Below are 72,089 nucleotides of genomic sequence, written 5' to 3' on the forward strand. Positions count from 1 at the left end.
TGGGAGGTGGGATGGGAAGAGAATAAAAGCTTTAGGGGAAAAGTGGGAGGGAGTAAAAATTTTGGGGGAAAATAAAAGGTTTTGAGGGTTTTTGAGAGTAAAATTTTGAAAAAAAAATGAATGGAAGAGTAAAATTTTGGTGGAAAATGGATTTTGGGTAGATTGGGGGGTTGGGAGGGGAGGGGAGTAAAAGTTTTGGGGGAAAAGTGGGAATGAGTAAAAGTTTTGAGGGAAAAGTAAAAAAGTTTGGGAGTTTAGGGTAAAATTGTAAAATATTATAGTTTGATATTTGAATTATTCGAATTATTCGAGTTATTCGAATTCGAAAACTCAACTCGATTCGAACTCGAAATTCAAAAAAAAAATTCGAGTTGATTTGAATAACTCGATTAACTCGAATAACTCGATTCGTTTAACTCGAAATTCGAATTTTTTTCGATTTTTTCGAGTCGAATCGAATTTTGCTCACCCCTACTCTCATTGTTCTCTTATTTGTTACTATGTTCCCACTTTTAATGGTCCATGATTATATCTTTTATTTTCTTTATGTTTGCATTCACTTCAGGGAATGCAATAAATCTAGTAGGATAGACTTCTAAATGCCTCTATTGATTCTCTATTTCATAATCACCATTGCAAAACATGCGTGGATTTCAAATCAAAATCTATCTATTTATGTTGTCATGATTAGTCTCCAATCACATCCCCAATTACAATAACAATCATGATCTCTATATTTTCATTTTTCATAATTGTCATATACCGCTACATTCACTTTAGGAAATAGAGCAAAACTAGTGGAAAGAATTTCATAGTTTTTCATTAGTAACTTATTATTTTGCTTAGCCACTAGAAGGTATGAGATTATTCGAAAATACTGTTAAAGTCATTTTCACAATATTACTACAAATACGATCCACCTCGGTGTTGAGTCGAGTCGTATTTATGTTGCCCAATCGTCTATGATGAAGTAAGGAACAAATGAATAGCTAGTAAGTAGAATTGGTGAAATAGGCTTAATATTGTTTTAAAACAACAAGGGTTCAGAAAATGGCTAAATGGATGTGTTCGGTTATGGAAAAATGATGGAAAGACAATAGGCTCAAGAACAAGTAAAAGAACCAACACTAATAAGTGTCGACCCAGTACTTATTTGTTTAATGAGATGGATAGAAGAAATTCAAACAAAAACCTCGACCCACTATCTAAAAAGAAAGGAACCTCGGTATAGGGTTCGAACGCCACACTTGGTAAAGTGATAAGTTCGGGATAAAACAAAGAACGGGTTGACGCCACTAGCTTTGTAGATAAGCCAACAAGTCTTCGTACAAAATTGGAGAAAAGTAATTCTCACCAAATGAACAGAGTTTCATTCCAATTGATCAAAGAAGTGCTTTACAAAATCTGACTACACCTATTTATAGTGCTAAAATAAGGTAGCTAAAAAGTCACAAACATCCACTTAATGTGTTGATTAAGAAAAACTGATTAAAGATCAAAACTCTTGGCATTCTTGAAACAAGTAACTTCCACATTGAATTTTCTTCAATTCAGCTGAATGAATGTTCATGAAAGCTTGAAATTGTCTCTTGAGTTGTCCCATGGGTAGCCGAATGGACATCATCTCATTAAAGAAGTTTTAAATGCTGAATTTATTCTTTTTAAAAGAACAAAAAAAATCAGCAGGAAGCTAAAGAGTTGCTGCTGAATTTAAAGGGTATAAAATGCCCTTTAAAACGTCCTTCAATGGTGAATTAACTCCCTTTGTAACAGCTACTTCATTTGTGATCAGTTAGCACTTGAAAGGTCACTTTATTTAAGTTTGTAACAGCTTTGTAATGTAACGGTTGTGAGCTGAAGAAACTCCTGCAATTAAAACATTAAAATGAACTTATTAAACTTATTAAACACTAATTAAACATGTAAACAATAAATACTTCACTTAAATAAATAAACTAAACTCACGAATTAACTATTCCAGCAACTAGTCAATTTAAGAAGCAAAATTAAATAAACTTAACTCATGCTTCAATAAATAATTCTAGAAACTAGATTAATTAAGAGCAACACTTATTAATTAAAGTTCAACAAAAATACTTATTAATTAAACTAAGATGAGTTGATTAAATGATCAACAACTCAATTATTTAACTAAAGATGAGCTCATTAAAATTTCAGTTCAACTTGCAATAAATTGCAAGTTACGCCTATTGGGTTACTCCTTTCATGAAGAGTGGAATCAGCTTCGTGTTCTCTCCAAACTCGATCCACATAGCTTGCCAAAGCTTCTTTAAATTTTTTAGCTCGTGACCTAGTTATAGGCCCTTGTGGCAGCTCAATAGAAACATCCCGGGCTGAGATCGTATCAACTACTGTGGGAGCACATTAGATATTTCAATCATATAGTGTAATGTATTCCTTCGGGGAATATATATAATACAAATACATGAGTATCTCATGTTATTTATATATATGGTTTTAATGTAAAACGTATGAAGGTTTTATTCAACATATATCTTCTTAATCTGAAAAACAATATTATATTTTACAAAATTTTGCATCATAATGAGTTAAAATATAAGCTCTTAAAGAGCTTTTACAGTTTGATGCAATATTAGCTCTTCAGAGCATATAATCATTTTATTGTATAACCTTAATGAATGCTTAATTTATTTTAAATAAAATTTTATTTATTCATATAAAAATAAAATGAATAGGTATAAATAAAAGATATATAAAACATAACAAATAATAAATTCATGTCACTAATAAATCATTGTGGTTAGATAATATATATTTTATATATCATACCACAACAAAATACAAAATATTATAATGTCAAATTAAAATAACTTTACACTATAAAATTTTAAACATAAACATTTTCTAACCTCCATCTCTTATGACATAATTTCATCTCAAATTTTACGATGATATGAAATTATCACGAGACAGTGAATATCCCAAAGTTCATAAAAAGTAAGTATTTTTACTCACATTTCATAATAATCATATATCTTAATCAAAATCAAAATTAAACCAATCCGTTCTATTAAAATTTTTATCTCCACATGAAAATCTCAATAACTAAATGCATGAAAGGTTTTATAAAATTATAGAGATACAGATAGTGAATTATATAAATTTAACTTTTAATAAAAATCAAATCAAATTTCAAAAGAAGTTAATTAGATTGACTTACGTTACCATGGATGAGAAGTAGTAATTATAAACATCCTTTGTAATGAGGAAAAGTGATCATCCCCAACTAAATATCAAAAGTAAATTTTGAGAGTGAATTTTACTTCTCGATTTCTTATAGATAATGGTATCAAATCTTTCACCATCCTTAAGAACAAAAGTAAAATAAGTTAATCAAAACAATGATAACACATAATGAAAGAAGAATGAAAAATAATAATCGATATGAAATATTAAATAAAAGAAACTTGTAAAAACTTTGCATCTTGCTGCTAAAGATATTGAAAATCGTGGAGGATAAATTTGATTGTCGATAAAAGAAACTATCACTTTGAGCAAGATCATGCTGATAACGTGTTATAAAATAAAGAGAGATTGAGAGAATAAAGAACAAAGAAAATATGAAAGCAATAGAGAATGTACTTTATTGATCAAAAGGGGATAATTGCAATGCTTCATCAGAGCCTCTATTTATAGGCATAAGAAGTATAAAAGAAGTAGATATCTAATTCTAATAACCATTAGAATTTAAAGTACATTAAAACTTTATTTTGATCATGATGAACATCCACTTAATAAGATATTCATAACATAAAAAATTGAAGATATATAATAAATGAAACACGTAGCAAATTTATAACTTTGCTTGTGGAGTTAAGAAAGGTGCACTACTAATGGACCAAATATTCACCCAAACTCTATAGTAAATTATTAAAAATATATTTATTTAAAAAATACAAATGTCAATTTTTAAGGTTGCTTGTGGAATAAAAAGTGAATTCATGGAAAAGATAATTCATTTGGATCTACATGAAAGTCCAACTCCATTACAATGCTAGAATTCATGTTGTATATTCGAAAAAGGTTGACCTGTTTGCTTCTTTCATGGTACAATTCTCTTCCCATTGAGCCACCTTTCTCCTTAATCCACAAACACAAAATGTAATGTAGGACTAGGACTGGTGCCAACAGTTAATCACAAAAGAAAGAACTCACTGAACCGGGATAACTAATTAATACTAATTTAATACTAATAGAATATAAAATACTAATATAATAGAGAGAAAAGAATTATCTTTTTTGTATAGTTTTCTCGATTCCGTTGCTATTCTAGGCTTTACACAACCGGTCAGATCATATAGATATCCCTTCAACACAACATAGGTCGTCGGAAGGATCTCAGAGACTCACCAAAGCACAAATGTAACACCTCACACTTATCTCGATCATCGAATCCGGGTATGGAGCATCACAAGTTAAAACCATTGAACTGACTACAATATTTGAAACCAGTATCCTAACTTGGCGGTAACCAGCTTACTAAAGCAATGCCCTGATTTTGGAAACTTATAATAAGTTGAAAGCCATTTAAGATAATACTATGCCACTTATAGTGGAGATACAAGTTAACAACATTTAGCGGACACTTCATAATCATTCATGACTTTGAGTAAAAAAACGTAAATGAATTATCGCTCAAACAACAGTTTAAAACTCATTTCCATAACCAAACATCATATAAAACCTTTCATCAAAAGCCTAGCAATACTATAGATAAACATCCATAGTTACAAAATATCGTTTTCAATTGTAAACTATAAATCTCAATCTGGTGGCCACTAAAAATGTCCTAATACCCTAGAAAATACATGTTACACTAAAGTAAGAGATGACCTATAATAGGTGCAAGTCTGGTTGGTTCCTTGCTACGACAACGTCCAATTCTAAAATCCTAAAAGTAAGAAGGAAACAACTAGGTAAGTTCGTGAGAACTTAGTGAGTTCTAAGGAAATATAATCCCACACTAGGGTTCAACAAACATAAAGAGACTAAGACTTAATCTAACAAAAAGCTACGCCACATCAGACGGATACAACTCTTTTTTTCCAAAATGGATACTTCCTCAAACAAACTCAGCCTTATAGCGGACACTATCCATTTTTTGAGACCAGCATCATAACTCTATTTATATGCCACATTGGCGGACTATCCTTTTATTTACACAATATGTACCCTTTTTATCGTTATACTCCTTCCTTGTGCTAGTTTCTGATCCTAGTTTCGAAGAACCATTTTTCCTGTATCTTTAATATCATTCCTTTAGAGCCATTTACAGTCATAAACTTCGTACCCCATCATCTCTCCTTGTATTTCAAACACGTAAATGTTCCCCCGCAAGTTCAGGTTTTCACTAGTCACGGTTTGCACTAAAGTGCCATACTAGAGGCAAAACAAATTTTCTATGTCTTCTTTTCATCATCATACACAACAACCTCCGCTACCTTCTTACAACACTTTGGATACGGAGCTTGTGCACCAAGGAATGAGTATTTATATCAATGCACATGCATAACTTCTGTTTCCGTTTCACGTTCTGTAACATTACATACATCAACTCCTTAAATACATCTCCTTATACACGAGTATCAAGACCAAAGGTTAAAGCCACTTACCTAGCTATATAGTAAGAGGGGTTTAATGAAATAAAATAAATAACAGACTTATAGTAGTACAAAGAAGCTCACCAGAAATCTTCACCTAAAGCTTTTTCTATTCAACAGGATGTTTCCCTTTATCGTTAGGACCTTCTCTCGTTTTTTTGGCTAAAATAATAAAATAAATTATTTAAATATAAAAAACAACCAATTTTTAATGAAATAACATGAATCTGTAGACATGCAAACAATTTATGGATGGAAATTTCCTTTCCATACAGTATTTAAAAATGAAAACCTTACTGAAAAGCTCTTACACCAACTTCTTTCTATCTGGTAAGACTTAGAGAATGATTTCAAAGTTTACCAGCAAACAACTAAAGATAAAACCTTCTATAAGCTTGACATATAGCACTTTCGTTAACGATGAAGAACATTTCTGGTTTTTTTAGATGATAACAAAGGCTAGTAGAGAAGATGAAATGGAATTTTTCTCTCCACTACCAGGTTATCCTATATATAGCTATCTTTGACCCAAATCTCACACAAGGTTAACTCTAATCAGTAATTATTCTCACACGCTTTTACTAATTAATTACAACCTACAATGCTCCCTAAGTGTCCTATTTATGGACATGTTACCTCTATTAGGATGCTAGATGACTTAAATATGTCTCACTATCCACAACACTCACACTAATGGCTACACAAAAACACGAATGGCGAACTTATTAGCTAGAGAGTTTGCCAAATAAGATTCTCGCCATAATAAAGAACTCATCCGTCTGCGAAATGAGATTCTGCAAACTCGGTGATGTTCGACGAAACATTTCGCCATGAAGTTTATCAACTTTAATCCTATCTAAGTCTTGCATCTTTGGCGGTCTTCGCCAGCTCCGTTTCCCGAACATTACCAACTCGCCAAAAGAGAGTGTGACAACGAAAGCCAAGATCTTTCAAAAAATGGACTCCTATTCAAAGATTGCATAAATGCATGGATAAGCTTACAGTAACCCGTCAATTTGGGATCCAATTCAAAATTTACCTTAGGGGTATCAATAAAGAATTGGAATATAATAATATCAATTCATATAAATTGTAGCACCCTATACCCGACCTAAACATTACGATCGAATTATGAAGGTTACATCGTACCAACAAAAGAAGCAAATGAGTCTTGAGTTAAGCGTATCATTTATAAAACCGCGGTTTATTTTTAGTTATCTTGAGTTAAGCGTCATTAAAAGATAAAGGATTTTGTATAATAAATACCAGAATAGTCCTGATGATCTAAACAAACCATAAAATATCCGAAAATAAACAAAAACCTAAGAAAAGTCCAAAATGTCCATATTAAACAAAAATATAGTCCATATCACTTAAATAAAAAATGTGAAACTCAAGCTCCGGAGTCGCCATCCAATCCTAAGTCAGAGGGTCACCTAAAACAAATCAAGCAAAAACATGAGCTTTAAGCTCAGTGTGTGATTTGACCCATAATTTCAATATAAACATGTCTATGTATCAGAACGTCTCATTGCCTATCTCATATTATTTCTTAAAATGTCAGATTGTATACGAATCATATCATATCATATCATATCATGTCCTACCCCCATCCGCTACGTACCATCTTCGTCCAACCAATCACACCATATAGGACTACAAGAGTCCATCCATCCAATCACACCAATTTGTGGCGATGTACCATTCATATATTCGTAGCTGAGTTGCCATACATAAATTTGTGACCTAGCTGCCATAATTGCAATGTAAACTGCCATATAATACTTCCTCTATCATTTCATAACCCACCCCCAGAACACATGCATGTCATAATCATATATCATACAAACATAAGGCATACATCACATAACATGCATACTCAAATATATTCATATAGATCATCACATAGCATTTGGTTTAATCAAAAAGCATCGTATTTAACATATTTCCTGAGCTTATCCATATATTACTACATACTAAAACTTATGCTTTTTCGGCCCCGTACGATGCCTACAAACCCAAACTCAAGTCTTTCAAACGGCCCTAATCGAGCCTAAATTTTTTTCCAAACGGGCCTATACGGACTAAAAATCTGGCTCGTACAGTCCACACGGCCTACCTATACGGTCCGTAAAGTTTCACACGACCATGTGCTCTATACGGCCCAACGACACAGGCTGTAAGATTTCACACGGCCGTGTGCTCCACATGGCCTACCACACGGCCGAGTGGTGCACACGGTCTGTCATACAGTTTGCCACACGACCGTGTGACACTGAGCAATTTTGAAAAACAACCCAGTTCTGCAATTTTTCTGAATTTTCAATGAGTTTCCCAGGTTAGTTTACACACCTAGTAGTGAAATTGATCGACCACACAGCAAGGAACTCACGATACCTACATACAATCGACAATTCATACTAATTACTTGAAGAAAAACTCATCTAACACGCCTCTTTAACCCCAAATTTTAGATCCAAACAACACCCAAGTACTTACTTCTTTGAAACGGCATCCAAACTGAAGATTATTCCACTAGAGGAGTTTAATTTGCGCACCCCTCACCTATCCAAAGCACAGGAACACTAGTTACTAATAAGAACGAGAACAAACTCTAATAAAAGCCTTACCTTGAACAAAGAATAGGTAACCCAAGAATAATGGAAAAAAGAATTAACAACATTTATTTACACTTATATTGTTTACGATCACAAAAGAGGAATCAACCGATAACCCCACAATGATTAAATGGAAACAAACAAACAAAAAAACACAAAACAACAATTCAAGAAAGAAGAAGAAAAAGATGAAAACTTCAATAAACAAAATAGGGAAAAAATATGGAGAGGGGAGTAGATGGTTTGGAAAGGAGGAAATATAGGGATTTTGTGTGATAAAAATAAAATAAAATAAAATAAAATAAAATAAAAATATTTAACTTAATCCAAATTCTACCACTGAATTTTTATAGAATCAAAATAAATCTCTATTACACAACAAAAACCCAAGCAAAAATATTTCCCACTTGCAACCCATAGGATTTGAACACAAGACTAAATGATAACTAACAAACACTTAACCACTAACCCAACATATTCATTTTATCATAACTCAACAAGAAATATAAAATAAACCCACTAGCTTAAGCTTATCATAAGGCCGAAATAATTGTAAAAATTAAAAGCAAGGAAATCAAACTTAGGACCTAAACATACATCAAGGCATTTAACCAACACACCAAATTAAATTATTCATTAAACATATACACCTAAAAATCCAAAAATTTGGGGCGTTACATAGATACAGAGGAAAAGGTTCTCTATTGATTCAAATGTTGTACCTATGAGATAGGGATAGAGAAAGAGGAAAAAATTGAAGATTTCATATATTGCTTTTGATCGAAAAATCAATCTGATTTATTTCGTACCCCTCACTCAATGAGAAAATGGGTCAGATTCTATAGGATCAAACCTATATTACTTAAGGAATAATGGAAGGGAATAAAATAAAATAAGGTAAATAATAAAAATAATAAATAAGGAAATAAAAATGAAGTAGAAGAACTCAAATTCCAAATGAACAAATTCAAACTTAAAAAGGATCTTTCTGATTCCCGACGAATAAAGGGCAAAGGGATTGATTAAGAAAGATCTGTTTTTCTTATTATAAGATTATCTTATTGGATCTGCAGATGTTTGGTAAAAAAAAATTCTCTTTTGAGAATAATAAAAAATAGAAAGTGTTCAATTGGAACATGAAAACGTGGTTGAATTTGTCCTAGCTACTTTTCGGGATATAGTGGAAGAAGGGAGGAGATTCTAGAACAAGGAAAATGACCCGATGACTTCAAAAGAATTGAACAATAAGTCGTATGAGATGAAAATCTATACGGTTTTATAGAGTGACAGTAAGAGTGACTTATCTGTCAACTTTTCCACTATCATCCTTAAAAACTAAAACTCTGCCTTACGTAAAGTTGCTAAAGTACGATTAACTTCTGAGGTTGAAATCATTGCTTAGCATTTCAATATGATAATAAAAATGGGTTGCCCGAGACTCAAACCCAGAGCTAGTCGGATGGAGTAGATAATTTCCTTATTAAAATTAAATTAAATAAAAAAGTTAAAGAATAAAAAATCCCTCCCCAAATTGTGCTTGCATTTTTCATTGCACACGACTTTCTCTATGTATCCATTTAAAATTTTATTTATTCCCTAAACAAGACTCGAAAAAAAGAGAGCAGAATACTCAGCCAATCCCCTCTTATTCTTACTACATGAACATTTAATACTATAAATGAATAAATTCGTTTGATATCTTTTCATCACTTTGGAAAATTCTCATTTTTATTGTAATTGAATTTATTTAATTTCATAACCAATCTTGAATGATTAACTTGAGCATTGATATAAATAATATCCAAATACTAAATTCTTCTCAGATAAAACTTTCGCAAAGCAAAAAAAAAAAAACACCCTCTTGAGAAGATCAAAGAAAAAATATGTTTTTTTCCGTTTTTGTAAAGAAATCTTTCAAAAATTTCGAACCTAAATTTTTTTAAAAAGCACGTTCAGTACTTTTGTATTTACGACAAACTGTACCAAATACTAAGCCAAATAAATAAATGTGTGTGTAAAAATAAAAACATCCATAAACCGAAAATAATATACTAAAATACACCAATACCTGTTTGTACTTGTACCGAGACAAAAATAGTATGCTCATCGATACAATACTGACTATCTTAGTTCTAACGTTTAAGCGCATATTATCCTCCAATTTAAAATTTTAAAAAGTTATTGATAATAGTAAGAATTGTATAAAAAATATAAGATTAATATGCAGTTTGATATTTGAACAATACCTCATTCCTCAATATGATATATCTTTTTTTTCCCGATTTGGTACATATGAAATAGTTCCGTCCACTAGTTTAACCCAAGCCAAGCCGGTACGGAAAATGAGGTGGCTCTAAATGATCAATCCATAATTGACATGTGGCATTATATATATATTTTTAAATTTCCTTTATTTCATTTTTCCTTTGTTTCATTTTCTATGTTCTTCGAAACATAAATCCGGTGAGCGGAAAACTCTAGTTTTTATCGGAAAATTCATAATTTTTCATATCCTGATAAGAAATCTCAAAGCCCAGCAGCCATTTCCAAATTCCGGTGAGGTTATTTTCCGGCGACAAAGGAAATACTTGCAAAAGATATGACCTTTTGTGTAGTAGGGAAGAACACCTAAGCAAATTCTCCATGCTCATGCAATCAAAGCTTCATCCACTAAGTTGTTCGTTAATCATCACCAGAACTCCTTAATTACAAACCAAATACCATAATCAAACTATTATAAACAGACCCAGGCCGACTTATTTTATTTTTCCCTAAAATAAAAGTAATATAACTAAAGCACAACCAAAGGACATTGATAAAAAGTTTTTTTCTTCTTGGTGCTTAGTTCCAGCTTTTGCTTTCTTCACTGAAAGCTAAAAGTGATGGCGCTGAAATTGCCCATCTCATTCCCAATTTTCTTGCCACCATCTCCGAAACCTTATTCTAACACTATCGAGCCCGGCCACCAACCGCCGACCGAGATTTGATTCTCCTGCTAGAACAACGCCGAGAAATTCAACCACCGCTGACATGCCCAACAAGAAATCAAAGATGGCATTCGCCGTTACCGCCGCTTCGATTCTGCCAACAAGAAAAGGTAAGGAACGAACCACCAAAAGCAGCACCATGGATCACCAAGGAGAATTCTAGCCTCTAAAGCTTTAGGAGAAACAAAAGGAAAGAAAAACGAAAGGGGGGAAAAGAAACAATACTGATGAGGAAGGTGGGGATGGAGGGAAGGTTGGGCGACAATGGAAAATACAAAGGAAACAAATGTTTTTTAATGTTAAATGAAGAATAAAATGGAATTTGAGAGAAATTTTAAAATGATAATAATGCCATGTGTTCGTCATTTGGTGCCCCGTCATTTTTCGTAACGGCTTGAGGTAAACTAGTTGACGAAATATCGTTACAGCTTGAGATAAACTGATTCCACGCACACCAATTGGGAATACCACGTTGAAGAATGAGGTATCAGATTTAAATACAAAAAGCAAGTTGATTATTTCGTCCACTTGCGGTTCAGTCAAAGTCTACCAGGAGTTAAAATTTATTTTAATTCCTCTACTAAAATTATTGATAATTTAAATAAAATATATCATACTCAATTAGTTTACCCATAGTTCAAACTCATGAAAAACCAACCGTAAAAAAACCAATATCTTTTGAACTCCTTCAACCACGTAATAGTTAAAAAAAAATACATGAATTTTCTTTAAGATGATTGAGTTTTTTATGAATTGAGTCGGATTATAATATATTTTATCTAAATTATCAATAATATTTTAATAAAATATAATGTATCAATTAAAAAAGAAAATTTATAGCAAGTCAGTTGATATAGAATTGAGCAAACATGGGGAATAAATTTTTAGTACATAGGCCCATTTCACATAAGTCGTAGGTATGGCGTTATAAGTCATCAGGGCACACTCCTTGGGCTACAGTAATTGTATTATTTATAAGAATAATTTCATAAACCAAGATTGACATTATAAATTGCATGGTCGTCATAATTAACATTTACAATTGTGGGAATTTGCTTGCTGTCTGTTCCTTTTTCCCTGCTTTGGTTCCCCACTTTTCTATTTTTTTGACCATGAATTACAACATTATCCGAAATTAAATTTGGTGATAATAATGGAGCCTGCATTTGCATAACATCCTTTTTTTTCCTTTTCAAAGATAGATACAAAGGATCTGATTCTTCTCACTTTCCCAGAAACAGGAACCCTTCAGCTACAAAATAGTGAGAGAATTGCAAAAGAAACTAAACTAGCTTGCCTTTACTTTACACACACGGGAATTTTTTCCACCATTTCATGCTTCAAATTACTCCGATTTTTCATTAGAGCTTGACGACATGGAAGAATCTACAATAAACAAAAATAATGGTTCAGTAACAGAGATGGTAAAACAAAAAAGGCTGATTTTTTTTTTTTTGAAGTAACAAGTAATGAGCTTTTAAATGAAGTACCTGGAGAACGATTGAAGGATCTTTTGCAATGCAAGATGGCGCTTTGAACGCCGTCCTCTTGCTGCAACTGAGAATCATCTCTCCTCTTGGACGAAACCACCGACGACGGAGGAGGAGCAGCCGCTACGGCGGAGGAAGCTGATCTATTACTTCCCAAATGCTTACAAACCACTCTAAGTCCCGCTGGAACATTCACACGCTTGCTGCTCTTCAAGTGCACCTCATTCTCTCCAACTGGTTCTTTAGCCACCGTAGACGGTGGGTTTAACTGCCCTGAAAACTTTAATTTCTCACCGTACCTTCTCGAAACCTTAACATAAAGTGGCTTGACTTTCTTTAAGTATCGTTGCATTACATCTTTGGAGAATCTCTTTTCATCGGAAACAGAACCGTCGGAGCTTTGCTGTTTTTGAGACTTACCGTTGTCTTTGGAGAACAGAGACATTATAGGAACCTCTTCAACCTTGAACTTCACTGTAAAAAACCTGTTCTTGTTGTACTTCTTGTTAGTACTGTCGCTTCCTACTTGCTTTTTTGGCGGCTCTGTTTTTTCATTTGAGTTAAGCTTCGTCTTCTTCAACTTCAACAAAAAAACACGAACCTTAGCAGCTGATTTCAACAATGAGACAGTGCATTGTTGAGGCTTTGACTCCAAAGAAGAGTTCGACTCAACGGGTACTGCAAAGTCGAACTCAGTTTCACTTTCACCATCGGAGTAACCACCGTCAGGTTTGGTATCAACCTCACTTTCATCATCTTCAACATTATCTTCTTCGTTGTCCTCAGATTCATCCTCATCAGGAACTGAAAATTCTAAGTCAAAGAAAGGTCCATCGTCGTCGTCGTCAGTATCCACTGCCAGATGAGTAGTGGCCGCCGTGACAATCGTGGTCGTTGTGCAACCAGAACTGGCGGAGGAACGTGTGTTAACACAAGCATTGGTACCGTCGCTGCCGCCGCCTCGCCAATACTTAAGCAAGCTAAAAGCTTCCATAGTTGGGAGAGCCAGTATAGAGAAAAAGAAGATAAAATTTGAATGGGGTTTTTGAAATAGAAAAAGTAAAGTGAAAAAAAGGAGGGAGTGAGAGAAAGTGGGAGGGTTTAGGGGTAATGGGAAGTGCAGCAGAGTGAACATAGAAGGGGGTAACCTTTTCTAGCAGGCAAGAAGGAAGGAAGTTTAATCTTCTTTTATAAGCTTAATTAAAATATGTGCTAATATATATTAATATAATACAAGTGAAAATCAAGGGTGATGAATCTACAACTTAATTATAACACAATAAATAATTTAATTAATTAATCATAATAAAAAGAAGAGTGGTAAATTTAAGGTTTTATCAATTTAATTATACGGATTTAAATTTAATTATATGTATATTTTATTAGTTTTATTAAAATAAAAGATTAAAATACCCTCAAATAATATAAATTATTTAATTATTGAAAGATATTTTCATAATTTTTCTAATAAGAGCTTAAATAATACTATAGAAGTATAGATATATAAGCGATGTAGATAATAATTTATACATATTACAAAAATGTATAAAACATATTAAAATAAAGCTTTGATTGTGTGGTAAATTTAATGTTTTACTAATTTGATTAGTGTGGATTTAAATCTCACCATATGCATATTTTTATTGATTTTGTTAAAATGAAAAGACTAAAATATCGTCAAGTTATGTAACTTATTTTAATTACAAGATATTCCCATAATTTCCTAAATGGGTTGGTGCCTAGTTGACTTATGACCCCAACTCAATTAGGAGCTTAAATAATAGTAAATATACAAGTATAAATATACAATTGTTGGAGATAATAAATTTTGTATATTAAAATAAAGGCATAATACCATAATATTTGGTTGTTTAGTCACTTTGACCCTTTATTTTTTTTTGAATCACTTTGGCCCCTAACGCTTTTTTTTGTTGTCAAATTAATCTATTTTTAACGGATATGCTGATGTGGCCGCTAGTTGACTAATGGTCAACATTAATCGTTGACGTGGTGGTCCAAATATAATTAAATGCTGACGTTGCACAATTTTGTCTTATATCAACAAATGATTTTAAAATTATTTTAAAAAATTATTAAAATGATTTTAAAATCATCATCATCATCTTCATTGTTCCTCATCATCATCATCTCCGTTCCCCTTCAAAAGCCTCCTTAATCATTTTCTGGGTTTTTGAAACCTGTTTTTAAAATTATTAAAATTATTTTAAAACCATCATCATCACCTCTGTTTCTTCTTCTCCATTGTTTACCGTATTAAAGGAATCTGTTCTTAAAATTCGAAACCTGTTCTTAAAATTCTTACACCAAATTCAAAATTTAAAAGACCTTACAAGACAAGCATAAACCTTTATTATTTTTGGTTTGGTATAAAGGAAGTCATGGCCAAGAGATAAGTTCTGGGTTCATTAACCTTTATTGTTGTTTACAAAAGTAATTACTTATCCAATAAAGAAAATTTGGATCCACTAAACCCCATAGCGAATGAAAACCCCCAAAATCTGCAAATAAATTAAACTTAATTCTCATTTCCTTTACTAACCCATATCATCCCCATCCTCATCTCAAAAATTCAAACTCAAACCCAGCAATCTAAAACACAAAGAAAGAGCAAAAGAATAAAAAACCCATATCTTATTCCATGAAATTTTTTTTCTTCCTTCTTATTGTATTAGCCATTGATATTAAATCATTATAAAAAGAACCCATATTGGATCTTTATTTTCCCAGATTTGAACCCAAAAGAAAATGCCCGAAAAAGAACCCAGGGATAGATACATATACAACAAAGATAGAAGAAATAGAGAGTAGAAACCAAGAAAATCGCTTCGAAAATGGAAGTGATTTTGAAAAGCAAATCGTCAATGAAAGAAAAGTGATGAATGTTTAGTCTCTTCCATTTGAAAGTCGGCCCTAAAACGTACTTCCACCTCCATGATTCTTTCTTCAGTAGCCTGTTGAATATTCTTCATATCTTTGTTTTTCCCATTATGGGTTTTTATTTTCAAAATATTTTGTGGGATTTTTTTTTAATCTTTGATTGAAGAAGAAATATGGTGAGTTTTTTTTTTTGTTTGTTTGAAATGTGGTAGGAAACTTGAAATGTAGGAAAGAAATACGGAGTTGAGGAGAAGAGACTAGTGTTTTTTTTTTATTGTTTTTTAAAAATAATTTTAAAATTATTTGCTGACATGGTATATAAGATAAAATAGTGTCATTTTAACATTTAATTACATTTGGACCATTATGTCAGTGGTTAATGTTGACTGTTAGTCAACTAACGGCCATGCCAGCATGTCTGTTAAAAATATACCAATTTAACAAAAAAAACGTTAGGGGCCAAAATGATCCAAAAAAAACATAAAGTTCCAAAATGACTAAACAACCAAACGTTAGGGGCTATTTTTAGCATTATGCCTAAAATAAATTATAAAATATATTAAAATGAAGCTTTAGTCAAGTGGTAAATTTAAGCTTTTATTAATCCAATTGTTGTGGGTTTAAATCCCATCATATGTACATTTTAGTTAAGCCTTTGGGCTATTTTTTTTAATTAGGGAAATAGACCGATTTTAGGAGAGAGAAAGAGAAAGCGAGTCCAGCTGGGCGTGCTTTCTTCACAAGTGGCAGGAAAACGCGCCCAACTAGACGTGCTTTCCCTTAACGATAATAAATCAACGGCTTTTTGAACGTTGCCGAGCCAACGGTAAAAAAAAAGATTTAATGGGGCTAACCGTAACTTTTTTTACCCTATAAATACCCCCCAAATTTTATTTTTTTCATTCACATCCTTCTTTCAACTCTCTCAATCTTTTTGTTCTAAATTTATCGATATTCTGATTTAATTTTTTAATCATCTCTTATTTTATTATTTTGAATTAATTTCTCACAAATTGTCGCCTCTCTAATTCGTTTCGACGACAAGCATATTGTCGCGTGTGAATGTGTAATGCGAATGTGCAAGTATACACATCGAATCAAGTAATAAAGTGATGAGTGATTATCGTCTCCACAGGGATCAGAATTGATTAAAATAATTGGTGATGCTATTACTATGAAATTGGCTAATTAAATTGCACAAAGAAATAGACGATAAATTGATAAAGAAATTTAATGAATGAATTAATAAAATCAATTATGAATGAAAACATGTTAGGGCAATTGAAATGTTGTGGTAATTCTCAAAGAATAAGTAGGAAATATTTGAACTATTGAATGATAAAGGTTGGAAATACTCAGGCTTTATTTTTTATATCAGAATAATGCCATGACAAAATCTTGACCATCCTAGTACTTAAGGACTTACTATTACAGTCTTCTTCTTTCGAGAGCCAGACTTTAAGCTATCATTCTGAGTTTTTGTATGTCTACAGAACTCGAGAATGATATTCAGATTGTTCTTCCTTTCTCTGTACAGATCACAACTTTTACGTCTAGAGTGCTGCAAATATTCTTTCGAATACTTGTATCAACCGATAATAATCCAATCTATTTAATCTTTCCAGAATTAAATCAGATCTGATAACATACATACAGGCATCTATGTCTAGATCTTGCATGCATGCATTAAAAATAATAACAAATCTAATGAAACAATAATCTACTCAAAATCAGACTATGGGCATTAAAGATATTAAAAATTCACCCAAATAATTCCAACCCAATGAGATTTAGCTCGTGGGTTGTACATTCAAATCCAAAAAAAAAACTATTAAACATCGTCATTTTAGTTTACGAATCACAAAGTTCAAATCAGAAAATAAAGGTAGAATTGCAGGAAGTTCTTACTACTCACACTTTCACTTTAATAATGAGATTTGATGCAAAACTTAAGGCAAATTTCTCTTCCATTTCCTTTGTCTGTGACTATTTTGCTCTCTAAGCTACTACCCTCTCTTCTCTTTTTCTCTGAGATTTTTCACGAGAATCTGATGCAGAGAGAGAAAAAACTCCTCTCCAATTCTTCTCCCCCCCGATTCTCTTTTTTTTTCTCCTTCCTCCTTTATAGGGTATGTCTCTCCCTCTCATCACACACTTTTTGCTTCCTCTTTTTTAGGGTGGTTTATTTGGTACAAGCATAGCTGGCTGAGAGTGACGTGAACTGAGTGTTGCATCATCTTCCTGGAATTGCCATGGCATTCTTGTTGGAAATCTAACCAACATGTCGCCATGACACTATTTCACTTCCTTCATTTTCCTACTCTTTTATCTCTTGTCTTCTTCATCTTGCACCTACTGTCAACCACAACCAACACCTTTCTTCCCCAATGATAAAAGTAACAAATAATAACATTTATAGCACACTTTGTTATGCAATATTCTAAAAATACCCTAAAAATACAAACATATTTACTTAATTACAAACAATTAATTCATTCTATAGGCTTGAAATATAACTCTTTTCAAGAGTTATCACACCTCCAAACTTGAATTATTACTTGCCTTCAAGCAAAATATGTATGAGTATGCATGAATGCATGAATTTGCCAAAACACACAGTTACCATATATATACTGCTAAACCATCTGCCATATATTCTATACCTCCATTCTCAACAGTCTTCTACTAAATTTTTTTTTCAAGTTTTATAGGCTTGTTTAAAAAATGAAGTGCAGAAAATGTTTCCTAAAAATGAAAGTTCCTAAATGATTATGCAATTCTGACTATAGCAGACCTCTCTTAATGTATTTAGGTTATCTTTCCTCTAAATTCAGTTTCTTTATTCTCACTTATTCCGTCATTTCAAAACATTAATTACAAATATTATTTATTATATTCTTTCTAGGGAATTCATCTTATCACATGGTTTCTTTACTTGAAAATCTCAATGGAGCATACATTAGATTGTCAAGTAGTATATCATGCCACAATTTGAATGTAGTTCACTCATGGAGCTAAGGCTTTTAACTTAGAATATGGATGGAGCAAACAACTACCTTCTTAGCTACTCAGCCTAGAACTACAGTGGAGTGTCCTTAAATCATTATTATTAATACAAATAATTTATTTACTCACTCTTATTAGAACTTGTTTCTCTTATCAATAATACGATGGAGCAAACAAAGCATTACTGGCCTACTCAACAGTTTCAAACATTGGAGTGTTAAACTATCGTCATGATATTACTTATTATTCATAACCAAATTATTGAATTTAGGTTCAAGAAATTCTAAATGCATTAAAAGAACCCTACTACTGATTAATTGCAATGATACTTAAGTTATTCTACTTTTAGGAATCAATTTTCCAACAATTATCCTAAGCTAAACATGCTTAATCAACTATCACAATTTTTTAAATTAATCGAAAAGTTATTATCCTCATCGAACATCACCAGTAACAATATACTTAGTATAGTCTGGATGTTATTTGACATTTGTATGTAATGGAAAAATGATTGACAAAATGCATGAATATTAAAATATATATATGCTACATACTATATTTACAACACAACACACCCGCAAACCTCAAGGATGCATTATCCTCAGTGCATCAACAATGAAACATGTCAAATTGCAATGACAACCAAATATGAATGCATGAAACAAATGTTATAAAATGAAAAAAATTGCAAATAAAAACAAAAGCTTGGAAGGAATCGGGTTACTCTAATTAGGTTGGGTTGATTTTTTGGCAATTCGTTTGTAGCACGGTTGTTGTCACGCCCTAGAATTTATTTATTAAATTGTGCAAATTTGTATCACAAGGAAGAAAAAATCCTAGTGGTTTAGTGTGTTAATTAATTGTTAGAGGTCCCATGTTCTAATTCCCCTACACTCATTTTATTTATTTTCTCCTCCTAGCTGCAATTGACGATCATTCTAGAAGGTCAAAACTCCCACTTTACGTCCATGTCTTTCCATAAAAGGGGGAGATTCTCCTTCCTTTTATTGAATCAAATTCTCCTTTCGCATCCCCTTTCTACTTTCCTTTTTGTGCAAAATCCCCTTTTTCACTCTCTTTATTCCCAAATTTACCCAAAATGAGTTGTTGACTACCCTTGGTTGGCCCTACCTTTCCCAAAAACCTCATTTTTCATTTTGTTACTCTTTTTTTTTCTATCCTCTCCTCTCCTCCTTTGCCATCCACCACCTTCCCTTCCACCGTTTTTGGCTTTTTTTTCGATTATTTTTTAACACTTTTGAAGCCGTTTTTCTTCAAATCTCTTCCCCTCCACCACCATACTTGGTTGCCACACCACTTTCCTTTCCCACTATCGCCGTCATCGTACCATTGCCGATTATTTTTATTTTCTTCTTTTTTTTCCTCCTTCCAAAAATCCTCTTGTAAACTCCTGAATCTGATTTTTCTTTATTAAAAATCATCTTTCAAATTATTATTTTATTTAAACTCTTTTTTTTTACCGATTATAGGGCTTAATCTCCCTCTTTGATCTATTTTTCGGGATTTTGTTACCAAACCCTTTTCTCTTCGTTTAATTTTAAGTATGAAGAATTATCGCAAGTATTATATTTCGAAGTATTATTTTTATTTAACAAGGATCTAATTTTTCGGTTTCGTGCATCATTGAAGAATGCTCGTAAATCCCGGAATACACGCATCAACTATAGAAAGGGGTGATAGTTGACGATCATTTTGCGTAAGTAGTGTCGAATTAGTATTATTTATTTAAGGGAATATTTTTATTTCATTAGGTTAGCACTAACACGTATTTTGATTTAACATAGTGACTCAAGGAAAATTGGATTCATCTCTTTCGAAGTGGAATCGAGATTTAATCCATCAAATCTAAGGTGTAAAGATTTAAGTGATATTATTCGATATTATGATTAAATAAATAATGATGAAGAATATTTTTATATATATAGTAAGTGTATTGCTTATGGATATTGATATTTAATATTGTGATTATGTGAATACAAATATATTTATTGAAATTGGTAAAACCGATAAGCGAGGATAACAAGTAAGTAAATCCCAAAATTCTGTGATTCTGTGGTGTGATTGGTTTATTGGATGATTCTAAGATGTATGATAATATATGATTTTCGTCACTCAGGTCATGTGATTTATGGTTTCTAAAAATTTGGTATACTTATTTATATGGAAATAATATATGTTGCTAAATCTTGATCTAAGGATTTGTATGTTGATTATTCCCTACTATGATGGTCTGATTTGCTTGATAAAGCATGCTATTATGAAATTAAGTGCAAAAATATGATATCTAACTCGCATGTTAAGCATGCTATACTTTAATAATCCGATTCGCATGTAAAACATGCTATTGAAAAATATATTCTGTTGCCATAACTCATGCATGGGGTGGGAAAATGTACGAAGGAAGTATCTGGTAGTAGATCTGCATTTCTGGTGGCTTGTCCATAATATTATGTATCTGGCAGTAAATCCATAATTTCTGGTGGTTGGACCACATTTTGGTGTGTTATTAGTTGGATGAGTTATGGGGAACTCTGTATGGCGTGTAACGGAGTTGGGTAGGATTTAAGTTCTAATATTTGTATTGTATTCTAAAAATGTTGTATTAAATACGTCATTACACAATTTGCCATATTTGATTTATAATTGAGTAATTTATATATGTTATGGACTGATTAATATGATGTTATAATGAATTGTTTTTGTGAACTAATTGTTATTTAAGACCTACATTGAGCCTTTTTAATCTTACCTCCTTAAACTTTGATTTTAGATAATCGGGACTAGGATGGGCTTGGCTACGAAGGTACTCTTGATTATTTTTTGAAAAAACCTTGCAAGTAGTGGTATTGGAAATTTTAGTTTTTGTTCATGCTTTATGGACTTTAATTTTGGGACTTTGGTTTGGATTTTTGATTTGCGAAATTTGGATAATGTTTTGGGGTTTTTCTTTTCTGCATGATTTGTTATGTTAAATTATAATGTTTTTCTTGTCACAATATTATGTATTTGGCAGTAAATCTACAATTTCTGGTGGTTAGATCACATTTTGGTGTGTTATTGGTTGGATGAGTTATAGGGAACTCTATGTGGCGTGTAGCGGAGTTAGGTAGGATTTAAGTTCTAATAACTGTATTGTATTCTAAAAATGTTGTATTAATTACGTCATTACACAATCTGCCATATTTGATTTATAATTGAGTAATTTATATATGTTATGGGCTGATTAATATGATGTTATAATGAATTATTTTTGTGAAATAATTGTTATTTAAGACCTACATTGAGCATTTTTAAGCTCACGCCCTTAAACTTTGATTTCAGATAATCGAGACTAGGATGGGCTTGGCTACGAAGGTACTCTTGGTTATTTTTTGGAAAACCTTACAAGTAGTGGTATTGGACATTTTAGTTTGTGTTCATGCTTTATGGACTTTATTTTTGGGACTTTGGTTCAAATTTTTGATTTGTGAACTTTGGATAATGTTTTGGGGTTTTTCTCTTCTGCATGATTTGTTATGTTAAATTATAATTTAAAAAATTTGAAGAAATAAAACTAAAATGATGGACTATTTTTATAACAAAATTTATTAGACACCAAGTAACGATTTTAAACTCAATACTTGATTATTTTTTAAAATCCATCACAAAATATTTGCAAAATCGATTATTTCCAAAATATCAATAACAATGTTATGATTTTGAAAATGACATTTTCGCTGTGATTTTTTTTTTTTGAATCTTGACATTATTTATTTGAACAGAAGATCGAATTTCTAAATAAAAAAAATAATTAAATCACACAACCTTCAGTTTTTGCAAAGGGGTTTTCAAGAGATAATTTGTAAAATATTTTATTGGGCCATCATCATGGCCAATGTAATCTTCAAGATTTGGCCATAACGTTTGGGCCGGGTCTAAGGGGTTACAATTGCCTTTCCACTTCACCAGCATTAACTTGAATTAATTTCCCAGTAGCTCGCTTGTAGTGCTTCCTTTTTAGTTGGTTGATTGACACCTTGTCATCATCATCAGTATCTGACTTTGTGAGTTTATCAATCAGTTGATCAACCGCACGTTATTGCTCTGTCATAGGTGTAGTGGAATTCGATGTAGTGGTAGTGTTAGCAGGTGTAACAATTTGAGTCACATCAGCTTTATCTTTATCAGATTCAATATGCACAGATTAAGTTTTCTCCTATTTTCCTTCTTTTTCTGTGGTCTTTTTCTCCGCAGTGGCTTCTTTTCCATCTTCATAATCATCGTCTGATTCCAACAACAATTCTTTAGGAAAAATAAGGAACGTAGGCATAGGTCGGGTAAAGTTCTTCTAAAGAGATTTCTTAATGGCCTTATCCCTTCATCGGACATATCCACAAAAATATAGCCATTATCTCTTGAGCTCGACCAAGATCAGTGGTTAGCCTTAGTTGGTGTTTCTCTATCATTCGAAATTGTTGTTGCGACATCTCAAGAGCATTAATCACTTTCTGCTCAAAGTTACTGTAAGATGTTGACGGAGAAGCATCAGGACTCATAGGTGGCGACGATATAGATGTAGAACCCAGATGCCTTGATATTTCCTCCCCAAAAAATCTCAAGGCGACTTGCTTTGTTATGGATCCTTTATTGAGGGTTGTGTATTCATTCGCTTGAATAGGAACCTTCACCCTCCAACAAAGTGCCATAATGAGCGTAAAAAAATTTAAGGTACATGTATTCTTTTGGGAGCAGTGATGGACTTCTCTAAAGATAATGCTTCCAACATTGATCTTTTTGCCCGCCATAATCGAGTGCAATAATAAGAGGTTCTTTTGAAATAGTTGAGTTGTGAGTAGAAGGGATGTGACGAGTTTTAAAGAAATGATACCAGAATCTACAATGAGGCTTCAACGGTACATGGACAATGGTGTAGCAATCATTTTGAGAAACTGTCCATTTCGTCCCCTCTACACATAAATCTGTCAGAAGTTGGTTGCGTCCTTTAGTTGTCATGGTCTTGATAAATTAGGCGTGTTCGTCAGGCCCGTCAAATAACTCATATTGCGCATTGATTGTGTCTTTATCGTACAATACCGAGACACCATGCACATATATAAAAGCATTATCAGGAGAGGTGAGATGAATATAAAATTCTTTCACTACCTTGGTGAGAACGTCATCGGGGTGGAGATAGAAGATTTGCCACCCATGCTTCGCCACGACCGAAGAGATCGCTTAAGAGTAACCCATAAATGGGGCATCTTGGAAAAAGAAACATTTTTCCATGCAAAACGGTCTCTTTGATATGTTTTGGTTATACTTTTTTTCCGCGATTTTACTAAAGAATGTCTACGGGTGCACAGAGGTAGAAGAAAATGCATTGTGATTGGAAAATGAAAAAGGTGAGACCGTTATAGTTTTATGGAGTAAAAACATGAGAGAAAATATAACAATGACGTGGGGAATAAGATTAACTTGAGATTGTGCCTTGACACAGAAAAAAGAAAAATTGAGCGAGAAAAGAAAAATAATAGAAAAAATTAGTAAACTAAAATTAACTAATATATTAGATGGGCTGATTTCTTCAAACCTAAGCCATAATGTGCCTACAACAAAAGAAAATAAAATTTAAGTAAACTTATTGAATAAACTAAACAAAGAAATTAAAAACAATCGTAAATTAATAAAACAGTGTAGGAAAAAAATATTCAGCAGTTCTAAAAGTGATAGAGTTTTTATCACGAATTATCGGAGTGCCAAAGTAATGCTTTAATCGTTGGCCATTGACTTTGAAAGTAGAGCCAGTCTTACTGTCTTTGACTTCTATAGCTTCATGAGAATAGACATGCACTATCTCAAATGGGCAAGACCAACGAGATTTTAATTTACCAGGAAACAATTTAAGCCTGGAATTAAATAGCAAAACTTGTTGTCGACGTGCAAATTCTCGTGGCTAAATCTTGCTGTCATGCCATCGTTTAGTCTTTTCTTTGTAAATCTTGGCATCTTCATAGGCTTGTGCTCGAAATTATTCCATCTCATTCAACTCCAATAGGAGGTTAGTACCAGCAGCACTCCAATCCATATTCAATTTCTTAATTTCCCAATATGTCTTATGTTCAAGTTCAACGAGCAAATGACAATGTTTCCCAGAAACAAGCTTGAAGGGCGACTTCCCAATGGTGTCTTAAATGCAGTGCGATATGCCCACAAAGCTTCATCCAATTTGGATGACCAATCTTTGCGAGTGGGATTGACAACCTTCTCTAGAATTTGTTTAATCTCTCTACTGGAGACTTTTGCTTGCCCATTTGTTTGCGGATGGTATGTCGTCCATACGGTGTTGAATGATAATGATATAAAATACTTTAAATCTCGTCATCCGAACACACCTCTGAATTATCAAGTCTGTACAATGTTTGAATAAAAATGGCTCATCCCAATAATATTGCTTGGCATCATGGATAAATTTCCTTTGTCTTTGATTAGTGAGGTCAGGTGGCAGCAATCCACTAACCACCAAATATACAATATCGACATACCACAGTAAAGCCATAGCAACTAACAGTTGCTCATCTGGGAAATCATCCTGAATGTGCTAATTATTACCGTCTTCATTTCCTGGTTCAATTCGAAACAAGTGATCTGCCACTTGATTTTTTGTGCCTTTCCTATCTCTAATTTCCAGATCAAATTCCTATAGTAGTAGTATCCATTGAATTGATCTAGGCTTGTCGTCTTTCTTGGTCACCAAGTACTTAATAGCAGAGTGGTCCGTATAAACCATAACTTTGGCGCCCACTCAATAAGCTCTGAGTTTGTCGAAGGAAAATGCCACAACTAATAGCTTCTTCTCAGTGATGGTATAATTTAGCTATGAATCTGTCAACATACGACTTGTGTAGTAGATAGCATGAAATACCTTGTCCTTTCTTTGCCCAACTACTGCCCCTACGGCAAAATCACTAGCATCACACATAAGTTTGAAAGGTAAAGTCCAACTGGTGCTATGGCTAGCCACTTTTTCAATTCCTCAAATGTTTGTAAGCACACTCATCAAAATTGAATGATCTATTGTGTTCTAACAATGTACACAGAGGTTTGGATATTTTTGAAAAATATTTGATAAATCATCGATAGAATCTTGCATGGCCAAGAAAACTGCGAATACCTTTAACTGTGGAGGGTTGTGGCAATTTCTCAATAACCTCAATTTTTTCTTTGTTGATAGCAATCCCTTGCTGCGAAATTTTATGTCCCAGAACAATGCCTTCACAGACTGTGAAGTGGCATTTCTCCCAATTAAGAATACGGTTGGTTTCTTCACATCGACAAATAATTAACTCTAGATTTTTTAAACAGTGTTCAAAAGTATCCCCAAACACTGAGAAGTCATCCATAAAAACTTCTAAAAATTCCTCCACCATGTCAGAAAATATTGTCATCATGCAACGCTGAAATGTTGTAAGGGCATTGCATAATCCAAAAAACATTCGTCGGGACGCAAAAGTACCATAAAGACATGTGAATATGGCCTTTTCTTGATCAGTATAAGCTATGGCAATCTAATTGTACCCTGAATAACCATCTAAAAAATAATAGAAGGCTTTCCTTGCTAATCTATCTAACACCTGGTCAATAAATGACTGAAGAAAATGGTCATTCCTTATTGCTTTGTTGAGTTTTTAGTAATCCATACAAACCCTCCTTCCTATGATAGTACGAGTAGGAATTAGTTCGTTGTTATCATTGCTTACCACACTGACACCCCCTTTTTTAGGTACACATTGAATAGGGCTTACCCAATAACCATCAGAAATTGAGTATAGAATTCCAGATCCAGCCTTTTGATAATCTCTTTTCTGACAACTTCCTTCATAATGGGATTCAATCTTATCTGTTGCTCGGTAGATTTGCCATGGCAATCCTTTAGTAATATCTTATGCAGATTACTGGACTGATTCTTTTGATATCCGCAAACATCCACCCCAATGCCTTCTTAAATTTCTTTAAAACTTTCAAAAATTGAGCCTCTTGGTCTAATGTCAATTTCGTAGAAATAACTACTAGCAATGCGTTGTTATCTCCCAAGTAAGCATACTTTAGATGTACTGATAAAGGCTTAAATTTCAACATTGGAGGATCTTCTATGGATGGTCGAAGAGGTTTAAAAGAATGGTCTGATAAATTTAATGATTTGAAACTTCTCATTGATCCATTTCAATTTGCTTAACTTCCATCAGTTCACCCAGCTCTTCAATCATTTCTACTTTAATTACCTCAAATGAGTCTGCATCATCATTATAATTATTGTGATAAAATTCTGCAAATTCTTCCTGAACTATTGTGTTAACAATCTCAATAGCGCAACATTTTTCATCTGTATCGTATACTTCATAGCATCGAAAACATTAAAAGTTATTTGCTGATCATTAACTCTTGTAGTTAATTCACCTTTTTGTACATCAACTAATGTTCTACTAGTTGCTAGAAAAAGTCTCCCAAGTATGATTGGAACCTCTTTATCAGCCTCACATTCCAGATTAATAAAATCTACTGGAAAATAAATTTGTCAACTCTTACTAGCACGTCTTCTATTTTACCTTCTGGATGTGCATATGAACAAGCAGCTAATTGCAATGTGATAGTTGTAGGTCTCGCCTTCCCTATTCCTTGCTTCTTGAAAGTAGATATAGGCATTAGATTTATATTTGCACCTAAGTCATATAATGCTTTGCCTACATAATGGTTTCCAACAGAGCAATGTATAGTAAAACTCCCTGGATCCTTCAGTTTTGGTGGCAATTTGTTTCTCAGCATTACTGTGCATCCTTCAATGAGAGAAATAGTTTCAAACTCCCTTAACCTTCTCTTCTTTGATAAGATATCTTTCATGAATTTCACATAGTTAGACATTTGTTCCAATGCTTCCACCAATGGTATGTTGATATGTAATTGCTTCAGGATATCCAACAATTTCTTGAATTAAAAATCTTGCTTAGATTTTTGGAAATGTTAAGGGAAATGTGGCAGTTGCCTTCCTTCCATTTGTTGAGGTTATTTTGCCATGGCATTTTTATTGGCAATACAGGATGAATCTAGTTCAACATTTTTCCGGTTACTCTTTTCTGTTGTAGCCTGCTCTACTACTAGTTTTGACTTCTTCTTATTTGTGAAATCTGAACTACTTTCTTCAATAGTGGTATCATTAAAAACTCCTAGTAGTTGCGTACCACTTCTGAGTGTAATGGCTTTGCACTGTTCCTTTCTTTGAGATCGTGAATTTTTGGTATCACTCGGCAGTACTCATTGTGGTCTTGAGCTTAATGCTTTAGCAATTTGTCCCACTTGATTCTTTAAAGCTCTTAAAGATGTAGCTTGACTTTGAATGATAGCATGATTCTTGGCCATGCATTCCTTCAATAGATCTTCCATCGATGAAGAAATTCAAGCTAAACTTTGCTGAGCATTTTTCCGTGGCATAGGTTGATTGTATCTAGATGGTGCATCTGCAACATTCTGTCGAATAACATTACTGGAATTGCCCACCCCTTGATTACTCCAACTAAAATTTGGATGTTGCTTTCACCCCGAATTATATGTAACAGCCCGATTTTAGGCCTAGTCGGAACAGTGGTTTTGGGACCACAAATTTGACAAGGGAAAATATAATTATTATTATATTTTTATGGTCTACAATTTCACAGAAAAATTTCGTGAAAATTTCGTTCGAAAATTTCGACGTTTGGGCACTCAATTTAGCCAAAAGGACTAAATTGTAAAAAGTGCAAAAGTTGAGTTCTACATGTTAAAAGTGTCCAATTGTTATGAAATTTTAAATTGGAGGTCCTTAAATGGTAATTGGACCATCGGTTAAATTGTGGACATGAGATAAGTGAAATAGGAAAATTTTAAGTTAGGGGCATTTTGGTAATTTGGTAATTAAAAAGTATTAAAAAGACAAAATAGGCCAAAAATCATCATCTTCAACCTCATGGCCGAATTAGCAAGGGGGAAGCCACGGTTAGGGTTTTCAAGCTTCCAAGCTCGATTGTAAGTCCGTTCTAACCCCGTTTTTAATGTTCTTTAAGTTTTTGGAGTCCTGGTAACTTGATTTAGCTTATTTTAGCAATAATTTAACCTAGGGTTTATATTTGGAAAAATACCCATAGGTGAAATGTGTTTATTTTGATGTTTTATGATAGAATATGAAGCTAGAAATTATGTTAAACAACTTTTACTAAGCGATTTTAAGTGAAAACGTGTAAAACGAGATAATCGGTAAAAATACCTAATGTTCATAAGTAAGTGTTAGAGTGGGAATTTGATGTTTCCATAGAAGGGAAAAATGTTCAGCATGTCATAAAACATAATAATAAGAGATGAAGTTTAATTTTCGATCTTTGGGGCAAAAGTGTAAGTATGCAAAAGTTTAAGGGCAAAATCGTAATTTTGCTAAAGTTCGAGTCAAGGACTGTTTTGATAAATGTGAGTGTTAAATAAGTTAAATGTGTCATTATAGAGCAAGAAAGACAAGAAGTCAACCTTAATCGGGGAAAAGAGAAGATTGGGGATTAAATTCCAAAATCTTTACATTTTGTATCGAGGTAAGTTGTATGTAATTAATACATTGTTATAATTATTTTTGTTATATTTCGTGACAATATATGCAAAAGGGTTGGATATGAAATAGTTATATTGAAGTTAGAAATTTGAAATTGATAATTGATTTTTTTAAAATCAGCTTGGTTTATGGATATACCAACTGCAAGTAATGGATTTGAGTGGAAAGATTGATATTATAATGCGTTATGAAGAAATTATAAATTATTGGAAAGTAAGAATCTTTGTGGAACTGTCGGAATGGTAAAGATTTGAATAAGGTATCGATGAACACGTGTGTAGTACTGTGTGAAGGCTACTACGTGAATCGATAAATGATGGTCAAATGTGTAGTACTAAGTGAAGGCTACAACGTGTACTAAGAAGCTTTGGTCACGTGTGTAGTACTGTGTGAAGGCTACTACGTGAATCGATAAATGATGGTCACATGTGTTGTACTAAGTAAAGGCTACTATGTGTACCGAAAAGTTTTGGTCACGTGTGTAGTACTGTGTGAAGGCTACTACATGAATCGATAAATGATGGTCACATGTGTAGTACTAAGTGAAGGCTACTATGTGTACCGAAAAGCTTTGGCCACGTGTGTAGTACTATGTGAAGGCTACTATGTGAACCGTAAAACTTGATCACGTGTGTAGTACTATGTGAAGGCTACTACGTGAACCGTAAAACTTGATCACGTGTGTAGTACTATGTGAATGCTACTACATGTATCGAATGATAAAAGTAACATGGGTAGTACTGTGTGAAAAACCCTAAATATTTGTTGTTATATCGACATGTTCAATGAGATATGAGTATGTGATTGGAACGTGATAAGTTGCGAGAGAGTGACTGAAGTGATGAAGTCTTGTATTGTGTTGTAAAATAAATGGTTATAGTGCTATGTGAATGAGGGATGTGTGGAATTGAATTGAATATTGACTTGAAAATGGCAAAGTGAATTTTAAATTGAATAGTGATTGAAAGTGAAAAAGTGAAATTCTGAAAAAGTAGAATTAGCAACAAAACAGTTTTGGACAGCAACAATCATGTGACTTTGAAAAATCACAAAAAATGGTGGAAATATAATTAGAGAGTGAATAAGATATGAAATGAAACCTTAGTGAGTCTATTTTTACATAAAAGAAACAGAGCAAGCAAAAGAGTTATATATTTTGAGATATTTGAATTTTAGTGAGATAGATACGGATTGATTTCGGAATCCCCTGATCTGATTTTGGAAAATAATTAAAAATTGTAAAAAAATAATTATGAGTTATAATTTATATTTTTAGAATATTTAATGAGTCTATTTTCAAGAGAAACAAACAAGAACACAATTTGAATTCTGTACAATTAGATAATTCATTTTAGTGAAGAGTGGTCGAACTGTTAGACTGCGTAATGAGGTAAAATTTAAACAATAAACTGTACTATTTTGCTAAACCAAAAATTCTGAAAATTTTATGGTAAGAATATATGTGAGTTTAGTTTTAGGGAAAATTAACAGTTCTTAATTTTGAGTTTTGTAGCTCCAGATAGAAATAATTTAGTGATACTAACTCGGATAGACAGCTTTGAATATACTTAAAGGTGAATAAAGAAACTATAGAAAATGTTATTTCTAAGAATGTTAAGTACACTAAGGATGTGGAATGGAGAGGAGGAGGAAAATTAAATATATATATGAATGATTTATGTATAATTTGTTTTGTGATCGATTATAATGGATAAACGTGGAAATAGAAATGATGCTCACATTTGTATATTATTGATCATGGTTTAAGCTCATATTGGAAAATAAAGTTTCATAGTATGTATGTATGATATATTTGGTATATGATTTGGTATGAAGTAAGGCCATGAATGGTATATGGATTAAATGCACTAGCTTGCGACTATGGTTGAATGATATGTTATTGTTTTTGTAATATTCGTAAGAAATGGGTGTGGAAAGGAAATGAAATACTAAGTTCATACTTGAAGAATAAAATGACGAAAAAGAGGATGATGAGATGATGAGATGTTGTTATTTAAAATTAAGTGATGTTTGCATTGCAATACTAAGAATTTTATAAATGTGTTAATAAAGGGTAAAATCGATAAACGTTGAGTTAAATGGTGAATACATATTAGTATTGAACTTAATGATATTGAATTGTACGTGAATTAAATGGAAGTTTCTAGTGATATGTTTTGAATTAAAAGAATTATGGTGGTACTAAAATGCATATTGGATTGAGAAATTGATTTGAATTGTGAACCTAAGAAATTGTGAATTGAATGAAATAAAAATGAAGCATTGAATTACATGAGTAAGTATTGGGTATCGTAGGCCCTATTTGTTATAATTATAGTATTTTGAAGTTATAATGTAAAGATTTATAAAAGCATGTTAATAATTTGGAAAACCTTAATTTGAATGAAATTTTGTAACTCGATTTAATACTTATGCAAATGTATGTGTTCTAATAATGCCTCGTACCCTATTCCGGCATCGAACACGGGTAAGGGGTGTTACATTATATGTGTTGGAATATGGGTTGTTGTTGTGATTAAAATTTCCCATATAATAAACTGAGGCTGGATTTGATAGGCATTTATCAATAACATGGTCTTCTTCGCAATAAATACATGCTAACTCAGTTGCTTTTATTTCCTACATTGTTGTTGGTCTTTTCAGTGTTTTAATCATATTTGTTAAAGGAGATACCTGAGTTGTTAGGGAAGTAATCGCATCAAGTTCCATTGCTCAAGCAACTTTTCTGCCAGTCCCTACTTTTGTAGTAGGGTATTGATAATCGTTGTTTGCTATCCTCTCCAGAATTTCATATGCCTCATTATGTGATTTATTTAGCAAAGTCCCATTGGAAAATACGTCAACCACCATCCTTGTATGTGCATTCAGTCCATAATAAACATTTCCATTTGTATCCAATATTGAAAACCATGCATTGGCATTTTCTAATTAACTCCTTGAATTGCTCTCATGCTTTATATTAGTTTTCATCCTTAGATTGCTGAAAGGACGTAATATCATTTCTCAATTTGGCATTCATGTTTGGAGGATTATATATTAGCAGAAACCACTGACAAAGTTCATTCCAAGATGCCATTGTACATGATGACAATGCATTTAACCATGCTTTAGCACGATCTCGCAATGAATAAGGGAATAACTTCAGTCTTAGGGCATCTTCAAGAACACCCTATTGCCTGAATGAATCGCAGACTTGCAGAAAGTGTCTCAAGTGTAGCTGTGGATCCTCAGTGGGCAATCTATTAAACTACCCTACAGTTTGTAACATTTGAAACATCACTGGCTTAAACTCAAAATGTTGAGCTTGAATATGCGGCCAGACAATTCCTGGATTTAGATCATCCAAGATCGGCACTACATTTTTTTTGATGGGTCTGTCTCCGTCATTTATTATTCGAGGAATATCAGCATCCCTTCCATCCTGATGTAATGGCTCTTCTCTAACTTGATCATTTCTAATTCTCTCCATTTCTTAAAATTCTTTTCTCCTTCTTATCAAGGTTCTCTCAATTTCTGGACCAAAAGAATACTCTTCAATTACAAAAATATCTCTAAACATGCACCGACAAAAATACTAAAAAATAAATAAAAACAACTAATTAAGTTAAACTAACAAAAGTTTCACCAATATTGCCGATCCGTGGCAACGACACCAAAAACTTGTTGCGTCTAAACTTGTAATGAGAATGTGTAAGTATACACGTCAAATCAAGTAATAAAGTGATGAGTGAGTATCGTCTCCACAAGGATATAAATTGATTAAAATAATTGGTGATGATATTACTATGAAATTGACTAATTAAACTGCGCAAAGAAACATCTGAAAAATTGATAAAGAAATTCAATAAATGGATTAATAAAATCAATTATGAATGAAAATATGCTAGGGCAATTGAAATGCAGTGGCAATTCTCAAAGAATAAGAGGGGAAGATTTCTACTATTGAATGATAAAGGTTGGAATTACTCAAGCTTTATTTTTTATATCAGAATATGCCATGGGAAAATCTTGACCACCCTACTGCTCGGGGACTCATTACTGCATTCTTCTTCTTTCGAGAACCAGACTTTAAGCTATCATTCTGAGCTTTTGTATGTCTACAGAACTCGAGAATGATATCCAGATAGTTCTTCTTTTCCCTGTAAAGATCGCAACTTCTACGTTTAGAGTGCTACAAGTATTCTTTCGAATACTTGCATGTATCTACCGATAATAATTCAATCTATTTAATCTTTCCACAATTAAATCAGATCTGATAACATACCATATAGTCATCTATGTCTAGAGCTTGCATGCATGTATTTAAAATAATCACAAATCGAATGAAACAATAATCTACTCAAAATCAAACCATTGGCATTAAAGATAATAAAAATTCACCCAAATAATTCCAACCCTATGAGATTTAACTCATGGGATGGACATTCAGACCCAAAACAAAATCATTCAACATCACCGTTTTAGTTTACGACTCACAAAGTTCAAATCAAAAAATAAAGGCAGAACTGCAGGAAGCTCTAAACTGCTACTCTTTCCTCTCTTTTTCTCTGAGATTTTTCACGAGAATTTGATGTAGAGAGAAAAAATCCTCTCCAATTCTTCTCTCTCCCTCCGATTCTCCTTTTTTTCTTCTCTTTCCTCCTTTATAATATAGGTCCCTCCCACTCAGGACACACGTTTTGCTTTCTCTTTTTCAGAGTGGTTTATCTAGTACAAGTATATCTAGCTTAGAGTGACGTGGATTGAGTGTTGTGTCATCTTCCTGGAATTGCGATGGCATTCTTCTTGACAATTTAACCAACATTTTTCCATGGAAATATTTCACTTCCTTCATTTTCCTACTTTTTTCTCTCTTCTCTTCTTCATCCTACACCTATTGCCAACCACAACCAACACATTTCTTCCCCAATGATAAAAGTAACAAATAATAACATTTATAGCACAATCTAAGCTTTTTTATGCAATGTTCTAAAAATATCCTAAAAACACAAACATGTTTACTTAATTACAATCAATTAATTCACTCTATAGGCTTGAAATATAACTATTTTCAAGAGCTATCAATCCCGCTTTTGTCTACGTAATATTCGGGTTAGGTCACTTCAGTTATTCATGTTCATTTTACTAACCCTATGTTTTATTTCACAAGCACCGCACTACGCACCACCACCGCACATGGGCGATTTTTCTGTTCCCGTAGATACATATTTTGTGGCACCGACGTCCTCCACATTTTACATTCCCATGTCGACGTTGATGCCAGCCCAAATGCCGATGAATTCACTGCCACCAATGAGGACACCGTTATAGACGCCCATATAGCAGCAGATGCCAGTGTCGATGTCGAGGACAATATCTTTGTACTCGGTATTTGGCGCACCTTATTGTTACACGCCGATAGTGACACAAACACTAACCATATCACTATTTTATCGAGGTGGCTAGTTGACCCAACCACCAGCCGCGGGAGAGGATGATACATGATGGGAGCCTATGTCGACATAGCAGTCAACCACGAACGACAATGATGGCGCTGGTGTAGCTGGAGACGAGCCCATTGGGCTATTGCTAAGTAGGGGTGGAGGTGCTGATGACACTGACGAGGAAGTGTATAGCCCCGCACCTCCAAAGTCCTGCAAAAATTTGCCACGCAACCGTCGTCCGCCGCTTTACGGCACACATTCCCTCCAATGACATGATTGATGTATTTTTTTGTAATAATGCGATGTAAATATATATTTTTGGAATAAATAAATAAATCGAGGTTTTTCATTCAAATATAACATTTTTCTTCATTACTGTCTAACATGAGTTATGCATAAGTTAACAAGAAATAACAAATTTGGAGCATCCAAATAATGGAAGTGTTGTAATGAATATATTATCTGGAAGAAAATAATTCTAGTGACACTAAGGGCCCAAAGTACCTTGTCTAGAGAACAAGTCATATAATTTCAACCCACCCATGCTCCCCAGGTATTTTATAAAAGTTACTTCAATGAACAGGAGAATAAAACGTTAGAGAAAGCACACTCAACTAGAGGAGCTTTCTCTAACATTTTTCTTCTGCCAAACATTACAAGTGTCCGACGCTATGTATTTTTTGACCAATTTAACCATGTTTTCTTCTACCAAACATTACAAGTGTACCTTACAATGCGTTTTCAATGAAAGAAAATTTTTAGTTTGAAAATCAGCCCTTCCCTATGCCTATAAAAGGGGTCTCACACACCAAGCTTCATCGTCCTTCAGACATCTTCTACCCCTTCTTCATCCTTCCTCAATAAAATATTTACTTAATGTTCAAGGTATTCTTGAGTTGTTGGTGATGAGATATCACTCCAAGACGCACACATTTCATATGTCCTGCCTAGATTGGATCATTACCTCCGAAACCTATCCTATGGAAGTAGGGTTTTGGGGTGATTTTTCTTTATGTGTGAAGGCCTATGTGGAGGTCTCAATTGATGGTCGTTTTGAAGTAATGAATCAGGGTATAACGGGGGAGCCAGTTGACAGTCATTATGCGACCATGAGCTTAAACTTTTTGGATACCCGAAAATGATGCCTTATAAATACCATGCAGAAGTTTGAGGGCATATTCATACGAAAACTCTCTGGGTATTTTTGGTATAATCGGTGTAATTTTTTGAAGGTACCTTTAACCTTTCCTCTTATTTGAAGGTTGGCACTGTTATGGATCCAAGAGAACTCTAAGGTGGGGAGGGCTGTTGCGGTACAGTAAAGGTGATGCTCCTTTTGGAGCGACGACGGTTGTCGTTATTAAACAAGCCATTATTACCTACAATCGTTGTTGCACTGACCCGAGTTTGACCTTTACTATGCTGGAACATTCGCTCTACACCTGAGAGCCTTCTTGTGTCCACCTCGGTGTTAGCCTTCGGATAAGAATGAAAGATTAAATATATCGTCTACTTGGAAATAGAGAAAAAAAATTACATTGATTACACCAGAAGTCCCCAGAGTTTCCTCATATGATTATGGCCTCAATCTTATGTATGGTATATATATAGCATCGTTGGCTTGTATCCATAAAGCTTAAACTCCTGAGTAGATAACAATCGTCACCTATCCCCCTGATTATACTCGAACCTGTGACCAAATCACAACCGCCGATTAGGACCTCTACCTACACTTCGACCAATGATCGTTTCAAGCATTATTATCTCGAAACCTTATTTTTGAGGTGATGGTCATATCTCGCCATGAAATATGAAATCTATGTGTTTTGAGGCGCAGATGAACTTTTGCGGTTTCAATCAAAAACCCTAAACCCTTTAAAAAAAACCATAAACCCTAATATCCTAATCCAAAATCCTAACGAAAGAAAATTAAAAACCTTAACCCTAAAAACAACCTATTTTCCTAAATAAAAAGTGGCCTGAAGGCCTAATTAAAAAAAACAACACTTTTTCTTAATTTAGCCAATAAAAGTATTAATAAAAAGGATTAATTGAATAAGCAACTCTCAAATTTTACCACATTTTTTAATTAAATATCTAAATTTTTGTTGAACTAAGTACCTAAACTAAAATTTTGTAACAATTATGGTCTTTTATCATTATCTCTATTTAAAATAAACTCTTCCCTCTCTTTTATCCCTATTTCATCTTCTTCCTTTCATCTTCACTTCTTTTCATCTTCACTTCTTTCTCTAATCTTTATTCACAATAGCAAAAAGGAAAAAGATAAGAGTTTTTAGCATAAGTGGCAAAATGAAAATTATAAATGTGGTTAAGGAAGTTAAGATTTAATAAAAAGAAAAAGAAAAAATTTGTGAAAATAACATCGGGAATAGAGGAGAAAAGAAGAAGAAACAATAGAAAAAATGAAGAAAAAGGAGAGAAAAAACATTAGTGATTTGAAGAAGAACAACAAGAGAAAATGAAAATAATAATTTAATTTAATTTTAATATATATTTTTATTTTATGTAAATAATGATGTTGATAAAAAAGACACATGGAAGGTTTTTATGAAAATAACTATATTTACATGAATAACTCTTTGAAAACTTAATTATTTCCACTAATATCTAACTTTTAGGCTAAATTAGACATACATAGAGGCCATTTTATTTTTTAATAAGGGTTTTAACCATTTTTATTTAGGAAAATAGGTTGTTTTTAGGATAAAGAAACGAAAAGCGCGTTAAATTGGACGTTGGTCGCGCTTTCTCTAAATGGTAATAAATCAACGACTTTTGAAACGTTGGTGTTGTAACGATAAAAAAATTAAGGGGGCAAGTTAACTTTTTTTTTAACCTATAATAGCCCACAAATTTCATTTCTTTTATTCACATCCTTCTTTCAACTCTCCAAAACTCTCTCAACTCTCTCAATCTTTTTGTTCTAAATTTATCGACATTCTCACCCTAAAAATATATTTTTTAATTATTTCGTATTTTATTCGTTCGAATTAATTTCTCACGAATGACCGCCTCTCTATTTTGTTTCAACGACAAGCATATTTTGGCTGCCCCATCAGCAATGGTAAAACGAAATTTGAAATTTTTATGTGATAAAGAAGTAGATGATCGTGTTTTGGAGCGGTTCATACATAATATGGGAAAGCCTCTGATCCCTCAAATTCGTAGGTACTTGTAAAAGACTGGATTCTTGAATACGTCTCGCATGCTCTGGGGCTGCAAACTCAATCCTACACAAATCAGCGTGTTGGTGGAAAGATAGTGGCCCGAAACACACACTTTCCACCTTTTGCGCGACGAGTGTATAATCACACTCAAGGACGTAGCGTTACAACATGTTTTACGGTGGATGGGCCAGTCATCACGGGATTAGCAATCGTGCTCGATAAAGTGGACCTCTGTAGAGTAATGTTGGGGAAGGTCCCAAACATGTTTGACGGTGGTTGGATATCGACCAACTGATTAGAGGATAATTTCGAAGAGTTTTCTAAAAACGCAATAGTAGAGGTCATAGAATAATACACCCGAGCATTCATCATAAGGTTAACCAGGGGATTTTAATGCCCGATAAATCTTGAAATTTGATGCATGTAAGGAGGCTACAACATTTAGTGGACTTAAATCAATGCAAAAAAACTAAGTTTGGGATCTGACATCTTGTCCATGTTATACTGGGAGTTGTGTCAGGCCACGACACTGAATATGATGTCGATCAATGATTACCTGCTCCTACTACAGCCGTGGGCCTGGTGACGACTATTGTTTCTATGTCCTAGTGTCACGGGCCAAAGTGCAAAGCCCTTAACCATGGTAAAAAATGCACCCTATGGAGGTCTATCGATTAGATGGGGAACATTTAGCCCACGAGAATTGGCTTGATTCGAATAACTGTTGGAGAAGCCTATGAGATTGAAGCCCAGTTGGCCCGATAATGAAAATATGGCAACTTAGGGTAATTTGGCAACTAATCTTAGAAGATTGAAGGAATCATATCTTGTAAAGATTAGATTAGATTTGATATAGCATATCTTGTAAATCCCTAAAATTAAGGGATATGGTTAATCTCATCCATTTATGTAAATGTATCTTGACCGTCGATTTTGGGGGAGCTCAACTATAAATAGAGACCCTCCCCCTCATTTGTACTCATCCATTGTAAGTTAAATTCTTAAGAGTAATAGAATTCTTTGAGAGCATTTACTCAAACACTTTGTGTAAATTCTTTCTTTAGCTTTCTGTTGTTCATTTGTAGCTTCTTTTGGCACAATCGCTTCCGTTATACAAATCGGTGCCTTGGAGGAGTTCTAAAAGAATCCTCACTTTTGGGCGTAAAGGCTGACTTCGGCAAGTTTGGAGCAAACAGATCGCCTAAAGCCGTACAGATTACGAGATGAAAGGTCTAGGCTCGTGACAAGTGGTATTCGAGCTGTTGGTTCGAACCAAGTTGATATTCAAGTTATTAGTTCGAAGATGCCATTGGGATGTCGAAAGAAGTTGTTGATCAGAATGAGCCAATGCAGACCCGTGGGATGGCCAGAAAAGTAAGTCGCTCAAGGGACATGCTGACAGCTTTGAAAAATCGAGTGGTTAATCTCGAGGAATCCGTAAGGAATATGAAAGAGACACTTGATTTGGTCAAGGGACGCACAGATGGGTTTGACTCAATGGAAGAGCAACTCAGAGATTTTGTGTTGGATTCTCTCAGTGCCAATGTAGAAAAGATGAATGAATTAGTTGATTCCACCGTGAAAAAGCTGACAGAGAGGGATGAGAATCTCGAGGATATAGTGTTAGCCATGAAGAAAGAAATCGAAGAGCTTAAGGGGGAGCTCATGATTTACAAAGCTTCTTTAAGTAATGGGATGTTGTCTTCAAGACCGAAGGAGCAAGCAATGGATGTTCCCAAACCAGAGAAGTTAAAGGGTGCAAGGTCCGCAAGGGATGTGGAAAACTTCTTGTGGGAAATGGGGCAATACTTCCGAGCGATGGGCATCGAGGATGATGCCATTATGGTAAACACTGCTTCAATCTATTTTACTGATGTGGCCTCTTATGGTGGCGTCATAGGTCTAGGGATGAGAAACATGGTGGGAACGTAATTGGAATTGAGAGGAGGTCCAAAGGGAGTTGAAGAATAAGTTTTACCCATGGGATGCCAAGAAAGAGGTTCAGGCTAAGTTGTGTTGTCTCACGTAACAAGGCACTGTTTTGGAGTATGTTCGGGCATTTAGCGAGTTGATTCTTCAAATCTCTGACTTGAGCGAGAAAGAAGCCTTCTATTGGTCCGAGGATGGGTTAAAGCCGTGGGCAAAGCATGAGTTGCGAAGGCAAGGAATCACCGAACTTACTGTAGCCATGGTCGAAGTAGAGTCCTTTCTTGAGCTTGGTCTAATGAAAGACAAGTTCGAGTCATCTAAGCCCAATGGAAAGGGCAATGGTGAGAGAAACCATGAGGAAGATGAAGAGGGACATAACGATGATGGCAACAGTACTGATAGCACAAGTGGCAATGGGAAACCACGAGATGAGAAGTGGGGATTCAACAACCCAAGGGAAAAGGGGAAGGGAATAAAATGCTTCCTTTGTAAAGGACCACATATGGCACGAAAGTGTCCGAATAAATCGATGATTTCGGTAATCAAAAAGAAAGATGAGTCGAAGGAAGAGGGAAACCTATTGAGGGAAAGACATTGATGGTCAATTCGATAGTGCTCATTCTTAAGAAAAGGAATGGTGAAGAAGGGTTGATGTTTGTGGACATCAACATTGCGGGTCAGAAGTGGAGTGCTCTTTTTGATACAGGAGCATCGGACTCATTCATATCGAAAAAGGCTGCGAAGAAGCTTAATCTGTCGATTAAGAAATCGAATAAGAAGATCAAGGCAGTAAATTTCGAGAAAGCCCCAACTATAGGAGTAGTTTGCAATGTGGAGCTACAAATCGGTGAATGGAAGGGCAAGGAAGAATTTGAGGTAATCCAATTAAATGATTAAGATTGTATACTTGGCTTAAACTTCCTTGACAGGATTTAGACAGTTCTGTTTGTATGGGCCGATCAAATTCATATTGTCACCGATGCATTAACAAGAATTGTTGTACCGGTGCATCGAGATATAAAGGTTGGGACCAGGGTGTTGTCGTCAGTCTAACTAGTCGAAGATGTTTCATATGGGAGAAACATTAACTCGTCTGAACAGAATGCTATGAAAGCCCCTTCGAAAGTGTTGGTGGCGCAAAAGATCGATATGAAGCCTATAGATTTGACTGTGGAGCCGACACCTTTGGGAAAGGTGGGTTGTGCATCGGGATTCGAGGGAAAAGGAGCGATGCAAAAATAGTTGAGACGAGTAAATGCTGCGAGTAATGTACATTGCAAACACTCTGATAGTGTTTTGAATTCTGACTTTTTGGCTTGGCAAGATCGTAGGGGCCCTTTCAAAGTTCAAAAGCAAGGAGGTAAAGGGTTTATGGGCGATACGAAGCCAAGATGTGAGAAGCTAGGGGATTCCAGTGAGAACAAGTCAAAATTGGGGCAAGTTAGAGTGGAGACTTCTTGCCAATAGGATGTACCAACGAGTACAACGGTTTAAGTTAAGAGGCAACGAAAGCCGAGGCAAAGGTTCTGAAAGAAGGGAGAACCCAATCATAAGACAAGTCGAGAAAAAGCCAAGGCAACGAGAATGCTCCAAGGTGAATCAAGTCACTGTCATTCCCATGACCATGGCACAAGATGCACCCCACGAAGGTCTATCGATTAGATGAGGAATATTTAGCCCACGGGAACTGGCCCAATTCAATGAACTTTTAGAAAATCCTATCAGATTGATGCCCAGTCGGCCTGATAATGAAGATATGGAAACTTATGGTAATTTGGTAACTAATCTTAGAAGATTGAGGAAATCATATCTTGTAAAGATTAGATTAGATTTGATATGGCATATCTTGTAAATCCCTAAAATCAAGGGATATGGTTAATCTCGTCCGTCGATGTAAATGTATCTTGATCGTCGGTTGTAAGTTAAATTCTTAAGGGTAATAGAATTCTTTGAGCATTTACTCAAACACTTTGTGTACATTATTTCTTTAGCTTTCTATTGTTCATTTGTAGTTTCTTTTGGCACAATCGCTTTCGCTATACAAATCGATGCCTTGGAGGAGTTCTAAAAGAATCCTCACTTTTAAATGTAAAGGCTGACTTAAGCGAGTTTGGAGCAAACGGATCACCCGCACGGATTGTGAGATGAAAGGTCTAGCCCCGTGAACTAGAGTAAGCGACCCATACCTTCTCCCATTGGTGACAAGGTAAACATCATTCATTAAAAAATACATAGTTTGTACAGTAATTTTTTTTATTTATTATATGGTTCAACTAATAAATCATTTTGTATAGGTGAAACCATAGGTCGAGTTACATGGGACTGCCTGTGGAGTTGTAAGATTTTAGTCACTTAGGCTTATATTAGTTACTTATAGTTTCGAAACTATATTAGTTACACAATATTTCTTAAAAAAATTTGTACATAATTATTTTACAATTTAGCTTTTCGATATGAATTGATGTTGTACACTGACACCAAAGTCATATCTTGCATTCCGTCGAAAGTGTTGTCCAATCAGGGGATATGGGATGCAAAGGTGCTGCTGATAGTATACGCGACAATGGAAATACACGAATGAGACTGGGTGTTGCGGTAGTTCGGGTGGAGGCAATGAATTCTGCTGCCACCACGAGAAATGAATAAGCTATATAAGGTGGACATGCAGGGGAAGAATGACGAGAATTGGGGAGAGAACCCATATGAGCACATCCAAGCATGGGGATTGCATGATGAAATTCTTACTCGTCGATAAACCATTTTTCTCAGCGAACACAATGGTAGATATCGATTACTTGATGTGGTTTAGAGTCACTGGCAAGCCATATCTGCTATCACCAAAGGCGAGGAGTAGACAAATACAGCAAAAGAGGCAATGACAACCTCCACAGCAACAACGTAGGAGGGGACACGGTCGCACAATGAGTTGTTTAGCGGCTCCAATAGAAGAAGCGTTGCCTATCTCTACGCAATATCTGGGTTAGTTCACTTCCCTTATTCCTATTCATTTCACTAACCATATTTTTTTTTCACGAGCACCGTCGTACCCACCACAGCCGCATGTAGCCTGTTCTTTAGTTCGTAAGTACATATTTCGGGGCACCAATGTTCCCCTTTTTTTCCCCCATGTCGATGTCGATCCCGGTCCAGATGTCGAGCTAGATGTCAGTGCATGTATCGCCACCGATACAAACGGCCATGCAGCAGTTGATACTAGTGTTGATGCCCGGTACAATACCAATCTACCTAGGTTTTAGGGCACCTTATGGTTACACGCCGATAGTGACACAAACACTGCTCACATCATCATTTTATCAGGGTACCTCATCGGCTCAACCACCAGTAGCAAGAGTGGACCACCAGTAGCAAGAGTGGAGGATACGTAATTCGAGGCTAGGACAACACAATAGTCGACCATGGAGGACGATGATGATGCTAGCAAAGCCGAGGAAGATGTGCTAGGTGGGGGTGGAGGTGATGATGACGTTGAATTGGAAGTCTACAGGCCCACTCCTTCGATTGTGAGTAAAAATTGCCCACGTGACTGTGTCCACCGCCTTGTGACACACATTCTCCTCGACGACACGATTGATGTATTTTTTTTCTAAATCATGCGGTATAAATATATATATGACATAAATAAATAAACTTAGGTTTTTCATTCGAACATCACATTTGTGTTCATTACTATCTAACGTGAGCTATGCGTAAGATAACAAGAAATAACAATTTTGGAACACTTGAATAATGGAATCATTGTAATAATATATTATTTGTCAGAAAATAATGTTACTGATGTTAAGGCCCCCATGTACGTCTGTACATAGAACATGTTGTTTTCATATGGCTTGGGTTTCTACCAAAAATGTTGATACCTTTCGTACAACTAGGTGTTGTCGATTTGAACCAAAGGCTTGCAGTGCCAAAAAACTTCTATGCATTATTCAAAGGTCCAAAAAATTCGATTGAATACTCTTTTCCTAGGGATCAATCGATCGACGAAGTACACTAGGTGCGTTTACAAATCTGTTATGGAACCTGGTACGTATCGATCTAATATCTGACACTATTGTCGTAGATGGTTATACAAATTGTCCCACTCGTGATGCAACTTATCTATAGCCTTCTTTTTTGCAACCCACGCTTTGTAGTATGATGAAGTGTACTTGTACTGGCTACAGATGATCGCAATCATCACCAATACGAGAATCCTAAAACTTGTCTTCACCATCAGTAGAATAATGTCAGAAATCATTCTCGAGTCTAGCCTCGGATAGTCTTGACTTGCGCCTACTACAATATAGGTATGTGGACCGGAATACATCTTTATCGTCCATAGCCCAATTTTCTTCTAGAAAGACGCCATTATTTCTCACTTTCTCCTTCCATCTCGCATTGCGAAATTTCCTTTAAATTTCTCGGAACAGGACTTCGTGACATAGTAGTTCATGCCATTCTTGAAGTTGTACAGCTTCAGCGCAACAACGAAAGCATCATTGTTTGGGTATTCCATCCCAACTTTCAATACTCGTATATCACAATATGTGGTTGTATGACCAGGTGTTCTGTGTAGTAGTCGCAGAAACTTCAAACCACCCTCGGTCGATATGTTGATGTTCATCTTGTGGGGCAAATGTTCATATGCCCTAAATAACAGATCTGGATGCGGAGCATTGTCCAAGGCGTCATCTATAAACCCACAAGGTTCTGGCTTCTTTAGAATCCGATTTGGTTTAAAAAATAGTGTCACTTCTAAACCATCCGAACCACACTACCGGATTAGCTTAGGGTCTGACGCTTCCCCATCAACTGCATCTACTGTCCTTTCTTCTTCACCTGCATCTTCTTCCTTGGCCACCCCTTCTCCTTCTTCCCCACCTGTACGTTTTTCATTAATCGCATCGTTTTTCCCATCTACGCCATCATTGTCACCTTCAAGCAGGGGGTTGGACGTACATTTATCGGTCCCTTTTAAAAGGAGTAGGTTATCGATTCTTTTGTAACCAATGTGCCCACAAAAAATACACCGATTTAATGTCCGGTATACATTGATGAACGATTAGTATAACTGCTTCTGCCCTATGACATCAAACCAATACCGAAGTTGAAATTGAATGTCGAGCCTAAGTGTCTAAATTAGGGTTATACCCAAACCCCGACTAGTATTGGCCACCGAAGTTTAGATTAGTGCCAGAGACCAATGAGTGTCTACCCATAGATGTTTTGGGAACATCATAGCAGCCAATTTGTAACATGCCAGTGAACCCACCGCACAACCGTGTAGTAGGATTTTCTACTTTAACTTTGGTTCTCGTGTTCATCGCAACGGTGGTCTAAGATTGGCTAGATCTATTAGCCACCGCAAACTCGACGTATAACTCCATTATAACATCTTCGCTTAAGCAGTCACATCAAATAGCTCATACTTATAGGGGTCAACGGAAGTAAGATACCTATATTACAACTTTGAAATTCTTCCCCGGGTCGATCCCCCAACTTTCCTCCTGATCCTAATCTGTAGCTCACGCAATTGAACGGTAGGATTGAACACCAATTCTATAGACTTTGCTCCTACAAACACTACCCCGACCTCTGTATTACAGATTTGACTGTCATAGTAAATAACAAATTTCACTTGTCAACTTATTTCAATATCAGACACGAATTGGATGAACAAACGCAAAAAAGAAAGTACAAGATTGTCCAAAGTACACAGAATGGATTTCGAAACACAACTTTTTGGTAGTTTGATATTAATTTACTGCGTGTCTAAGTTATGAAAATTACGTCCCTTTTATAGGAAATAACATTGGGAGAAAGGGAATACGTGCTTCGAAATCCGTTTATGAATACACGAATTCGTTGAATTGGTATGATGTAAATACAAAGTATCATCACCCACAACGCGTTCAAAAGTCATATAATTTCATCGCACCTGTGCTCCCCAGGTATTTTACACCTCATAATGTGCTATTAAGGTACTCCGCAAAGTTACTTTAACTCTTAGCTATGCGTGCTAGAGAAAGCTCCCCCAGCTATGCGTGCTTTCTCTAACATTTTTCTTCTGCCCATATTTAAAAGTATTTGACACTTCGTCCACTTTAAGCACATTTTGAATATGTTCGTCTAGTCTTGTGGCGCGTTTTTTACCACAAAAATTTTTTACATTGCAATCCAACCTTTCACTGCGCTTGTAAAAATGGTCTCACACACCAAGCTTCATCGTCCCTCAAACATCTTCTCCCCCACCCTCCCTACTTCCTCAATAAAAAAATTTTGGGTGTTAACAATTTTGGCCGCTAAAAATATTTTCTTAATGTTCAAGGTATTTTTGAGTCATCGGTGATGCAATATCGCTCCGAGATGACAAATTTCATATATCATGCCGAGTGGGAACTATTACCTTTGAAGCCTATCTTGGGGAACTCAGGTTCCAGAGTGGTTTTGCTTTGTATGGTTAAGGGTGAAAGTCTACGTAGAGGTCTAAATCTACGATCGTTACGCAACTACAAGCTCAAACTTTTCGGATACCTGAAAATGTTGCCCTATAATACCAACAAAATTTTGAGGGCATAATCATATAGAAAAACTCAAGGCTTCCCGCTATAATCGGTGTAATTTTTTCTCCATTTTTAGGCAGTTGATACCTTCAACCTTCTTTCTTATTCAAAGGTCGGCACTGTCGTGGATGCAAAAGAACTCCCATGCAAGGAATGGCTATTGGGGTGCGGTAAAGGTAAGCCTCATTTCTGGGCAACGATGGTTGTTTTTATTAAACAATCCATTAACAACTACAGCCACTGTTGCTTCGACTAGAGTTTAACCTTTATTGTTCTTGAACATCCGCTCTCCACTTGAGAGCCTTCTTGTGTCCACCTCGGTGTTAGCCTTCAGATAAGAATGAAAGGTTTAAAATATCGATTTCTTTGAAATAGAGAAAAAAATAACGTTTATTACACCGAAAATCTCCAGTGTTTTTTTGTATAATAATGGCATCAATCTTATGTATAGTATATGTCGAAACCATTTTTTTTGTAAAAGATTCAACTTTTATTTGAAAATGAAAATGGAGTCGCCACCAATCCTTTTTTATGAGGTGTGATCGGATCACCTCGTAATTTGATTGTTTTAATAAGATATTTTGATTTACTAAAACAATGATTTTGATCTACGAAATTTGAGAAAACGAGTTAGGGAGTCGGTTACGTACGAAGAAGGATTAGCATCCTCGATACGCCCAAAATTGGTACCTAGTTGATTAATTAGTGTCTTAGTGTCGAAAATTGAAAATCTTGAAGAGATTAAAAAAAACAATCATTTGTTAAAATATTGAAAATTGAATTTTTTTTAGAGAATGGCGTATTTCACGTTAATTGTAAAAAAGAATTATGTCCCGTAAGTTAGGACACAATGTCTTAAATTCTCAAAACGAGAATAAACACCGAAAAAGTTATTTATTTTGAAAGGTATTTGATTATCTCGGTTTTAAAAAGAAATCATATTCCGTAAGTTAGAACACGATTTTTTTATTCTCGAGAATATTTTAATTAAAATTTCATGCTAGAAAAACATTCGGCTATTTGAATTTATCGAGAAACTCGAAACCCCATAAGTTAGGGAACGAGCTTTTCAAATTTCCAATTACAGAACATTGTCTTATCTTGAAAATTTTCCTCTTTTTTTGAATAATAGCGAGTACAATACTTTGAACGAGGCGTATTTATTTTGTTTGGAGTACAACAATGAATAAATGTGTCTAAGCATGATTCAAGATATGATTATAATGAAATAAAATAAAATGCTAGTGTATGAAAATAGAATAATGATATACTAAAAATAAAATGACATGTTAGTTAATGACAATAATATGAACATGGCAATAAAAACAATTGATAATGATGGTGACGATAATTATACAATTACTACTTTAATATTAACATAAAAAATCAAGGAATAATAATAATGATAAAATTAAAATAAAAATAATACTAGCAACATTAGAAAATGTGAAAAAAAAGTTTAATATGAATTTTAAAATATGAAAAGAGTAAAATAAATAAATAAATGGATATATGAACAAAAATATAATTATAAAGGGTTGATATTAATTGAACATGAGACTAAATCAGAATTAAAATAGAATTAAGAGCCTAAATCGAAATAAATAACTAGACAAAATTGTATCAAAATGTGACGCACACAAAGAATGAGGGACTGATTGGGAAAATATTCCCAGTCCTTATGCACAACATTTCAATATGGACCAAAGTGAAGCAATCATAAAATTACGGGCAAGATTTAAGGAAAAAAATAAGGACCAAATTGCAATGCGTCGCAAAAAACGGAAGGACCGCGTGCATAAATAACCCATGCGCTAGAAAATACGCGGATCCTAACCTTGTGGGTCAGGTCAGTTCGGTTCAGCCTCAAAACAACGTCGTTTTGGGGGTTTCTAAACCCCTCCAAAATGACGTCGTTTTAGCACCCTATATAAGTTCAAAAACTTCCAAAAAAATCATTTCCTCCTTTTTTTAAAAAAAATTCAGAAACACTCTTTCCTCTCTCTCTCAGCTCTCCCCTGTGGCCATGGTCCCACCGTCAGCCACCGTGGCGACCGTCGGTCACCGATGATGGCGCCGCTGTAGAACCCTGATTTGGGGTTGAAATGCCTAAAAACCCACCAAAATTTGAGATAAATCAAAGGGACCTTTCGGCTCCCGAATGCAGAAAACGAACAATAGGTAAGTTTTTTTCTTTTTACTCTAAGTTTCTTTCATTAAAATAAATTTAAAAAATAAATAATAAAAAGAATAAACAGAAAACGAAAAAACCAAAAAAGAAAAAAGAGCAAACACCTTTTAATTTCAATTTTGTTTCTTTTTTGATTTTTTATTGTATATTCAGAAGAAGAAGAAAATACAAAATGCCTATTGTTGTTTTTATATACCATTACAAATTGTTTGTTTTCTATTTTTTTTGTCTTTTTGTCTGTTGTTTTTACTGCTTGGTGTGACTTTTCTATTGTTGCATTCAGTTTTTGCAAGTGTCAGACGAGCGTGGTGATGGTGTGCGGTGGTGGTGGCGCGCGTGAGGAGGTTGGCGGCTGAAGAGGGTTAGGGAGGCTAGGGTTTTCTGAGATTGTTTAAGTTTTTGGGCTTATCGGGCCGCCTAGGGTTTTTTATTTTGGGTTTGGGCTGTTTGGGCCTATTGTAAGTGGATTGAGACTGTTAATTTATTTATTTTTTTGGTTTTTTTTTGTTGGGCCTGGGCAAAAATGGCCTATTACAGTATATATAAGGCACCATTTGTGAGTATCCAAAAAGCTTAAACTTCTAACCGCGTAACAACCATCACCAGGCTCGCAGTTATACTTGAACCCATGACCACATCACAACTATCGACTGGGACCTCCATATAGACTTCTGACCCATAATCGTATCAAGCACTATCACCTCGAAACCTGATTTCCCCAGGATGCGTTTCTCAGGTGATGGTCTTATCTCGCCATGACATATGAAATGTATGTGTTTTGAGGCGCATTACCACATCCCCAACTCCTCAAATCTACTTATGAACTTTTGAGGTTTCAAACGAAAACACTAAACCAATTTAAAAAACCCTAAACCCTAAAATATTAAAAATCTTAACCCTACCCCTAAAATATTAAAAACCATAACCTTAAAAATTAAAAACCTTAACCCTATAAGAGAGAAAGGGAAAGCGCATTGGAACGACGGAAATGTGCAAGTGTACACAATCGCAACAAGTAATAAAGTGAAAAGTAAATGTCGAGTTATTGTACCCATAGGGACTATGAAAAGAATTTATTTATGAATGCAATTAAAAACACTTTGGTGAAGAAAAATATTTTAATTTGAGGAGGTGATTAAAAACTAAGATTTTAACTAAGTAAAATAAATAAAAATAAAATAAAAGCTCCAATGCATGATTTCAATAGATGATTTTAATCAATATGACATAATTGTGTTAGATTAATTACATTTCTTAACTTAAAATTACTAAACACATGTTCATGTTGTTACGAATAAATTCACGGCAACTTGGTAATTTGCTAACTTATGAACATACTCACCTACCAAAATCCATTTATCTTTTGACTATATCTCTATGTCAATTCAACCGATTAAACAAATTTTAGTAAGCAAATGCATTAATGCACATATATACTTATGAAATTAAAAATAATCTCTTGTACATATCTCTATAACAATTCAAACAATTAATTCAATCTCATAAGCACATAAAAGATTACATGAGGTAATAATGTATTCCTACCTTGAAACAATTTATCCACAATAATCCCGCAAGTTATGCAAGGCTAATGTATCGTTAGATACCATTGCTAATTTAACCCTCAACTACCTTAGATGATTAAACATGCACTGATTAAGTATTGTGTCAATTAATTACAATTTCAATCTGTTTAAATAATTAATTCATTAGTTACCTTACAATTGTAATGCAAGAATAACTTAGTCATAGTTTTACTTAATCAAACATCTTACCAAGGCCTATAACAACACAAACATAATTTTAATAAATTAAGTGGACAAAATACAATCAACCTAGCATGAATTAAATTTAAGCCATATTAATTAAATTAAACATATCAACATCACAAATATTCATAGGCATGTTCATAACAACAACAAAAAATTAAAAGGATAAGGAACAAGAATCAAATCCGGTGTTTCTCCGAGACTTGACTAGTTTGCTTTGCTCCTCCTTCTCCACATGTCTTTGTTGAACCGCGGCTTCAACAGACACTTGAATGATGCTTCAAATGGTAGTTGAAAGAGTATTTCTCTAGAGGTGAAATTAGCAAATGAATGGGGAAAAAGATGATGAGCAATGAAGGGGTTTTGAAAGGAAAGAGTGAGAGAGAAGTGAAAGGATGAGAGGGTTTGAGATGTGTTTCAAATGAGCAGCCAAGAGGGGTTTTTATAGATTGAGTAGGCTGCTAAAAATAACAAAAATCAGCAGCCATAGAGTCCCCCGGCTACACATGTGGCAAGTTTGAAGGTTTCAAACTTGCTATTTTAAGGAAAGGGCAAATTTAGAAAAGCATGAATAGTGGAAGGGGTTTGAATGAAAATTCAAGGAGTCTTCAAGGGCTATTTTGCAAACCAAATAATCAGCCAAACAAACAGATTGGGTCAGCATGTGGGACGGTTTTTGGTTGCCAAGTGCTCAGTCGAATCGGTTTTCTCGGTTTAGCTCAATTGGGTCTCTTTTCATAATTAATTAATAATAATTTATGTAATCCAAAATAATTTGGATTAAAATTAAAATTAATTATATTATGAATTAATATTCATAATTTGGACCGTCTTCGGCTGAAAATTTAATTCACCTCGATGCTTAAAAAAATCGCTTCTCCATTTTGCGCTTCTAGCAGTGTCTATCGAGCCAATTTTCGCTCTTTGTGCGAATCTGTCGAAAATGATCAAAATTAATCAAAATTTATTATAAAATTAATTAAAATTCAACATGTTAATAATTTAATTACAATTTAATTATTTTATGATTATTATATATTTTTTGACAAGAATTACTATGAATTTGCATGAATTTGAGTTAAAAAGGGCATGAAAAGTGTGTATATTTTCGTGTTTCCATGCATGTAGTTGGGCGCGCTTTCACTTCATTAAATAGTAAAGTGTGCCCAATTGGACCCTCTTTCCCTTTTTCTTTCCTAAAAATGGATTATTTCCCTAAATTTAAAAAAAAATGGCGCAAAAGCCTAATTTAAAAGAAAAATCGGCATTTACATCTAATTTAGCCTAACTTTTATTACAATAATACTAACTAAATTTTGAATAATCACATTACACAGTTTTTAATGTATTTCAATAAATATTTAATCTGTTTCAATCATCTTCAGCTTGAATCAGGTACATCGAGAATCTTGTGATATTCAACTTCGTAAAATTTAGGTCCATCACGAATCTTGTGCCCCAAGGGTGCAATTAATGAGACAAGGTTCGGTCGGCCTTCATCAAATACACTAGTGTTCTCGTTCATGCTAATATATTTTAATAAGTATTTTCTCCAGTTCAATTATCTTCTGGTAGAATTAAGTCCATTAAGAATCCCTTGATATTCAATTTTGCCTGATTTGGGTCCATCAGGAATGTTGTGCCCCAAGGGTGCTTTTAGTGAGACAATTTTCGGTCGACCTTCATGGATTACACCACTTTAATAACTAGAACCATGGCCACACCAAACTGCCATAAACTTGTGTCCACTATAATCGACATCTCCTCTCTAAAGGGTTCCTTTGACAGCATAAACTTTATGGCACTCGTGACCGCATAACCAATGCAAACCTAAAGCTGTCAACTAAAAGCCCTATTTATAATTGAACCCGTGATCGCATAACTATCAACAAAGAAATGAAATATCCAGGTGATGATACACTCCCCAAAACAGTAAGTGAAATCTTTCGATGCCCGTACTCTGCCGAATCACCATTAAATAAAACATACTTTGAACCTATCAAGATTTCTAACTATAACACAAACACAAATTTAAGATAAATATTCTTCTCCCTCCCTTTTCTCAACAATTAATATTTTCCCTATTCTCTCCCTTTCCTTCATCTCGGCAAAATTTGGGGAAAAAATGGGTCATTTTTCCTTTATTTTTTCTCAATATTAATGTGCCACAGGGGATAGTATATATAGCCTGGTGGTGTCAGGAATGAGAAAGCCGAAACAAAAAATTTCTAATAAAAACACTTGTGATGGCAATAAGAAAACCAATACACAAAAAAGAAAAACACAATTTTTACAATTTCCTAGCACTACACCAAAAAAGAAATTTTGACACCGGTGTCAGCAACGGGAACACTTACACCAAAAAAATTAGTTTTGAAAATTTGAACCAGTGCCGACAAAGTGAATGCCAACACCTATTAAATTATTATTTTTTTTCTTTTTTTTTTAAAATCCAGAATATGAGTATTTTTAATAGGTATTTGAGAAAATTACATACCAGTGTCGACGATCCCAATGTCGACACCAAATTTTTTTAATGGACTAGGCAATCATGGGTCAATGATTAGAGGATGATGGAGGGTGTTGTCGGCGGTGAAATGGCCGGCACCTAGGTGTACTATAGAAAATAAGTCATTTTCATAAAAGATTTTGCACCTAAATAATTTTCATAAATAATTATTTTATTTACGTCAATTTTGAAAAAAAAATCTTAAAAAACCCAAACTAATCAATTATAAAATAGAATCAAACTATTACAATAGAAACAAATAAACAACTGGAACAATTTAGACTGAAACTGACTAATTGACTAATTGGACTAAAACCCACACATGACAATAGCACATGTTGAGACTCAAAGACCTACACATATAATTGCATATGGTAGGTCTCGTACCTGAATACTTAAGACTTTTTGTACTAATTTCACCTTAGAGAAGTGTTCACCAAGACAAAATCTCATTAGAAATATCATATAACCTCGTATAAAATTCAAAAATATTCACTCCTTCATTCATTTTCAAAATTTTTAACCTGGTAGTTAGAATTCGTAGTTTAGTCATTCTAACAACTACATTCCTTTCATGTCAACTCCACTAAATATAACATGTAACGACCTAGTGTCCAGTGGTGTCAGAAACTCCAGTTTCGAAACACCATTTCAGTAAACTGTGTTCTTAAATTTAATATTTATAAGGCTAGAATAGAAATATATTAAAGTCTGGTCTAATAATTTTGTTTGATTGATATTAATTAAGGTACAAGTGTAACGATCATAAAGTCAATGGTATCGAAAAATAAGGTTTCGATACCCCATTTTCGTAAACCAGACCCTAAATATTTTTATTATATATTTTTGGAAACTATATTAGAAGTAAATTGAATTTCGGTCTAGTAACTTTTGGCGAATTAGGGATTAATTAAAGTATAGGGACTAAATCGCATAAGTAATAAAAGTGTAATTTGCTTAAGGAGAAATAATTAGAATTCAAATAAGGGGTTTATATAGTAATTGTCTCCCTATATTATATATGGCCGGTTGATGTATTATAACATGTGTGATTTTATATTATAAAACATTAATAAATTAATAATAAAATATAATAATAAAACATGAATAAAGTTTAAGTAATAATGGCCTTAGTGAGTGAAAGAGAAAATAAAAATTTCTCTCATCCTCCTTGCATTCTGTAGATAGAGAAAGAAGAACGAGAAATTCGACCATGGCAATCTAGACTTTGAAGCTAAATTTGATTAGTGCAATTTAGTTATTTTCTTGTAATTTTTATGTTTTTGGAATTTTGAGAACTCAAGCTAGTTGACCCATGTTGTATTTTTCATTATTGTTAAAGTTTTTGGATGTTACCATTGTTGAGCAATTTAAGTTTTAGGGACCAATTTGATAGATTTTAAGTTTAGTATTGAAAAAGGACTAAATTGTAAAGTCAATTGAAAATTTTGTGCAATAGGCACGAAATTTCACAAATTTCAAAATTTGTGATAGAAATGTAAAATAGGAACTTAAATTAGGTCTAAAGTGAAATTGGTATAAAAATTGGAGGTTTAATTTGAAAGTTATGTTAGTCTCGGTTTTAAAGACTAAATTGAATAAAATTAAAAGGTCACGTAAATTAGCAATTGAGTGTTATAATGATTGTGTATTGAGGATTTAGTGTATTTATGTTATTTTGTAACTAACGTTGACCCGGATTGCTCAAAACAGAAAGGAAAAGATAAAGTCATCGACAAATAGTTTAGAGTTTATAGTTTGTATTTCTATAACCCAAACCTTTTCAATTGTTGTAATTACGAACTGCATTGCGTGGCAATAACATAAGGTAAGTTGGAGATGATTGAACAAGCTGAATTGAATCGATTTGAATTAGTTGATTGTGATAAGGACTAAATTAAATAGAATTGAAAATATGATATATCTTTATAATTGTGAAATTGAATTCAGTTGGTGATGAATTATGCTGTCACATATGTGAATTGATGATTGATTGATGAAATTATATTGCGGAATTGGTGAAATCATGTATAAAAGAAATTGAAATAAGGGTGGATAGTGGATATTAGTTTATAAGCTCGGTTTAAGATATGTAAATATATTGAATAAGTAGGTAATGTATTATGACTTGTAGATTGACATGTTAAAATGCATTATAAACTTTATATTATTTTTTAATGTTTGATTATAGAAATACTACTGAGTATACTTAGTGTATGGTTTTGTTTTTCATGCACAAGTTAGGTATTTTAAGATTTGATCGTCGACTCAGCATCCAGCGACAATCCTGAACTCAAGTGTTGGTGATGTTTTCATTTTGGTTTTGGCATGTACCTAGAATGTCTTATGGTTATAATGATCATTTTGGAATTTATTGGCACTTTTGGAATTATATATATATATCTGTAAGTGTTAGAAATGGTCATGTTGTTGTTATCTTGTTAAAGTAGTTTTAGCTATATGCATAATGGTTTAATGGTTGAGAAAGTGATATGCTAGATGATGTGTTTTGGTTGATAATTGGTTATGGAAATAATGATTGGTATTTATGCTTATAAGTTGTTTAGATAATATGCTATGCAATAAGTACATAAAAATGCATGTTTTATAAGGTTGGGTTGAGATTGCTCATATGGCAAAAATTGGATGTAAATTTGTTGATTGTGCTGAAGTGTCTTCGAAAGCATATTGAAATGAGTTGAATGTGGCAATTTAGTTGATTTTGAATTGCTGAATTGGGGTGCTGAGACATATTTGTATGCCCTAAGTTTATGTTTTTCAGGTTTATAATTATAGCTAAGGTTATCATTTAAGCTGTAGATGATTTGGAAATGAAATGGACATTTTAAATATTGGTCTTTATCATTTTTAAGTTTAAGTATCCATAATTTGACATTTGGTATCGATACTTAACTATATAAACAGTTTTAAAACAAACAGAATGTCAAAATAGTATCGATATTTATTTGAGTATCGATACTTTAAAATACTCAAATAAATATCGATACTCTTATTTTGCAAAATAATTTAAACTAAAGTCTAAAACGTATTAAACATTAGTTGTTTTACTTAAAAAAAAAAAGCAAGTGTTAATAGTTAAAATGTAGAACTGTGTATGATAGTGGAAAAATTGTGAAATTTAATTACAATGAAACTTTTCAAGTGAATACAATTTTTCATCGTGATTTTGATCCTTTTACTCGCTACTCCTATTAAAAATTGTGCTTGTGTTATTAATTATTTGTAATTTACTCTTAAGTAATGTGTACTTTATTTTATTGATTCGATTTGGAATCTTTGAATTTAGCTGGAATAAAACTTAAAATTAAATTTAGTTAATAAAATTAGACTTATTAACTAAATTTTTTTTACTCAAATTCGACCTGACTGGATAAGATAAAATGACATCAGTTGTCAGCATGTTCTGTCTAAAAATTGATCTCACAGAGTGACAGCAAACCCTTGTTATCCATTCCATTCATAAAATATTATGGAATCTCATATCTTGAAAATATATAATAATATTTCACCAAAAAATCCATCATTAATAATTCGATTGGTTTCCAATCCAATACTGTTTTGAAAAGAAAGAGTAAAGAAAAAGGTGGTTGTTGTGATAGTAGAAACTTATCCTTTTACAGATGATAAGGACTGAATTGCAGAACCCAGAATTGGGCAATGCTTCCATTGTAAAATCACATGCGTGATAGTGTAGGGGGGACCTTTGCATTAATCAACTTGTACAAAGAAGCTTTGACCTTCATCCATACCTCCCTCACATCATATTTCTATGGCAAAGTTCCCTTACCTGAAGGATAATGACTGCTTGATTTCTGGGTTTCATGTTCTTAAATTATTTTAACACGCAGATGATTGATAGCAACCTTTCCATGAACTACGGTCCTTGGAGCAACCCCCACTGATATTATTATTACTTCTGCCAACCATGAAAAAGGGTCTCCTTAAAATTGACACAACATTACAAGTTTCCAACCTAATTTATAAAACATGTTCTTCAACAATGTCCTGCAATAGAAGGAAAGTTTCCTGATCCACCAGTTTTTGTGTTTCTCCCAGGGCCATGGGTTGTTGTTTCGGCTTGCTTTTAGGTTCCTAAAAAGGCCCAATTTTAAGGTTCTCCATTTTATATATATATATATAAAATCAAAGTTTAACTCAAAACAACAAAAATCACATAATATATATTAATGCGGGATGAGGAAATTCAAAACTTCCATCCAAAACACACAAAGCATGAAAAGCTTCAAGAAAGGTAGATCTGAAAATTTTGGAATTGTAGAATCAAATAATGTAGAAATGAAAACTTAAAGGAACACTTTATTAATAATATAAATGATGACCAATAATTCTAAAAGAATTTAGAAAAAAACTTCAAGAAACGGTAATTTTCTGAAAAGCTTAAAAAAAGCTCAACAATGGTTTTCTCATTTCTGGAAAGCTTCAAGAAAGGTGGTTTTATGGAGAATTGAACAGTAATTCTAGCCTATTCATCCAGACGGTGATTAATATATTTTTATTATCAATTATTTAATTTCATTTAAATACTTTTATTATATATTAATAATATGAACAAAATATTTTTTATTTTTAAGGGGAAAATTAAAATTTATGAGCTATTCTTGATGCATTCAACACTATTATTCTATTCAATCAAACTCTATAATATTTATATTTTATTTTATTCCGTTACAGTTTTATTCCATTACTCCTATCTATGCTAGTCGCATATCCAAAAAATAAAATAACGAAACCTAATTCCTTCCGCTCATTATCATTTTTTAATTGCTTTTACCGTTCTCTCTTTTTTTCATTTCTAAAATTCTCCTTGGTTGATTTAGAAGGCGATAGTCGGTGGTTGCAGATTGAAATGGTCGTTGGCCAGCAGGTACAAGAAAGCAACATACGACAGTGGAAAGAGCCGCACAGCAGTGTCACCATTAAAGCCTTTTGGCTTTGGCTTTTGTTTTTGTTTTTCTATTCATTTCCTTTTATGTTAAAATGCAAAAACCGATTCCCGTCCGGTTCAATTGCATTTTTGATCGGATGGCGATTCAATCAACTTTTTTTTTTTTAATCTATTATCAGATCGATCTACCGATTATTTCTGGGTCCGATTCCGAAAACTGTGGTAGAAGAAATTCAATCTACAATTTGCATCCAAATGCACCCATGATTTATAAGTGTTTCGTTGGGTTGAGTTTGAAGTTTCGCGTCACTTATGAATGCAGCAACTATTGTGAATTAGATGAACTGTTTATAAGTAAAGCTACCCAAATTTGATGAGATCAAGCTTGAATATTTAAGTTTCGAGTTTGACCTGCTTTTTTAATTTATAATATTTTATATTAGATTATTTTTATACATTATTTAATTTACAACACGTTATCAAATGAAATTTATATTAAATATATAAAATTATTATATATTAAAATAATATAATATAAATATTTAAAAAATTAAAAATAAATAAGTTTAGATTAATATGATAAGATTTAAGTAAAATTATAGATTTATATATTTGACTAGGCTTAAACAAATATAAAATATATTAATATTATACTTAAATTTGATTTATCCACAAACACCTCTATTGCTGCTCCAAGATTTATGGAGTTTGGGCAGTGTTTGTAGAAATTTTGGAGGATTTAGGCTTCTTATTTTGCAACGAAAGCTATGGAACTTATTTTCGTTAATTCAGCTAGGGGTCCTCCTTAGCACTTATATTCAATACAAAATCTACAGAGTTTTTTTTTTTCTTAAAAGTTAGTCATCTCTCCCATTGCATGCTGAAATGTATATGTGCTTATTTTTCAAAATTACTAATTCCATCAAGTATTACAAAATTTGTGTTGCGAGAGAGAAAAAAATTAGCCTTGAGGCTTCAACTACTTTTTTTTTTAATTTTTGCCTTTAAAATACACGGTGGCGGCGGAGTAAAGGGGACTAGCAGGCCTAACCCCTAAAATGAAAATTCTTTTATTTAGACCCTTTATAATTTATAAATTTTTTAATTAGTAATTGTAAAATTATATTTTGACCCCAAAAATAATAAAAATTTGATTTAACCTTTTAAAAATTTTAAAATATAGACTATTAAAATAGTAAAATTATATATTTACTATAATAAAATATACAATTTAATTCCGCCAAAAAAATTTCTAACTCCACCACAAGTTGTCATAAATGATAGAATAGTAAAAATAACATTATTGAGTATTACGTAGACACAATATGCTTTTTTCTCAAAAAAAGTATCACTTAGTATATAACTTATGTACAAATTACATCTTTCCATAACATAACATTTTCCTTAAAAAACAAATCATGCTACTTTTCTTCAAAACTTTTGTGAGAGTTATGTTATTCGAATAATTTAGCTAAGATATAAATAAAATAATAATTAAATTTTATTATACATATATATAAATCCCTATAAATAAACTCATTCATTCAATAAGTAAAGCTCAAGTTATGTTTATTTCTTGGGCTAAAATGCATTATTATTGAGGTTGAAAAGTGATTTTCAAAATGATTATAAAAAATTTGTTTTCTTAAATTTAAGTGTTGAGTGTTATTGTCAAAATGAATACTTTGAGGTTAAAAATGAAAATTAAATTAATTTTATCCATATTCATTAAAGTTAAAATAGATTAAATATAAATTTTAGATATTATTTAATCAATTAATATAATTTGTTTGTGAACTTAAATTTTGAATATGTTTTATAGGCTTAGTATATCATTTGGTATCTGAGTTTGACTATTTTTTCTAATGTGGTACTTAATGTTGTACATGTATTTCACAAAAGTTATATATCTTGGTACCTAAAAGTAACAGTGTTAAATTTTAGTGTTCAATTCTAGCTTTATAGTTGATTTGATGAAAATTAATTTGTAATATTATTAATTTTAAATTTTTATGACTTTGTTAATAGAATAAATTTAGTGTTTATTTCAATTTGTTTGATTTTCAAAATACAATTCGATCAATCTTAGAGTTAATTTGATGAAAGTTAATTGCTAATTTTATTAGCTAATTATGAATTTTAATTAAATCAACTCTATAAGCACTAAAAAGTTAACACTGTTACATTTGAGTGCCAAAATATATAACAATTGTTAGGCCAAAAATAACATAGGTACCACATTAAGAACAAGCATCAAACTCGAGTACCTAACTATATATTAAGCCTATTTTATATTAATATTTTTATATAAAGTCGCATGCAAACATAACCCTTACAATTTTAAATACATAATGATATATATTCGACATAAAATTCAAAAAGAAAAATAGTTGCATAATTTATTAAATATTTTAAAAATAAATATGTTTAATATTTAAAATGTAAAATTTAAAGTAAATTGTATACCAAATATACAGTAATGAAATGGAGTAGGACATGTTTCGTCCTACACTACCTCTCCTTTTTGTTAATTACTGTTGTATTCTTAATTAATTGATTTAAGAATTCGACCATAACATTTATAGTAAATTAACATTCAAATTTATAATCTAATTTTTCTTTTCTTTTTCTTTTTATAATATTTGAGTATTTAAAATATTATTATTATTTTTCCATACGCTATAGTTTTTTATTTAGATGATTATTTTTATGTAAATTTTGAGATGTTGGTGTATACAAATCATGTTCTTTTCTTTTTTTTGTATTAGATCATGTTTTGTATAGTTTATTATTGTGGTATAATTTAAAGGATAATTTTTTTATTCATCTCATGTCCTAATTTATAATTTGTTGGTGATTCAATTTAAATAAAAATTATCCTTATCATATTATTATTTTTTAATACGTAAAATATTTTAAATTTATATTTATTTACATGTTAATAACTAATTTTACATAAAAATATTTATTTACAAATTAAAATCATATATTGCATATATTATATTTAAAAATTCAACTCGACCTTATGAAATAAGCATATTCGAATACGCATTAAGTTGAATTGTCAATCACCGATTAAACCTTGATCAGATGAAAATATTCTTGTACCTTATGCTATAAGTCATGCATGTATCTTATGCTATTTCACGTAGAATTTTCATATATATATATATATATATATACACATACACGTGTTTATTTGCTAACAATGATTAAATTCCCTTTTTTTATTTAATAAGAGCTAAAAGTAGCATGTTTTAACATCATTTTTAAAATATTTTTGGGTGATTATTCGATGTTAATTGTGAATTTTATGCTCCTAATATTTTAAATTCATGGTTTTATGCTTAATAGAGTATTTGAAAGCGAAAATCAGAGTAAACTACAGGAGCCACACCGGTTGACGCATTCCATACGGCCTGGACACACAACCGTGTGAGCCACACGGTCATGTGGTAGGCAGTGTTGATTTTGCAAATTTGTACCCTAAACTATGGGAAATCCCATTTTTTTAGGTTTTTTGGGCATTCTAAGACGTATATATGACAAAAATAATAAGATAGGAGTGAGTCGTCATAGAATGCTCAAGAAAACAACTTGAAAAACACCATTGAAGCCGATTCTGAAGCAGATTTTCATCAAGATTGAAGATTTCCAATTGATTTATGAGGAGATTATCATAAGTTTCTTTATTTCTTTCGAATATACGGTCTCTTTGATGTTTTTATTTTCAAGCATGAATTAATTTTCTAAATACTTAGGGGGAGATAAACCCTATGATGAATTCTGTCTTCTTCTTTTTATTTTACGCAATAAATACTTAGATATTGTTCTTAATTATGTGTGCTTAATTCTTGGTTTGATATTTCTAGATTATTGGACCATCGAAGTGCTCAATGTTGGAAGCTATAATAAGGACACACATGAAAGAAAGTTAATTATTTCATATTATGGAAAACAAGTTGATGAATTGGACTTAGAGAATTGTTTTAACCCACCTTGGAAGATGATTGTTGAAAGAAATTAAGTATGCCTCTAATTGGGTTGCCAAACCGTCTAATATAGGGGAGAAAGGCCCAAAATTGACAAAGACATGAAGAGCATCCCAAAATGACTTTTGGAACAATTATTTAAGAGTCATTGCATGTGTAAAAAAAAAGCACATAATGGCCCCAACAAGTTATTATGGTAACCGTCCAACCCTTTTCCTTAAATCAAGCACAAATCAAGCAACCAACAATTCCTCCTCCCACAAATCAAGGCCGACCATGCATGGGAGATTCCTAAGGGATGTGCATGCTATTTTTAGGAAACTCCTAAGCTCCACCTCAAGTATAAATAGCACATTCCATTCACCTTTCAATTCATCTCTAAACACAAAAACATTCTCTCATCTTTCTCTCCTCTATTCCACGCCTAAAGCTTTCCATCTTCCCATTTTCTTTTAGCTAGCATTTTCTTGAGAGAAAAACTCTCTTGGTCGGCCACCTTGATGAGCAACTTGCAAAGGAATAACCACAGAAATTGGAGGAAGCCACCACGAATAGTCTTCGGAGAATCACCAAATTCATCAAGAATTTCTTCTTCCTTTATCTTTAATTTTTTCTTAGTTTTTAAACATGTTTGCAAATTGTTAGATTATTTTTCCATTAATGATGATGACTTAAATTGTTTCAGCTAGAATAATTGCAATGCTTTGATTAAATTCATTCAATTAATGTTTATACTGTTCTGTGCCTCAGTTGTTCATGCTTCCAATTAAAGTTGTTCATGCTTCCAATTAAAATCATTCATGCATTAAAATATGTTTGAATGTATTAGAATTAATTACTTAATCCGGCCCATATGGTGATTAATGGACTCAATAATTAGAAGGTGCATACTTAATTTATATCCGACCCAGAATAAATTAAAGGTTCATAATGATTCCAAAAGAATAATATTACCATGCATAGCTTTGGGTTTATGTGATTAAATTGTTTTAAATTGACCCAGTCTCTGTTACTTCACATAAATTCTAAGGAATCCTTAGTTAAATATTGACATTGTAACAACCCATTTTCAGTGGTGTTGGAACAGTGGTTTCAAGACCATGACTCTGATGAGTAAGTTATTATTTTAATATTTATTTAATGTCTATAGGGTTAATTTACGGTAGTATTAAATTTTCATTAAGAAATTTTAAAGTTTAAATAGTTAATTGATTGAAAAGGACTAAATTGAAAAAGGTGCAAAAAGTTGGTTCTATTAGTTAAAAGGATCAAATGGTTATGTAATCTTAAATTAGTGGACTTGGATGGTAATTACACCATATTATAAGATAGTGGGTATTTATGGATAGGTTATAGTGTGATTTTAATGACTTTTAAAGGTTAATTTGGTAATTTGTTAAATATTTGATAAGTTAATAAAACAAAAAGTAAAAATTTGCTATCATCTTTCCCATTTTCAATTGAAAACCGATTCCACCATAAGAGGGAAGAAAAAATTTCGGTCAAGCTTTGCTTTGAATGCATGGTATGTGTTTGATGCCCTTTTTGTTATTTTTATGTTTTTGAGCTCGTTTTAGCTTAATTTACTTAGCCCGGGGGTTAATTTGTAGAATTGTTAAAGGTTGAGGGACTTTCCATGATTGATTTTAAATGTGTTTTGATGTTAATTGATAGATTAGTAAACTTGTTTGTTAAACAAACTTATTTTGTTAAGTGATTTTTTATGAATTTAGGGTTAAGGATTAATTTATTAAAAGTGTAAAATTCCTTGAGGTTAATGTGAAATTTTGGTAAATATGGGTTGTTTAAGACTCGGCTAGCATGTTTTAGTTAGAAAAATGGTGAATTTACAAGTTAAGAGTTTAGGGACTAAATTGTAAGAAAGTTAAAGTAGTGGGGGTAAATTTGTAAATTGATGATGGAAGGGTTTAATTGCATAAAACTACTTGTTAGAATGTTGGAATTATAATAATTGTGTTAAATTATTATTTAGATCAAGAAAAGAATCAACCAAACTTGAATCGAGGAAAGGCGAAAGTCTCGGATTAGCTTTCAACTTAGCTGTAACAACCGTGGTGATTGAGGTAAGTTCGTATAGAGATTAAAAATTTTCATTTGATTTTTTGAATTGAGTTTATTTATTGCAATATATTAGATTTAATTTGACTCGATGATATGATAATATTTCAAAATGTTGATGGTTAATTAATCTCGTTTGAACCTTAAGAATTCTTAAGATATAAATGACATGTCATTAGGGTTATACGGTTTCGAGTGCTGGTCTTGAATGTCCTACCAATGGCTGAGGCTCTGTATTTGTTGCAAATACTCCACAGCTCGTATGAGCAGACCCAAATTCACAGCTCGAGTGAGCATTATTGAAAAGGAAAGGTTACGATTACATGAAAAGGCGTACTATGTGTGAGCGTTCCCGAGTATCTGATGAAATTCTAGATGGTTCAACGGGTAAGTAAAGTAAAATGAAAAGGCTTGTATATGAAATTATTGATATTAATAACCATATGAAATAGAAAGTTGATATGTGCAAGTGAATGGAATAGGGAACTAATCAGACATGAAAAGAAAGGTGAATGAATGTAATTCATTTTATGCTATACACCATGTTTCATAAATGTTATGATTTTAAGTTATCTGCTAACCATGTGGATTGTTATGATTAGGAAAGTAAAATACTTATAAGAATTGTTGAGCATGGTTGAATGATTTAACGTTTGGGTTTCAGTAAGTTTGAGTTTATATTATATGAGCTTACTAAGCATTAGTTGCTTATGTAATTATTTTTCCTCTATTTTGTAGATCATTTGAAGCTTGACCGGTTGGAAATCTTGTCGGAGTTCTATCACACTATCTAACAATCACTTGGTAGTTTTTGGTTATCTTGGTTATGGTTATAAATGACATGCTTAGGGTTTATGGTCATTTATACTTTTGTTATGTTTTGGTTACTTTTATAAATGGTTATATGCACATATGTCATAGCTGACTTGTATATGTTTAAAGCTATATGAATATGGTCATTTTGGCATGTTTAATTTGAATGGTGAATGGATTGGCAATTGTTGTCATTATGTAGCTATTTTACCTATGTTTGTGATTGAGATGTGTCATTATAGCTTTGTTTTGATTGATGTTGTTTTGGTATAAATGAGGTGCCTTTGAATGACATATTGGTTAGGAGTATTAGTTTGATTAAATTGGTATGTTTATGAGTGTTTGAAATATGTTTAGGTCCATTGAATTTATGCACAAATGAAGTAGCTTGTTGGGCAAAATTTGATCTTAACATGGCTTGTTTTAGGGTCTAATTATGGAACACATGGCCTAAGACACAGGTTGTCACATGGCCGTGTGTGTCACACGGCCTGGCTACATAACTGTGTGCCACTTTTTATTTTAGATGCAAGATACACACAGTCTAGAACACAGCCTACGACACAGCCATGTGACCCAAGTCAGTGAGTTCCATTGTTTGAGACACGGGCTGAGACACGGCCGTGTGACCTCTGTATTCAAAATTTTTATCTATTTCCCAAAATTTTTGAATTGTTTTAAATTAGTCTCGAATTGATCCCGAACTATTTTTAGGGCCTCGAAGGCTCAATTTAAGACCCAAATGTGTATGTTTGCTAGGCCTTTAATGAGTTTTAGGTAATTAATATTAAATGACATTATCGAGTAACACGGCTGCGAGAGGGAGGTCATTTAGAAATAGTGTTAATGTAGGAATAGTCAAAGTGAGACGAAAGATTCTACATTTAGATCTGAGGCTCGAGCACCAGCTAGGACCTATGCAATTCGAGCTCGTGAGAAAGCTTCGGCACTTGATGTGATTACCAGGACATTTTTTTTATCTTTGATGTTAATGTTAATGCTTTGATTGATCCCGGGTCAACGCACTCATATATATGCACAACCTTAGTGTCGGATAAGAAAATACCTTTTGAGTCAATTGAATTTATGATCAAAGTAACTAATTCGTTAAGCCGGTATGTGTTAGTTGATAAAATTTGTATAAACTGTCATCTGAAGATTCGGGATCGTAACTTTCAGGCTGATTTGATGTTATTATCATTTGATGAGTTTGATGTGATTCTTGGCATGGATTGGTTAACTTTGCACAATGCATTTGTAAATAGTAGACGAAAGTAAATTTTATTGAAATTTCAGAACATTTAAATAGTCCAGGTTGAATTAGATAGATGTGATAGTGCAACTAATATCATTTCAGCTATGTCAGCTTAGAAATATGTCAGAAAAGGTTGTGAAGCGTATCTAGCTTCTATACTTGATATCATGGCTTTAGAATTGAAATTAGAATCAGTTTCGACTATTTGTAAGTTCTCGGATGTGTTTCCAGAAGAGTTACCAAGGTTGTCGCCAATCAGAGAGGTTGGATTTGCTATTAAGTTAGTATCGGGAACTTCTCTGATATCAATAGCTCCGTAGAGAATGGAACATACAGAATTAAAGAGTTGAAAGCACAGTTGCAGGAATTGATAGACAGAAGGTTTGTACGACCTAGTTTTTCTCCCTGGGGTGCACTTGTATTGTTTGTTAAGAAAACATGGGTCAATGCGGTTATGTATTGATTATCGACAGCTTAATAAAGTCACGATCAAAAAACAATATCCGTTGCCGCTTATCAGTGATTTGTTTGATCAATTGAAAGGTGCAACTATGTTTTCAAAGATTGATCTCCGTTCTAGATACTATCACCTATGAGTTAAAGATTCTGATGTGTCGAAGATTACTTTTAGGACCAGGTACGGACATTATAAATTTTTAGTTATTCCATTTGGTTTAACAAATGCACCTGCTGTGTTTATGGATTTGATTAACATAATATTTCGGTCGTATTTAGACAGATTTGTGGTTGTTTTCATTGATAATATTTTGATTTATTAACGAGATGAAATTGAGCATGCAGAGCATTTGAGAGTAATATTGCAAACTTTGCACGAGAAACATTTATCTAATAAATTTAGTATATGTGACTTCTGGCTTCGGGAAGTTTGATTTTTTGGACATGTTGTATCGGCGGATGGTATTAGAGTGGATCTGAGTAAAATATCTACCATTATAGACTGAAAACCTCCGAGAAATGTAACAGAGATCAAAAGTTTTATGGGTTTATCCAGGTATTATCGGAGATTTTTCAACAATTTTTCGATGATTACTATGCCGTTGACGAAGTTACTCCAAAAAGATGTTAAGTTTGAATGGTCTGAAAAATGCTAGCAAATTTTTGATCAATTGAAAGTACTATTGGTCGAAGCTCCTATGTCGATTCAACCGGAGTCCGGCAAGGAATTCGTGATCTATAACGATGATTCACTTAATGATTTAGGTTGCGTTTTGATTCAGGAAGGCAAAGTTGTAGCTTATGCTTCCCGTCAGTTTAAACCGTACGAGAGAAATTACCTGACTCGTGATTTGGAGCATGCAACTATTGTGTTTGCTTTAAAGATCTGGCGACATTATTTCTACAAGGAAAAATGTCACATTTTCACGGATCATGAAAACCTCAAGCATTTGATGTCACAAAAAGAACTAAATTTGCGACAACGTAAAAGGTTATAATTGCTAAAAGATTACAATTTGATCATCGACTATCATCTAGGAAAATCTAATGTAGTTGTTGACGCTTTAAGTAAAAAATCCTTATTTGCTTTGTAAGATTTGAATACTCTATTGATGTTGATTGATGATGGTTCCATTTTAGCTGAATTAAAAGCTAAACCGACATTTTTACAGTAAATTTGTGAAGCTCAAAAAATTGATCCCTAGTTGAATGTTAAACGAGAACAGATTAAAAAGACATTTGATTCAAAATTTCATATTAGTTCTGATGGTAGTTTATATTTCCAAAACAGAATGTATTCTGAGAAATTCTAATATTAAACAGAAGATTTTACAGGAAGCTCACAGTAGTAGTTATTCGATACACCCTGGTAGTAACAAAATGTACGGTGATTTGAAACAAATGTATTGGTGGCCATGTATGAAACATGAGATTTCAGAATTTGTATCTAAATGTTTGATTTAAGACAATAGTTGGGACATGGCCGTGTGTCCCATTGTACGAATGCCCACACTGTAACACCTCTTACCCGAGATCGTTGCTGGAGTCGAGCACGAGGTGATACCTGACTTAACTTACTAGTTCAAAGCATAAAAAATTGCTTTTAAAATTAATTCGCTTACGTTCAACCAATATGTCTCTAAAAAGAACCCTCGAGACCCTAAAACATACAATGAAAATGGTTTGGGTCCAAATCGGGAACATTTAAAATTTTTTGAATACTTAAACAAATCAAAATAATTTATTTCACTATTCACAATAAAACTGTCCACTTGTGTGATAGTCACTAATTTAATTATAACTCGAGTTACAAAACTCAAAATTTAGATCCATAAATTTTCCCTAAAACTAGACTCACGTATCTTCTTACCATAAAATTTTTATAATTTTTGGTTTAGCCAATTAGTAAATTTTATTCTTTAAAGTCTCCTCTCTTTCACTGTTCGATAGTTCCGACCCCTGTTCACTAAAAATCAATTATCTCATTGTACGATCTTCATATGGTGCTTCTGCTTGTTTCTATTGAAAATAGACTCACTAAGGAATCTATACATATAAATTATAACTCATAATTATTTCTTTGCAATTTTTAATGATTTCCTAAAGTCATAATAGGGGACTTCAAAAACCATTCTGACCCTGTCTCACTAAAATTCAAATATTACAAAATATAAAATTCCTTTGCCTACACCGTTTCTTTCTTGTGAAAATAGCTCGATGAGATTTAATTATATATCTCATTCACTCTCTAATTCCATTTCTACTATTATTCATGATTTTTCAAAATCACATCAATGCTGCTGTCCAAAAACTGCTCCATTGCAAATTTTTACTCTTTTATAATTTCTTTGTATTAATTATCATTTGGGCATACATAACACCAAAACATGTTCTTAAATAGTCATTTCGATAGCTAATCATTAGCCATATCATAAGGACACACACAAAATGTCTAAGTCCCTATACATGCCATAACTTAAAACATTTCAAATCACAAAATACCGAGATGATCTGTTGATAGTGTGAAACGATCTCTGACATCCTTACGATCCCCGAATTGGCTTGGCGATACTATATGAAAAGAAGGAAAATAAAAGGGGTAAGCATAAAGCTTATTAAGTTTACAAGCAAATAAATAATAACATTTATCATAAATAATTATACTCATAAATTATCATCAAGTATCATGGTCTTTACGTTCTTCTTTATTTACTCTCTTACTTGTTTACTTACTTGCTTACTTAAATAACTCATGATTATAACTTTTTCCTCCATTGCTGAAATTTTCTTCTCAATTGGTAACTGAGATATTCTTAACCCTTATAACTCACCTGAATTTATTTATTTTGCTTTTACCTGAACTTTCATGTAACATAGTCTATTTACTAGCCCGTTGAACCACTTGGAATATTAAGGATACTCGGGTCTCCTGTCTGATAATAACATTCCAAAGCCATGTCCCAAACATGATCTTACATGTGATGTTTCTTGTACTGCAAATGTCATATCCCAGATATGGTCTTACATGAGAGTTCTCATATTGGTGCCCATGCCATGTCCCAGACATGGTCTTACGGGGGACCTCTCATCTCGGTACCAACGCCATGTCCCAGACATGGTCTTACGTGGGACCTCTCATAACCTCAGTAATGCCAATAAAATGTCCCAGACATGGTTTTACATGGGGTCTCATTCCCATAATGTCATGGCATTGGTATCCGATACATTCCTAATGTTTCAACTGGACTTTTTAACACTGATTCTCTATCATCTCATACTTGAGTCAACATTAAATAATTTCATGAAATGAGTACATAATTGCTAGAAAATTAACATTAATAATAATTATTGAAATATTGAATTTATTTACCGTAAACTTACCTCGGTACAAAATACGATCAAATCTAGCAACTTAGTCCTCAACCTTTTTTTCCCCTGTTTAACTTCGAATTTCGTTCCTCTTGATCTATAATAGAAAATTTAGCTTATTTAATACTCACATTCATCAAAACAGTCAATGACTCGAACTTCGGCAAAATTATGATTTTTCCCCTAAACTTTTACATATTTACAATTTTGCCCCAAAGCTCAGAAATTAAACTTCATCTCTTATTCTTATGTTTTATGACATGCTGAACATCTTTCCCTTCTATGGCAACATCAAATTCCCACTCTAACATTTACTTATGAACATTAGGTATTTTTACTAATTATGTTGTTTTACTCGTTTTAACTTAAAATTGCCTAGCAAAAGTTGTTTAACATAATTTCAAGCTTCATATTTTACCATAAAACATCAAAATAAACATATTTCACCTATGGGTATTTTTCCAAATATGAACCCTAACATTAATTAATGGTAGAATAAGCTAAACCGAGCTACGATGATTCCAAAAACGCAAAAAAACATTAAAAATGGGGGTTGGATGCACTTACTATGAGCTTGAGAAAGTGAAGAAACCCTAGCTATGGAGTCCCTTGAAATTTCAGCCCTTATGGAAGAAGATGAGCACATTTTACCATCTTTTTCCCTTTTAATTCTTTTTATTACCAAATGACTAAAATGCCCTTCATTAAAACTTTAGTTATTTTTATCCATGCATGCCCATTTTTGTCCATGAAAATTTAATGGTCTAATTTCCATTTAAGGACCTCTACTTCAATTATGCACTTCAATTAAATCCTTTATCATCTAAAACTCATATTTACCCACTTTTTCAATTAAACCCTAATATGCAATTCAGACATGCAATCGCTGAAATTTCTTATCGGTATTCTAACACATGCATCCAATCAATCGATAAATCATAAAAATTAATCACAATAAACTTTTCTATCTCGAATTCATGGTTTTGCAACCACTGTTCCATTTAGGCCCTATTTCGGGATGTTACACACACGGTTTGGGCTATGTCACACGACTGTATGACCCCTGTTTTCAAAATTTTCAAAATTTTCAACTTTTTACTAAATTTTTTGAATCATTTTAAATTAGTCCCAAATTGATCCAGAACTATTTTTAGGGCCTCGAAGGTTCGATTTAAGGCCCAAATATGTATGTTTGCTACGTTTGTAATGAGTTTTAGGTAATTAATATTAAATGACATTATTGATTTGTTTTGAAGTTAATTGTTCTTAATTTGTATAGTAATGTTTCGTAACCCTAATTTGACAACAAAGATGGGTTAGGGGTGTTACAGACATAGAAATATGCATGTTTTTCTAACTATAAGACTTCGAGAGAACTTATATGAGATTCCAAGTTAATGAATGATTGAGTTGGGATTGAATTTTTCTCAAAACATTGTTAAACAAGATAAAGATTGAATTGAGTTGAGTGTTTTAATTGTTCTATCTTATTCATATTATTTTTGTTAAGTCTTGTGAATTTGCTGCTAAACCATCTCATTACATTTGCATTTATTTTAATTCATTTGCATATAGTTGATTAATTTAATTTAAGCATCCATCACATTAAAATATTAACTTTTCTTAAGCAACTTGTAAATATTAATTTTACAATTATTGATTAAAACATAGTCCCTGTGGAGATGGTACTATTTTTACTTACTTATCACTTAATAACAATTGTGTTTACTTGCACATTCCGTCGCGAATCAAGTTTTTGGCATAGTTGCCTGGGACTTTTAATTTAATCAAGTTTTGTAAGTTTTGAATTTGGATTGAAGATTACATAGATAATGGAAGAAGAACTGGCAAATCTCAACATCTCAGATGATGAAGAGGAGATTTTAGAAGGATAACGGAACGCAGATGAGAGTGAGGAGAAGCATAGGCTATGTTTGGTAGGGAGAGTTTTGACAGATAGTGTGGTCCATTTTTCATCTATAAGAAGCACCTTGGCAAATCTATGGTGCCCGGTGGGAGGAATATCCATTACGGATATTGCGGAGAAAAGAAGTTTGTTTAAGTTCTACCATGAGATAGATCTAAAGAGGGCCCTTTGGGGCAAACCTCGATTCTTCAAAATACATCTTTTTTTTATTCCACCGGTTAGAAAAAGGCGAAGAATAATTACAAGTTTCATTTTTCTTTATAGAAAATTTGGGTTTAGATTCACAATTTGCCAATGGTATTTATGTCCGAGGGAATGGTGCGTCAATTGGGTGATTTCATTGGAGAATTTGTAAAGTATGATGCTACACCGAAAACTAAGAGAGTTAAAAAGTATATGAGAGTTAAAGTGAA

At 33.2% G+C, this 72,089-nt stretch overlaps 1 protein-coding gene and 1 non-coding gene across 2 annotated transcripts; one reads left to right on the forward strand and one right to left on the reverse strand.

Moving 5' to 3' along the window:
* Positions 1 to 12,202: 12,202 nt before the first annotated feature.
* On the reverse strand, positions 12,203 to 13,883 carry LOC105788270 (probable membrane-associated kinase regulator 2). Its single transcript, XM_012615071.2, has 2 exons — positions 12,738 to 13,883; positions 12,203 to 12,633 (listed from the first exon to the last, which is right to left on the reverse strand). The coding sequence occupies exons 1-2, from the start codon at positions 13,870 to 13,872 to the stop codon at positions 12,593 to 12,595; spliced, it is 1,176 nt and encodes a 391-aa protein (XP_012470525.1). The 5' UTR covers positions 13,873 to 13,883; the 3' UTR covers positions 12,203 to 12,592.
* An 18,307-nt stretch (positions 13,884 to 32,190) lies between these two features.
* Positions 32,191 to 32,296, forward strand: LOC128039333 (small nucleolar RNA R71). The gene has a single exon (XR_008193837.1). It is a non-coding gene; the product is annotated as a small nucleolar RNA R71 (small nucleolar RNA).
* Positions 32,297 to 72,089: the final 39,793 nt, after the last annotated feature.

Source organism: Gossypium raimondii, chromosome 2 (genome assembly GCF_025698545.1).
Source record: "Gossypium raimondii isolate GPD5lz chromosome 2, ASM2569854v1, whole genome shotgun sequence".
NCBI lineage: Eukaryota > Viridiplantae > Streptophyta > Magnoliopsida > Malvales > Malvaceae > Gossypium > Gossypium raimondii.

What these genes read in the sequence shown, in the direction of transcription:
- LOC105788270 (XM_012615071.2), bottom strand. Translation starts at nt 13,872, where the DNA reads ATGTTCACTCTGCTGCACTTCCCATTACCCCTAAACCCTCCCACTTTC. An exon ending in ATCCTTCAATCGTTCTCCAG is followed by an intron (nt 12,634 to 12,737) that starts GTACTTCATTTA and finishes TGTTTATTGTAG; the next exon opens with ATTCTTCCATGTCGTCAAGC.